At 39.3% G+C, this 72089-nt stretch overlaps 1 protein-coding gene across 1 annotated transcript; it reads right to left on the reverse strand.

The window, feature by feature from the left end:
- Positions 1 to 1500: 1500 nt before the first annotated feature.
- Positions 1501 to 59284, reverse strand: pudp (pseudouridine 5'-phosphatase). Its single transcript, XM_063466441.1, has 4 exons — positions 59179 to 59284; positions 58392 to 58610; positions 54084 to 54313; positions 1501 to 2804 (listed from the first exon to the last, which is right to left on the reverse strand). Exons 1-4 carry the CDS (start codon positions 59246 to 59248, stop codon positions 2628 to 2630), a joined length of 696 nt encoding a protein of 231 aa, XP_063322511.1. The 5' UTR covers positions 59249 to 59284; the 3' UTR covers positions 1501 to 2627.
- Between the last annotated feature and the right edge of the window lie 12805 nt (positions 59285 to 72089).

Genomic DNA, 72089 nt, shown 5'->3' on the forward strand with positions numbered 1-72089 from the left:
CAGCCACGCTAGCCTATCAGTGGTGAGCACAGACGAGAACACAGGCCTGGGAAACGTGTCAGCGAGCTATCTCTGCGCTTCTTCCAGTCTCTCTCCTGCCCTCTTCGCTCACAGGCAGAAATGAAGTCGAAAAGGTTTGTGGCAAGGATAAAAGGCGAGGGTGACTGGCAGAGATGGGAAATAGTAGAAACTCACTTTGCTGTTTGCCTGTTTTTGCTTGTTTGTTTGTGCACTGCCTCAAGCGCTCTTACAGATTTTATAACAGGTATGCTGAGACTCACTGTGAGGATGGGGCATGTGCATTGCTGACCTATTGAACAGTCGCACTCTGTAGCCAAAAGACCTAAAGATAGCTGTGTGACAAATGCTGGATCTGAAAAAGTATTCGTCTAGAGCAGAAAACCATGATCTTCAAACGTATTAGAATACCAAACAAAGGCATGCTCCTCAGAAAGGCGCTGTTGTAGGATTCATCTGCACTTTCAAATGGTGCCAGTCAGTTCACACTGGCCATGGCAGGAAAGAACACCATAGCCATTTAATTATACTGTGGTCTGGTGATTCTTACATTCTCATTAATGCACCTGTGAGTAGTTTCATTAGGATGAATGTGATCAGCTTTTCCATTGATTTGCATTCACCTTTTCTTCTTATGGGATAAAACCACGCAAAATCACCCCACAACGTCATAGAGCCACCAGATCCCCTCACTGATATCCATAAATTCAACTTCCATGGACTCTTTCTGCAATACCTAAAATCCAGAGTTCTCTAAAATGGATTTAAGTGCATCCTCTATGTTAGTCTTCTTGTAGAATGCTCTTCTTTAAAATTAAATGTGATGATTGAGACACTAAAACAAAGAGGGACATAGATCAAATGCAGTACTTGTGCTACATTATGTAGGTATGTGTGCGAGAGATGATATGTGGCGTGACGGGTAAACTGAACACTGCTGAACCTACAGACCCACAAACCACGCTGCCCAGTCAGTAGATGAAAGTACGACCACCACGGGCCTTTTTTATTATCACCTCTCAAAACTGGTAGAAGTTTAGCATTGGCAGGTGGCAGCATCTCTCATCTCTACTTTTAGAGAGCACAAATACTCTGTAGTTTCTCTTTCATCTTGGTCTCTTTGGTAAAATGTGGGTCATTCATATGAAGCCGTAAATAGTAAGGAGCCTTGTCTTGTACTTAATCTCCTCCCTTCAGCAGCACCGCTCTAAATCCTGCAGTGATTGTGCGCACTTGGTCCTCATGATTATAGTCAGCATTTCACTCGTTAACTGATGCTATATGAAATGTTTTAAATGCCTAAATAAATTAGCAATGACGCACAGCTGCTATATGTTCATGAACTCTGTGCTCTGAAAAGCTGTGCTGAGAAATGTATGCAAGTCTGAAAATAACCAATAGCCTAATTAAATCTGAAATCAAAGTCAAGAAGAAAATTATTAGGGATTAGGAATGAATGCAAACTTATTATCTTCTGGGTTTGTCATAGGATTTATTTATTTATTTAAGGAAAGTGGAAAAAATGAAGTCAGGTATTATTTTTCAGGCATAATTCTTTTGGAAACAAAATTTTAAAAAACACCTTTGCCTTGCTGGAAACAAGAAATGAAGACACAGAAAATGAAACAATCACATTTCAGGCCCAGAGACAGTGATGACTCTGTAAGCAACAAACACAGAAGAAAAAAACAGCTGAGACGACCTTGTTTTTGAGGATGTAAGGCTATGAAAGGGGAAAGTCGATGGGAGTAGACTGGGGAGCTGCGGCACCAGTCTCCTCCAGCCTGCTCCAGGGTTCCCCCATTAAAGCCTGCTCTGCAAGCAGATGGAGTGCATGAAAACTGGAGTCAGTTCAGGAGTGAGGACGACTCACAGCCTCTTTACTGGATCACACTGAGCAGAGGAGGATTGTCTCTGACATTTCAAAAAGGCATCTTAGACGAAGTGTATGACAAGAACAGTGCAACTTCCACTTCACTATGTCTCCACATCCAGATGACCACAAAAGGTGATACTGTGTTAGAATGACAGACCTGCATCTGAAGCTTTTCCAGTGACTCCACTGAGAAGCTACAGTTCATCATATGAGGATATATACTTAGGGATAACAGTACTGACGCTAATATTAACCATTCAATATTAAATTAAATTATCAGATTAAAAAGTCACTTTACGAATGTAAGACGATTACTTGTGTGTGTGTGTTTGTATATCAGTGAATAAGGGCCAATGTCCCTGCTACTCTGGGTATTTTACAGGTGACAGTGAAGAACCTGAACATGGTTCAACTCAAACTGCTGATGTTTTCTTTATTAGATTTCTGTATGGTTCAAATGAACCTTTCGAGTCACATGACGTAGTTTACATCACCACCACCCTACAAGCTGAACGGTTCCCTTTGGAACAAAGATTATAACCATCAGGTTCAACTTTTTAGTATTCATCCAAGTAAGATTTATAGGTGTGATACAGATTTACATTTGCAGATTTACAGTGCCCATCCATTTACTAATAGTTTACTAATTTAAACTATCAAGTTATTGTTTAACAACCAATCAATTAACAATGGTTACTAGTTTCCTGAATTACATGCTAGGGTATGAGCCATTTCAGTCATATGCTGGCAGGCCAAAGAGCTCCGGCTCAAACTCCTCCATACTCCTTAGTCGCAGCGTAGCCTCCTGGATAAGGCTGCGGTCCAGGTTGTCATCGGGAATCATGACCACCTGCATTCCTGCTGCCAGTGCTGCCTTTACACCATTGGGAGCATCTTCAAACACCAAGCACTGGGTAAAGACAGGAGAAAAGAAAAACAGTGATATTATCCTATATAGTCACCTGGATTTCACCTCTTCAGATGGCAGGAGCGGATACCACAAACATGAGAGAAAATTATATAATTATATAAAAGTATAATTAATTTTTTCTTTGTGGCTTGACTCTGCTTACCCCTGTCAGGTAGAATATCCATTTATTTTTAAGAATAATGACCCTGATGAGCCATAATGCAGGCTAAAATTACAAACCTCAAACATACTGCAGCTGCCAGTGCACCCCTCAGCCTCCCAGTAGATTCAGTTTTATTTAGATAGCACCAAATCACAACAGCCACAAGGTGAAGTTAAAGACTCTACAATAATTTATTGCTTTTATTTCATGTTACTAAGGATTACCCAGAAGTTCTTCACCTCTTCCTATTTTATGAAAATGTGATGGTTATACAACAATATCAGGGTCCATGACCAGACTCAATGGTGCTCAAGTGGTACTGCCTGCTGTACTACTGTCTGTCTGTCTGTCTGTCTGTCTGTCTGCCTGTCTGTCTGTCAGAATGACCACCTTCAAACTGTGAGGAAAACGACACAGTCAGGTGGGAGCCAAGTTTAGAGGTAGTGGTAAACAAAGGTCGTGGGTCAAAAACTGTTTTCACTGCACTGTGGGCGGCTGCATGATGACATGTGATGGTCTGCAGTGGTTCTGCTGAGTTAATGCACTGCGGCATCCACTATGACCAAACTGCTCTGACAGTGTCATCAGTTTCACAGTAAAGCTGATGTTTGTGCATGTCCATGGTGCAACTGCAGAGCATATATGCAAGTGGTCCTGACATGACTTCTAGGGTGGTATGTGAAAATAACAGCCGCACAGCAGTCAAGACAATCCTGTGTAAGTCGGTATATTTGTTTTAACGAATTGGACACTATCAACACACAGCCCACAGGAGCAAATGCATCTATGATCACATCTCATAGAGCTAGAGGCTGAAATTTCTAGCTCTACTGTGGACACATTTTATTTTTAAGCAATAGAAAAAAGACAAAATACAAACAAATAAATATAACTAGATCTTCTGAATTTACCACAGGAAATATATACTTTAAGAAACTGCCTTCTTTTTCCATTTTCTTTTCAAACAGGCTGGAACTGAACATAGTAATAACAATAGCTGAAGTATTAATAATAACACACAAAACAAGATGTTACGTAAAAATATTTTTAAAAAAAACACGCAGACTAACTGCCTTTAAAAACTGGTTTATGCACATGTTCAGCAAGGACACTGTGGCAGCTGCGGCCTTCACTGGGAGGTCGTTCTGTTTTCACTGTTCAATAATCACAGGAGAGAAGCAAACAGAGTGCAGCACTGTCAGGGTTAGGAGGAATATTTAATCCCAACTATTCAAAGAGATTTAGCTGGAAACAGAATGACATCTGTGCAGATGTAGACACAACAAACTACCTACTGCCTACTGCCATGCCAAAACACACGGTGATGTTGAAGGTGAACTATTTAAACGCAGCTGAAATTAAGCCCATGACACTTGACCAGTAAAGTGAACACTAAACACAAACCTGCAGCAGAAAATCAGCACAATCAGCACAGTTAATTGATCTTGTTCAAGATTTATCTAAAACTTTGTCAGAATTAGAAAAAGAAGTGTTTTGTGTGAGGGTCACCTTTAACTGTTAGTCCTTGACTCATCCAAATGAATATTTCTATAATCAAATTCCCTCAAGACATTCCGTGTAACTTTTCACAAAAAAGGGAATTCTGATAGCACGCACACTGACCAACAAAATCGGAGAAATTCATCCTTTAGTCAAAATAAATGTCAGCAACAACAGACAAAGTTTTCAGTTTGGCACAGAGATACACTGTTTGCTCTTCTGCCTCCACACACACGTGGACTGGAGTGACGTCTCACTCTTAATCCATAGGGTTTATTATGATGCTGGCCCACCCTTTGCAGCTATTACAGCTTAAAGTCTTCAAGTAAGGCTTTTCCACAATATTTAGGATGTATGAGTGTGTTTATGGGAATTGTTGAGTCATGTTGGAACAGGAAGGGGCCATCCCAAAACTGTTCCCACAAAGTTGGGAACAATAAATAGTTCAAAATGTCTTGGTATGCTGAAGACTTCCAGGAGAATAATATCACTCTTTTGGACCATCCTGCGTGTTCCCCTGATCTAAATCCAACTGAGAGCCTTTGGGGATGGATGGCTAGGGAAGTTTACAAAAATGGACAACAGTTCCAGACAGAAGATGTCCTTCATACGGCCGTCTTCACCACTTGGAGAAATGTTCCTACTCACCTCATGGAAAGGCTTGCATTGAGCATGCCACAACGAATTTTTGAAGTGATCAACAATAACGGTGGAGCGACTCATTACTGAGTTCATGTTTGGAACTTTGATTTCTGTTTTGGGGAAATTTATTGTTTTCTTTGGAGGTGTGGTCCTAAACTTTTGATCAGCTGTAAAACTAACTTTGAACTTTGTTCATCTCCAAATGCTCTGTTTAAACTGAGTTTTGTTGTTTTATGTGTTTTATCCTGAGTGAAATCAATTTGATTCTGTTTTGTGGATATTTTACAGCATCCAAACATTTTTGAAATTGGGGTTATAATTTATTCACACAGTGCTTCTACATTTTGGCTTAGTCTTTGATGAATAAACAAATATAGCGAAATACGACATGGGTTGTTTTTCAGGTTGTATTCCCTTCATTCTAACACCTGGTATGGGCTAGACAATTCTTTATTATATCTTTACAACTGACAGAGGGTGTACTTTCTTTTTTCTATCTCTTTATCACAAATTTCTCTTTCAATTCCATTTTTTCTTTTTTTGTGGCTTATGGCTCCAAACAGCACTTCAGTGTGAATAAAGGAAGTTGCAGTATAATGAATCTTAAGCTCTACAGGAGTCACCAAACGCTAAGCTTTACTGAAGCCTTAAAAACCCTTGTTCATTTCAACTCTAATACTCAGGCAGAACAAAGGGGCATCCTCAAGCCTCTTTAAAACATAATTGACTTCTGTGATGTCACTAATCCTGAAACTGAAGGATCTTGAACAATGATGGTGGAAACACTCAGAGTCCAGAGCACTCTTGCTAATTCCCTTGATTGAGAGCAATTAAAAAGGGTAATTATCCAATGAGCTCGTGAAATGACCTTTAAATCTGCTTCCTGATTGTGCTGAACTGGATGAAAACAGACACAGATGCACAGTAGACTAATAGCTTGGGTGGATTACAAAAGTCAAAAGTTAAAGAAATGAACTAAAGATTTCTAGAGCTTCACAAAACAAATCTGTGGATCAACAGAAATACCAAAAAGAAAAACGAACCACTGAAAGGATTATATGTATGTTATATACAGTACTGGTCAAAGGTTTTGGAACACCCCAGTGTTTCCAGTTATTTATTGAAGTTCAAGTCGATCAAGTCCAAATGGTGCAAAGGTGAGTGGTGAACTCCCAGAGGTTAAAAAAAGGTAAGGTTACCCAAAACTGAAAAACAATGCACATTATACATAATTATACACGAAGGCCATCTTCAGGGAATACAAAATTCAAAGCTTCCAACTGGCTCCGCCCAGACTCCTTCTGACTTTAGATCCCCATGAGCAGAGTTATGAGCAGACACAGCACCCACTGGTCCAGCTCTTCAAAAGCTACTATGTAAGATTTACAACCTGTCCCGGGCCTGCTCCCAAACACGCAAGAACCAGCAGAACCAACAGTATCTGGATTCACTGTGTACTCGAGTACACACTGCTGAATGAGTCAAGACAAAGGGGCTGTACAGTGAGGCCAGAGCTGTGTGTTTGCTGTGGGCAGATTCATACACAGACATTTGTTACAGGCTCACACACATTTGGCCCTCTAATGCAAACACATTGCCCCTTTAGAGGAGCATGGTGCAATAATGTGACAGCAGCAAATGCCTGCATGCTGTGATCTGGAGGCAACTTGACTGGCTACAGTCTATGCTGCTGGCTACGGACAACAGTTTAGTAAACAAGGCTCTCAACTACAAGATTAATGTGACTGAGGTGAACAGTGCGTACAACCTGAAATATGATTTCTTTCTACCCACAGATTAGCCATCATTTACCCTCAAGTATGCTGCACTCTGCACAATTATTTCCCCGATATCAGAGATAAGTCAAGATTCTAATACAACAACAACAATAGCATCTTTGCAGTTTTAATTAAAAAAAATATCAAGCAATTTAAATGAAACACTTTAAATAACATAGGACAGCACTGCTGCCATTTGGGTGACCCTAACCCTCATCAACACTGCTACTGTGTAATCAGCATCTAACTAGCACTCACTCCAGAAAAGGAAAGAGCATAAAGGACTAACATTTCTACATGACATAATGTTTCTACAACATTTAGGTAGGTTTGAGAATTGCTGACAAACTAAAACTGGTAGGACTTTCTATTAAAGCTTTGTAATAAAGAGGTCAGAGTAGGAAAACAAGGCAGACACAAGAATGTAATAATATGGTAATTTCTATGTTATTACTATGCAATTAGCAAAGTAAAAACCACTTAATACCCATTAATATCATGGTAGCAACAGTGGTTACAGTTGAGTAATAGTACCCTGAAATTTATGTAATAGAATAATGAGAACCCACAAACTGGGGGTAATAATATGGAAATACAGCTCCATAATAAATTGTTAATAATAGGGTAACAAGGGAGGAACAAGAACATAATACAATGTTAATTTCTAAGTTATTACCACTGAAATACCTGTGGTATTTTCTGTGTAATAAGCAGTAAAGAGAGCTGCAAAATGCAAAACTGCCTGTTTCTATTTAATAACACATTAATAACCAAATAATAACCTTTTAAAACAAACCTAAAGAATAGTAATGACACCTGTGCATAGTTTCTGTGTAATAAGGAGCAATGTAATACCACGGTCGTGATAGCTGATTAAAACAAGCATCAGGAAGTCTGTAATGAACTGTGGTTAGTTTTGGGTTACATCAAGTGTAGCAGAGTTAATTTACATTTATACTGACGACACTTAGATTAATTCACTGAATTTGTTATACCAACTGTATAACTGCTCTAGTATGAAGACAATATACAGTATACTGGAAATGAAACATCTGCTTTCATCGTTTTGAATTCAATTCAATTCAGAGCCACTACAACTGATCTTAGGATTTTCCCCACTTTCACCCCTGACTGTTCTCATTTTTCTGTTTAGGTGTAGAGGATAAGTCACCCTCTACCATGTTGGCAACATAACTCTCTTTTACTGCTTGTGTCCTAAATAATAGATTCAAACTGAGTGCAATTCATTAGAATTAGAGTATTAGTGTATTAGTATTAGAGTACTTTTTCACTTTTACTTGAGTAAAGAAGTTGAATCAGTACTTCAACTTGTACTGGAGCATTTCAAACACAAGTATAAAAATATAAAATATAAGACGTTCTTCAAGAACAAATGATTAAAGACCAAAGGTAAAATTATTATATACATTATATAAAATGTCAAATGAAAATATATTACACTGTAGCAGCAGTGTTAGCAGTTAACACAGAGGTTCATTTTTAACATGATCAGTTTAAGGTGTGTAAGCCTGCCATGGGGTGTCATGAGTGGAATAATGTGCGGTACAGCTCTTGGCTGTGATAAAATGGAGATGTAATGATGGAAGAAATATGGAACAATATATTTTGCGACACCTTAAAACAAAAGACCATAATGTGAAATCATAGATATTTTTAGTTTAGATCATCACCTATATTGCACAGCAGGTTACTGAACTGTGAGGAGCATCCTCAATTACCTGCTGTGCAACTGAGCACCCGTCTCATCTTAATGACCTTACAGTACCGTATCACCCCAACAGAGCACTTGAGTGTTTCCTCTTTTATACACCTCTGTGTTCAGTTATTACTTATTATTAATCCCTCGCGCTCTTCCACAGCATGTCGTTGTCCTCTCTTTGTATGCTCATCCCCAACCTGTTGCAGCAGATGGCCCCGCCCCTCCTGAGCCTGGCACTGCAGAAGGTTTCTTCCTGCTTTGAGTTTTTCTTTCCTACTGTCGCCACACGCTTGCTCATAGGGGTCATATGACTGTTGTGATTTTCTCTGTATTATTGTAGGTCTTTATCTTAAAATATAAAATGCCTTGAGGTGACTGTTGTTGTATTTTGGTGCTATATAAACACAACTGAATTGAACTGAAATTGCATGTTTAGATTCAAAGCAAAGAGATAAGTAGTGGGAAGGCAAATACACTGTACTGCAAACGTAATAAGCTTTATGAATATAGAATCAAGTTTTATATCACTTTCATGTGTTCATGTTTCAAACAATAATACCAGTATATAATATATTATGTAACTTGTATGTCTGAAATTTAAACATCAACAGGTGCTATGTGCAAAAAATGCCAAAACAATATAGAAACCATGAGCCATAAAGAAGGCTTTCAATAGGTGCTGACCTGTGTGAGAAACCTACGTTTCTCCTGCTTGTCTGGAAAATCTATTTTTGGAAAGTGTTATTTTAAGTTACATAGGACTAATTAAAAAGTGCCGCCTGTAAACCAGCACATATGATGACACACACAAACATTTGACAGGATATCAACCAAACCTCCAGATAAAACACATTTATTTCCATGCCATTAGTGAAATAAGTATTTGATCCCTGAGCGAAATATGACAGTACTTGGTAGAGAAACGCTTGTTGGCAGTTAGCGAGAAGATGTTTCTTGTAGTTGGTCACCAGGTTTGCACATATCTCAGGAGGGATTTTGGTCGTCTCCTCTTTACAGAAACTCTTAAATCCTTTTGTTTTCTTGGCTGCTGCTTGGCATCTCGAAGCTTCAGCTCCTTCCACAGGTTTCCTATAGGACTGAGGTCTGGAGACTGGCGCTCTCCATGACCTTAATGTGCTTCTTCTTAAGTCACTCCTTGGTTGCCATAGCAGTATCTGCTATCTCCAGTGTTCTGGCTGAGGGAAATCATACATTACTGGCCCCGTCCACCTGTCCCTCACGGTGGTGAAGTCATCCCGTACTCGGGTGGAGTTGATGCCAAAGAGCTCGATTTAGGTTTCATATGACCACAGCACTTTCTCCCATGTGCTCACTGGCAGACTTCAGACTTCAGTCCTGTACATGTAGACCTGGTAAGTACTGTAAGATTTCAATGCATTATACCGCAGTGTGTTACCAGTGGTTTTCTTGGTGACTGTGGTCCCGACTGCCTTTAGATCATTAAACAGCTCCTTCTGTGTAGTTTTGGGCTGATCCCCATCTTCCTCACTCCATGAGGCAAGGTCGTGCATGGAGCTCCAGACCAAGGACGACTGATGGTCATTTTATATTTCTTCCATTTCCATTACTAACCGTTCTCACGAAACTTGTGCTGATGATTTTATATCCAATCAACCTTGTGCAGCTTTTGGCACTGAAGTCCTTCCACAGCTCCTGTCTTTGTGATTTATGACTTCCACATAATCACATTATGTGATGTGGCTACTTCTGATGTTTTTTGTTAAAAAACAGTTGTAGAAGCAGTTCAGCTTCTCCACCAGCACATCATCGGTGGTGGTTGTCCTCTATGTTATTTTTATAATCCAACTTATGATGCCAGATATATCCTGGCTGCACTGCAGAGTACCACATCACTTCGATCTACAGTAAAAGCAGTGTTTTTGTTCCTAAGCAGGGTCCTGACCTCTTTTGTCATCCAGGGTTTCTGGTTGGCATACGCCCAGATGTTTTTGTCAGTGTTATGGTGTCTGTGCAGTGCTAAATGTAGGAAAGTACAGATGTAGTCTACTCCTCCAGCTCTGTAGCTTTGAAGAGAGACCATCAAACCAAATTTACAGCTACACACACCAACACCAAACCCTATTCCAATGAGGACACACGTGATCTTCCTCTTAGTCTATAGGTATGAACACAAAGTCGATAGCACAAAGCAAAGATGAAAACCATCACAAAAAGAAAGTGATTGTGATTCTACTGTAGAAACATGAACAGGCTGCAGCCTGACTGCTCATCAGTTTGTTACCTGTTGAAGTTCAGCAGCAGCTGGCTTCACTGCAAATCACAGCTCCCTCTATCACAGTGCTGGGGTCAGCACTTACTCAGCTTTAACATCACACTGGGTTCTTGGCTAGCTTAGTGTTAGCATGCTGTCTGTGCAGGTGCAAGTTGTGTTAACATTGTGATGCAGTTCTTTCTGTCCTGGAGCAGTCTCCACTTTACCATCGCGCTCTCATCCTTTTGTGCAATAATAATAAAACTAATGTCCACGCTGCAAACTGCGTCACTATTTTCCTCCTCTAACACATGAACTGAAATCAGCTGATTGTAGCGAGAGTGCAAGAACCGATAAGCGGGATTGATAGGCAGGCAAACTAATGATTCCAAGGAATTGGACTACTGGGAAGTGGTTCTCTACAAGAACCAGTTCTCGATCCTCATCCCTTCCTGTATCTCTATTTAATTTTGGAGTAGACTTTATCCAGTAGGTTTTTCCTGTGTGTAGCACAGTTCCTATGCTGGTGGAATTTCAGCAGCACTGCTTTGACTCAACATGATTAAAGTCCAGAGCTATTTCGTGTGCTGCCTCTGGATATTTATGAATTTAGTGCTAATGACACTAGAAAGCTAAGGGCTGAGCCAGGTTTAGCATCAAGGGCTATACAGAGAACCAAGCCTATTCATTTATGTCCTCTGTAATGGATATTTGTTTTTGGTTTATATCTTTTGACTTGTTTGAGCTACCCTACTAAGTCCTGATGTACTAAATAGAGGACATCCCGGGCTTTCCATTGATACCTCATGTGTTTGAGTGTCCTCTTTTAGCTCCAAAGAGGCAGGAAGAATAAGCGATATCCTCAGTTCTCTGGAGGATATGCACGGGCGTGATCAGAACAGCGGTGGATGGAAATAGAATAGAATAGAATAGCCTTTTATTGTCATTGTACATGTACAACAAAATTGTGGGTGCTCCATACCAGCTGTGCAGGAATAAAATATAATAAATAGTAGGAGAGCAGGAATAAATGACAAACAGGAGAAATATACATGAGTCCATGTGTGAGTGGCCTGAACGATGAGGGTCAGATTGGTGAGTGGCTGGGCAGGGGTGGGATGTGGGGGGATAGGGTTTGTTAACAGTCCAAATGGCCGAGGGGAGGAAAATGTTTTTGTCTGGATGTGTGGGACCCCACTGGTCTGAGGCGCCTCCGGAGGGCAGGTGATGGGCAGAATGCAAGGGGTCACCTGTGATGGCCCTGGTTTTCCCAAGACAGAAGTTCTGGCTAACTCTCAAGCTAACAGGCGAACGGGCATCGCTGGGCGAAGACACGACTCTGACACGACCAGAGACGGTCAGCAGTCCCCAATGAGTCGCCTGTCTTCCAGCTGTAGCTTGCAGCCAACCAGCTGGGAATCAATTTATTATGTTGATTTAAGCATATGTGATGTATTTCCATGATAACATGCTACATTAGTATTTTCAGGTAATTCACTTTTAAACTGTAAAGATAAAATGTTAGGATTACCTTCTAGTTTTCAAAGTTTCTGGCATCTAGACCACTCAGTATTACCAGTGTAATGACGTATGTGTTATCCTTTTCATATGACTGTTATACATTTTCAGAAACATAATGAGGAATACAACATGCCTCATAGAAAGACTTTTTTAACCCTAATCTAATTCTGTCGTAATTGTCCCTGTTTATAAGGATGATGAGAGGTGTTGTGTTTTTCTCAAGAGGCGTGTGATAGTACGACATATACAACATGACAGAGGTGTTAAAAACATGTGAAACAAGCTGACACACTTGCATGTGTGTCAAATACATATATGAATGTGTTCCAGCAACATACAGGACCTATACGAGTGTGTGTGTTTGTATCCCGCCTGCAGTGGCGAGTGAATAAGTGACAGTGACAGATTGCCCATTGAATCTTTCAAATGATGATGAAGCCTAGAGCAATATGAGCCAAGGATGTTTACCATTTCATCATTTCTGTTAAGGAGAGCAGAAATAAAGCCAGTGCTGATGATGGACAGACACGTACAATGGCACACAAGACCAAGTGCAAATGCATGTTTTAGCGTTGTGTCTCAAATGTCACACTGATTGGTCCAAAGCTTGTTCAGAGGATCTTGCCTCCCTGAGGCCAAGTTCGAATGATTGTTTGGGTAAAAAACAACGTCGACGGCAGAAACAGCCTCCATGGAAAATAACCATAATGTACATTTATGCAGTCTGACCACATTATTAAAATACAGGAAGCTGCTTGATAATCCTAATACAGTGCAGTGGGTATGGACATAACCCAAAAGACACACAGCAAGAGATCACAAGTAAACAAAGCGGCTTGAGGTGACTGTTGTTGCGATTTGATGCTGTACAAATAAAATTAAACAACTTGAAATAGCAGAATGTTTTCCCCTCACAAACAAAAACCTAAGGGTTCATTCATAGATCACTTCCAAACAACAGGAATATCCATACCTCATGATGGACAAATTCCTCTTAACCTGACATGTGCAGGTCCACTAGTTCCCATCACAGAAAGTTTAAAAAAATTAAATGAATAATTACTAAATAATAATGGTATTTCTTTGTTAATTTTATTTAATTTAATAACTGTACAGTACTCTGTTTATAGTAACCATTGTCCTTAATGTAAATATGTAAGAAAAATTGTGTATGTGTTAGATTTGTATTGTGATTGTCATTTATGCTTAGAAATATCTACTTATATATTCTTAGAGTTTTATAATTAGGTGTAGATTGGTAGAGGTTTGATCCTTAATAGTCTGCAAGCTTTGTGTGCATTCCAGAGCTCTCTGACTTTCACACCCACATTTTAGGAGCATGTGAGAGGTCGTACCTTGTCTTATTGTTTTATGGTAGGATAAACGTATCTATGTCTGTTTTAGGCTAAGTGCATTTTGTTTAGATGAACTGCTGGACTTCCAGGCCAGCAGGGTTAGGAAGTCATTTTATGGACACACACACACACACACACACACACACACACACACACACACACACACACACACACACACACACGTGCAGGGTATTCTTTGTTCACATGCATACCTATGTAAGCTGTTATATGTTAATGACCCTATGCATATTCATGTAACCACAATAAAAGAGCAGTGTTACGGGGGAGCGGACGAGAGCAACTGGGGTCAAGCGAAGGAACGGCGCCTGTCCAGTTCTCTCCCGTGCACGTGAAACATAAAGACCTTTGCCTACTCGTGTCTTGCTTGCTGTGTAATTACATTGCCTTCAACGTTCCAGCGAATCGGGTTAAGCTGCAAACCTATCAGTATGTTTCTATTCTGTGTCCTGTGTACTGTTTGTTGTATATGTGTCTTTCTGGCTGCTGTTACAACCAAAGTTCCCCTTGTGGGACAATTAAAAGGATTATTAGTGTGAATGCTTGTAAAAGCATTCACAGTATTGTTCTTCTAATCTTTATTAGTGTGAATGCTTGTAAAAGCATTCACAGTATTGTTCTTCTAATCTTTATTATTAGTGTGAATGCTTGTAAAAGCATTCACAGTATTGTTCTTCTAATCTTTATTAGTGTGAATGCTTGTAAAAGCATTCACAGTATTGTTCTTCTAATCTTTATTGTGTGGATGCCCTCAGAGGGCATCCACACTATTGAGTTCCTGTTTCTCTTTATTCTTTAATTGTGTGGATGCCCTAAAAGGGCTTCCACACTATTGAGTTCCTGTTTCTCTTTATTCTTTATTCCACTATTTACTAGTTGCTTCCGTACGTTTTTCGGCACTTAACTACTTCCTCAGTTTTCAGCCGATTTTCTCAGTTCAAACTCTATACTGTTCTGCTCTTTCTGCTCTTTCCGGCTATGACTTTTGGTGTTTATTACTATTATACTTTTTAAAATATTACACTTTTTTCCTTTAATTTGTCCCATTGAAATGAATGGAAATCTTCAGAAATTCTGCTAAAACTTGCTTGTTTTTGAAACTTAACTACTTCCTCATACTTTCACCTAGAAACTCCATTCAAACTTTAAAATGTTCTCAGATTATTAAGCTATTCCTGTATGATTCAGCTTTTTCAGATCTTCTACCATTTTAATCTTATACCTCTTTAAGTTTTCAGTTGCAAAATTGTGATTTTTCAGAAAATACATGCGTTGTTATGGTTGCTATGCAATTAACTCAGAGTGTGCACTTGTCCTTTCTGAATTTTCTCTTCATGTCTGAACAACTTCTTGCTACTCGCTCAATTTCCACTGAACCCCCACAAAATATACATCAAAACGTAGATATTTTTGCTGGCTTTCAGAATATGTCACTATCATTGTTGTGGGATTTATAGAATTTTGGCAAATCTCCTCAGACCAACACAAAGTTTGAAAACTCTCCATAGAAACTCAATGGAGAGTTTGTTCAAAATCAGCGCTGGATTTCTCTAATGACAGGCATTTTCAAATCGTCATATCTCCTTAACGAAACAAAGTTGAGGCATGAGGCTTGTGCCAATATATCTTCAGACATCCCTGATGCTCACAATTCAAGAATTTTTTGCTCACCTATTACCGTTTGGCCATGAATTACACTTGTTTGAGGATAGGAAATTTGTCCCTCGCTCAGATTTCTTCAGATTTCAAACTCTGGAAATGAGGCACTTTTTTCTCTCGTCATATCTTTTTGATGGATTTCCACAGATACCTGAAAATTCCTATGACTATTCACCAAAGCCTGCTGTTTCTTACGGTGAAAGAATGATTTTGATGCTCCATATAGATTTACAGTTACAAAACGTTGTTTGAGGGCAAGTCAAAGCAGTTTTGCTTTGCCTCTACTCAGTTACAGTGTATTACAAGTCATATATCTTCAATAATTTATATTCTATCGCTGAATTATGAAGACCTGCTGATTCCCCCATCTCTTCTGAACAGAACGGTGTTAGAATGAGCATTCTATCCCCTACGGTTAGGAAATTATGGCCATTTATTCGAGGGGAATCCTGAATGTGAGAAATACACTGAAGAAAACCCATAGCTCTCTCTGTGTCTGTGTGTGTAAGGGCTGATTACAGCAGGTGCAGCCAATCTAGCTGACCTAGATATGCCAAGCCCAGACTCTTAACAGCCACTGTACCCTTTAGGCTCTGTGTATGTGTATGTGAGTATCAATATTTCTCCCATGTTAAAGTATTACTCCTCCATAATAGTATTTGTGCTAAATCAAAGTACTTCTACTACATCTTAGTACTTCTGCTCAATCACAGTATTTCTGCTAAATCATAGTATTTTTGAAAAATCATGGTATTTGTACCAAATCATGGTTTTGGGGCCAAACCAATAATATTTATTTCATGTTATGAGATTACTACTAAGTGGAGGAATGTCTGTTATGTTATAGTATATGTGGTGAATATAGTATATCTGCCAAATCATAGTATTTATCCCAAATCATAGTATTTATGCAAAATTACTGTATTTCTGCTAAAAATCAGAAATAGTACCTTTTAGCAGAAATTTCTGTCAAAAGATATTATTTATATTAAAACATAGTATTTCTGCTAAATCATACTATTTGTGCCAAATCATAGTATTTGTACTAAGTCATAGTACTTGTGCCAAATCATAGTATTTGTACCCAATCATAGTATTTCTGCCATATCATCGTATTTGTGCCAAATTATGGTATTTTTTTGCCAAATCATGGTATTTGTGCCAAATCATGTTATTTGTGCCCAATTAAAATTTCTGTTATGTTATAGTATTACTAAGGCATAGTATTTCTACCTAATCATAGTATTCCTTCAAAATCATAGTATTACTGCAATTTCATAGTATTTGAGCAAAATCGTAGTATTTGTGAAAAAAACATACTATGTCTGCAAAATCACAGTATATCTGTTATGTTATAGTATTACTACAAAGGCATAGTATTTCTGCCAATAAGACTATTTGTACTAAATCATAGTACTTGTGCCAAATCATAGTATTCCTTCAAAATCATAGTATTACTGCAATTTCATAGTATTTGAGCGAAATCATATTATTCGTGCAAAAACATACTATGTCTGCAAAATCACAGTATATCTATTATGTTATAGTATTACTACTAAGTCGTAGACTCTGTATTTTGTTAAAGTATATCTGCTGAATACAGTATATGTGCCAAATCATAGTATTTATAGCAAACCATAGTATTTGTGCTAAAACATAGTATTTCTGCCCAATTGTAGTATTTGTGCAAAAACATAGAATGTGTGCAAAATCATAGTATATCTGTTATGTTATAGTATTACTACTAAGGCATAGTATTTCTACCAAATCAAAGTTTTCCTTCAAAATCATAGTATTATTGCAATTTCATTGTATTTGAGTGAAATCGTGGTATTTGTGCAAAAACATACTATGTCTGCAAAATCACAGTATATCTGTTATGTTATAGTATTACTACTAAGGCATAGTGTTTCTACCAAACCATAGTATTCTTTCAAAATCTTAGTATTACTGCAGTTTCATAGTATTTGACCGACATTGTAGTATTGTACTAAAACATATGCTGTCATTTTGCAGACATAGTATCTGTTATGTTATAGTATTACTACTAAGTCACAGTATTTCTGCCAATTCGTAGTATTTGTACTAAATCATGGTACTTGTGCCAAATCATAGTATTTTTTGCAAATCATAATATTCGAACCAAAACATAGTATTTCTACGAAGTCATAGTATTTCTTCTAAATCATAGTATTTCAATCGAATCTCAGTAGTTGTGCTGAAACGCAGTATTATTGCCAAATCATAGTATTTATACCGAAACATAGTATTTGTGCCCAAAGAGTATTTCTACTAAATCATAGTACTTGTGCCAAATCATAGTATTCCTGCCACATTGTGCTAGTTGTGCAAAAACATAGACTCTCTGCAAAATCATAGTATATCTATTACGTTATAGTATTATTAGTAAGTCGTAGACTCTCTATTTTGTTATAGTATATCTGCTGAATACAGTATATGTGCCAAATCATAGTATTTATAGCAAATCATAGTATTTGTGCTAAAACATGTCTGCAAAATCATCATGTATCTGTTATGTTATAGAAATAATACCCCGGCATAGTATTTCTGCAAAATCATAGTATTTTTGCAGAAACATTGTACCTCTGGTAAATCATAGTATTTCTACTAAATAATAGTATTTCTGCCAAATCATAGTATTTGTTTCAAATCATCGCATTTGTCAGTTCAACTTATTTAACTCTTCTCAACAGCTCAACACCTCTTCTTCACCCCGTTTCAGCAGAATTGTGAATTTTTTCACCCCTTTTCAGCACAAATCCCAGATTTTTCAGGTGTTTTCAACAGAAATCTCTTTTTTACAGACATTCTGCTTTTTCACCTGTTTTCATCGCAACTACTTCTTTACCTCTTTTCAGTAGAAATTCTGCTGATTCACCTATTTTAAGCAGAATTTTCAGCCTTTCACCTCTTATCAATACAAATCTCAGTATCTTCTGCTCATTTCAGAGGAAACGCTTTCACCTCTTTTCAGTACAAATTTGAACTTCTGTACCCCTTTGAAGCAGAATCTTTGCCTTTTCACCTCTTTTCAGCAAAAGTTTCTGTTTTTTCACTTGTTTTCAGCATAATTTTTCAGTTTCTTTAATGCCATACAATTTTTGCAGCTTTTCATCTTTTTCAGTCATTTTCAGCAGACAGCTTCAGCATTCCGGCATCCACACAGCATTTTCGCAGGAAATGCAAACTTTTTCTAGTTGTGTGGATGCCCTCAGAGGGCATCCACACTATTGAGTTCCTGTTTCTCTTTATTCTTTAATATTCTTAAAGTTGCTTCCGTACGTTTTTCGGCACTTAACTACTCCCTCAGTTTTCAGCCGATTTTCTCAGTTCAAACTCTAAACTGTTCTGCTATTTCTGCTAACGACTGCTATGACTTTTGGTGTTTATTACTATTATACTTTTTAAAATATTACACTTTTTTCCTTTAATTTGTCCCATTGAAATGAATGGAAAACTTCCACAATTCTGCTAAAACTTGCTTGGTTTTGAAACTTAACTGCTTCCTCATACTTTCACCTAGAAACTCCATTCAAACTTTAAAATGTTCTCAGATTATTGGGCTATTCCTGTGTGATTCAGCTTTTTCAGATCTTCTACGGTTTTCATTTTATACCTCTTTAAGTTTTCAGTTGCAAAATTGTGATTTTTCAGAAAATACATGCGTTGCTATGGTTGCTATGCAATTAACTCAGAGTGTGTGCTGGTCTGTTCTGAATTTTCTCTTCATGTCTGAACAACTTCTTGCTACTCGCTCAATTTCCACTCAACCTCCACACATTATACATCAAAACATAGGTATTTTTGCTGGCTTTCAGACAATGTTACTATCTTTATTGTGCGATTTACCGTTTTTTCGCAATTTGCCTCGAAGTGACACATAGTCTGGTTACTTCCCATTCAAAGTCTATGGGGAGGTTTTGAAATTCAGAGCTGAAATTCTGTAACGGGAGGCATTTTGAAATCGCCATATCTCCTTAACAAAGCAAAGATAGGACATGAGGCTTGTGCCAATTTATCTTCAGACACTGCTGACACTCACAGTGGAAGCAGTTTTTACATTCATCTTACCGTTGAGCCATAAATTACGTTTGTTTGAGGGGTGGAAATCTGTCCTCCTCTCAGTTCTCACACTCTGAAAATGAAGCCGTTCCTTCTCTCGTCATATCTCCGCGACGGAGGTACAAAGAGCTATGAAAATCGCAGTCAAAATACACCAAAGTCCGCTGATTCACCCAGTACAAGAATTATTCTGCTAGCCCTCCTAGTTTTTGAGTTACACGACGTTTTGTAACTCCAAAAAACGGCGCTTTTCGCCTCTCACCGCGATCTATTTCTGATTGCTGATCTATTTGTTTTTCAGCCGCCCGCCCCCTTGCCAGGTGGCGCAATCAGTAATGACACGGCTCTGCACCTCAAAGGTCGTGGGTTCAATCCCACCTTGCTTCAACATTTTTTTTCATTACAAATTTAAACACTATCACAGACCTGTCATTTATATTGATCATTTATTACAATTCTGCAAAGTTTTATCATTTTAGCAGCTTTTCTAATATGGACCGAAATACATACAAGTACCCAGCCTAATGAAGCAGACAGAGGCAGTAGCTCTGATTGGTGAATTTGAGCAGAATCAGGTTGTTCTTTCATTTCATTTCTTTATTTCACACATGGTTTATCGTGTTTCTTTTTCTACATACAGAACCTTCTGCCTCTTTTTAGCAGAAATTCTGCCTCTTTTCAGCAGAAATTCTGCTCATTCACCTCTTTTCAGCGCAACGTTCTGCTTCTTTGCCTCTTTTCTGCAGAAATTCTGCTGATTCATCTCTTTTCTGCTCATTTCAGCCTTTTCACCTTTTTCAATGCTTTCATCTTTTTCAAATCATAGAGTTCAAATCAAAATATAGTATTTTTACCAAAGCATTGTATTTGTACGGAGTACAGTATTTCTGCCAAATCATAGAATTACTGCAATTTCATAGTATTTTGAGGAATCCCTTTTGTTATAGTATTACTTCTAAGTCATAGTATTTCTGCTTTGTCATAGTATTTGTACTGAAACATAGTATTTCTGCCAAATCATAGTATTACTGCTATTTCATAGTATTTGAGTGAAATTACAGTGTTTCTGCAAAAACATTGTATTTCTGCTACTGTATTTCCGCTGTATTACGTAGTGGCAAAGTAGGAGGCTGACTGTTACTAAGTGCATCAGTGTACATAGGTCATCTCTTGTGTTGGAGTGCCCTCTTGTGGCGCCTTTTGGGTAGTGCCTTACTAAATGTGAAAATGTGAACACTGCAAAGAAGTGGTATCAGACTGGTTTGTAGTGGAGCAATTTGTTGCCAGTTTCTTTCATCTTTAATCCGTATTCATGTTGTAATGTAGTAGTACCACAATATGGTAGAAACACTATGTTTTGGCACAAATACTTTGATTTGGTATACTTTAGCTTCTTCACCCCTTTTCAGCACAAATTCCAGCTTTTTCTCACAATTCTCAGCCGCTTCTGCTCATTCCACCATAATTGTCAGTCTTTCCATCTCTTTACTCGTGAGAGTGAGTTTGGCACAGTGAGATGAGTCTCTGCCTTGAGCCCAGGAGGGCCAGGTTCGAATCCTCCTCAGGGAGGCATTTTTTTTCACACCACCATAAACTTTTTGCAACTTTTCATCTTTTTCAGCTTTTCAGCAGACAGCTTCAGCGTTAAGGCATCCACACAGCATTTTCGCAGGAAATGCAAATTTTCTAGTATTCTTAAAGTTGCTTCCGTACGTTTTTCGGCACTTAACTACTCCCTCAGTTTTCAGCCGATTTTCTCCGTTCAAACTCTAAACTGTTCTGCTCTTTCTGCTAACGACTGCTATGACTTTTGGTGTTTTTTACTATTATACTTTTTAAAATATTACACTTTTTTCCTTTAATTTGTCCCATTGAAATGAATGGAAAACTTCCACAATTCTGCTAAAACTTGCTTGGTTTTGAAACTTAACTGCTTCCTCATACTTTCACCTAGAAACTCCATTCAAACTTTAAAATGTTCTCAGGTTATTGGGCTATTCCTGTGTGATTCAGCTTTTTCAGATCTTCTACGGTTTTCATTTTATACCTCTTTAAGTTTTCAGTTGCAAAATTGTGATTTTTCACAAAATACATGCGTTGCTATGGTTGCTATGCAATTAACTCAGAGTGTGTGCTGGTCTGTTCTGAATTTTCTCTTCATGTCTGAACAACTTCTTGCTACTCGCTCAATTCCCACTCAACCTCCAGAAATTATACATCAAAACGTAGGTATTTTTGCTGGCTTTCAGACAATGTTACTATCTTTATTGTGAGATTTACCGTTTTTTCGCAATTTGCCTCGAAATGACACAAGGTGTGTTAACTCCCCATTCAGAGTCTATGGGGAGGTTTTGAAATTCAGAGCTGAAATTCTGTAACGGGAGGCATTTTCAATTTGCCATATCTCCTTAATAAAGCAAAGTTAGGACATGAGGCTTGTGCCAATATATCTTCAGACACTGCTGACACTCACAGTGGAAGCAGTTTTTACAATTATCTTACCGTTGAGCAATGAATTACGTTTGTTTAAGGGGTGGAAATCTGTCCTCCTCTCAGTTTTCAAACTCCGAAAATGAAGCCGTTTCTTCTCTCGTCATATCTCCGTGACGGAGGTACAAAGAGCTATGAAAATCGCAGTCAAAATACACCAAAGTCCGCTGATTCACCCAGTACAAGAATTATGCTGCTAGCCCTCATAGTTTTTGAGTTACACGCCGTTTTGTAACTCCAAAAAACGGCGTTTTTCGCCTCTCACCGCGATCTAATTCTGACTGCTCAAGTCTCTGTCTTTCAGCCGCCCGCCCCCTTTCCAGGTGGCGCAATCAGTAATGACACGGGTCTGCAGCTCACAGGTCGTGGGTTCAATCCCTGCCTTTTCTGCTGTTTTTATTAGAGTTGTCAGCTTTTTCACCTTTTCTCAGTTATGTGAGAACCAGTTTGGCTCAATGAGTAGCTGAAAAGTTCCAGCCTCTTCTGCTCTTTCGCACATTTTTCCTCTCATCATATCTTTATTTGTCACCAGACCTCATTTGGCTCAGAGAGTTGAGCAGCTGCCGTGAGACCCGGTGGCAGAGGTTCGAGTCCTGCCTGTGACAGTTGCTACATATCTTCCCTGCTTGCTTGCATGCACTCTGCTTTCTTGACACTCTTCAGTGTACCCTTACACATAAAGCCATCTTCATCAAGTACGTCTACACCTCTATTTTGCAGATAATTCGCGCTTTACGTCGACGTCACGTCTACGTCAAATGAAACCTAGCTATTCTTCTGCTCATTTCAGCAGAATTGTCCGTCTCTCCACCTCTTCTTTGTGAGAATGACTTTGACTCATTGAGAGTGACTTTGGCTTAGTGTGATGAGTAGCCGCCTTGAGACTAGAAGAGCCAGGTTCGAATCCTGCTGGTGAAAACATTTTTTTTCACCTCTTTTCAGCAGAAATTCTGCTGATTCACCTCTTTTCAGTGCAATGTTCTGCTTCTTTGCCTCTTTTCTGCAGAAATTCTGCTGATTTACCTCTTTTCTGCAGAATTTTCAACCACTTCACCTCTTATTAGCACAATTCTCAGCAGCTTCTGATCATTTCAGCAGAATTGTCAATCTGTCCACCTCTTCTTTGTGAGAATGAGTTTGGCTCAGTTGGATGAGTAGCTGCCTTGAGCCCAGCAGGGCCAGGTTCGAATCCTGCTCAGGGTAACATTTTTTTTTCCCCACCACCATACAACTTTTTGCAACTTTTCATCTTTTTCAGCTTTTCAGCAGACAGCTTCAGCGTTAAGGCATCCACACAGCATTTTCGCAGGAAATGCAAATTTTTCTAGTTATTATATCATATTCCGTACGTTTTTTGGCATCTATCTCCTTCAAAACCGTTCAACTTAGAAAAATCATTCAAACACCGTTAGATTCCTCTTCTTTTGGACATGACTGCTTCTACTTTTCTCATTTATAACATTTATATTTTTAAAATTATTCAACTTTTTTCAACAAAAATTTCCCATGTATTTCAATGGGGAGACCCTTCAAATCCTCATTCAACTTACTCATTTTCAAACTGTATCTACTTCCACATACGTTGACATAGAGCCACCATTCAAACTTTAAAACGAAGACAAGACATTCAACTATTCAACTTGTATTTATCTTTTCAATATGTATTATACTTTTTCTTCAGTTCCAGTTTAAGTTTCATGATGTTTTTTCACCCGTTTCAGAGTTTATAATGGGTGTGTATGGGACGGAATGTTGCCGCTAGAGTGAGACAGCTCAACTGGTAGAGTGAGAGCAGGGGGGGAATTAATCTTAAAATATTTTCTTAAAACTGCTGCTGTGTCCGCAGCGTTTCGTCTACAGGTATGATTTTACCCTCAAAACGTAGCCATCGCTGTCCTCTTTCATCCAATGTGTTTACTATTGTACTAGGTGTTATGGTTCTTTCATAAATGTCACCAAAGCACAGCCTACTCCCTCCAACTCTTCCATAGACTGTAATGTTAAAATGGCTCAGAAGGTTCGTTTGAAAATCAGAAGAGCATGGTGTCTTTATACTGTCACCACGTCCATATAATAAACTCCACAGGCATGAAAACCGAGAATTAGGTAGACTAGACATTGCTGCCGCTCACGGTGAAAGAATTTTGTCAATACGACCTGTACTTTTCATTTGGGAGCGATTTGTTTCGGCTTGACTTTTCTGTTCATTTTTAGCAGCAAAAGTGAGGTGCATGTCTGTGTCCGTGTGTATGGAGCCATTGGGTGCAGTCACTATAGCAACCAGGCTCACACCTGCCTGCCTAACGAGCTGTCTCTCACTGTGCCAAGATTCATCTTAAACACTTCTCTTTCAACTGCTGCTGTGTCCACAGTGTTTCCTCTGCAGATATCATTTTACCCTCAAAACATCGCCATCGTTCTTCTGTTCCCAGCACCGTGTCTTTCACAGCTCATAGATACAAACTTTTTAAACTGTGTGGATCCATGTGGAGGAATCACATTTTAGTCATTCAGTTATTCAAAGAATATGAACTTTTAATATTCATTCAGATGTTTTCTGACTCTAATTTTTCTTTTCTCATTTCTTATGTTTTTCTAATTTAAAATTAAAACATTTTCAGCTCTTTTCCAACTTCTGTGTGGTTGCCAGCTTTTAGCACTTCAGCACTTTTGTTTTCAGGTGCAAATTTCTGTATTTTTCATCTCATTCAACATTTTTAACTTAAAATTCAGCAATTAATTCATTTCAGTGCATACATTCAGATTCAAGCATTCACACTGCAGTTTCTTCAGAAAATGCACTTTCTAGTTAATATTATTATTATATTTTATTATATATTCCGTACGTTTTTTGTAGTCTATCTCCTTCAAAACCGTTCAACTTAGAAAAACCATTCAAACACCATTAGATTCCTCTTCTTTTGGACATGACTGCTTCTATTTTTCTTATTTTTAACATTTATATTTTTAATTTTATTCACCTTTTTTCAACAAAAATTTCCCATGTATTTCAATGGAGAGACCCTTCAAATCCTCATTCAACTTACTCATTTTCAAACTGTATCTACTTCCACATACGTTGACATAGAGCCACCATTCAAACTTTAAAACGAAGACAAGACATTCAACTATTCAACTTGTATTTATCTTTTCAATATGTATTATACTTTTTCTTCAGTTCCAGTTTAAGTTTCATGATGTTTTTTCACCCGTTTCAGAGTTTATAATGGGTGTGTATGGGACGGAATGTTGCCGCTAGAGTGAGACAGCTCAACTGGTAGAGTGAGAGCAGGGGGGGAATTAATCTTAAAATATTTTCTTAAAACTGCTGCTGTGTCCGCAGCGTTTCGTCTACAGGTATGATTTTACCCTCAAAACGTAGCCATCGCTGTCCTCTTTCATCCAATGTGTTTACTATTGTACTAGGTGTTATGGTTCTTTCATAAATGTCACCAAAGCACAGCCTACTCCCTCCAACTCTTCCATAGACTGTAATGTTAAAATGGCTCAGAAGGTTCGTTTGAAAATCAGAAGAGCATGGTGTCTTTACACTGTCACCACGTCCATATAATAAACTCCACAGGCATGAAAACCGAGAATTAGGTAGACTAGACATTGCTGCCGCTCACGGTGAAAGAATTTTGTCAATACGACCTGTACTTTTCATTTGGGAGCGATTTGTTTCGGCTTGACTTTTCTGTTCATTTTTAGCAGCAAAAGTGAGGTGCATGTCTGTGTCCGTGTGTATGGAGCCATTGGGTGCAGTCACTATAGCAACCAGGCTCACACCTGCCTGCCTAACGAGCTGTCTCTCACTGTGCCAAGATTCATCTTAAACACTTCTCTTTCAACTGCTGCTGTGTCCACAGTGTTTCCTCTGCAGATATCATTTTACCCTCAAAACATCGCCATCGTTCTTCTGTTCCCAGCACCGTGTCTTTCACAGCTCATAGATACAAACTTTTTAAACTGTGTGGATCCATGTGGAGGAATCACATTTTAGTCATTCAGTTATTCAAAGAATATGAACTTTTAATATTCATTCAGATGTTTTCTGACTCTAATTTTTCTTTTCTCATTTCTTATGTTTTTCTAATTTAAAATTAAAACATTTTCAGCTCTTTTCCAACTTCTGTGTGGTTGCCAGCTTTTAGCACTTCAGCACTTTTGTTTTCAGGTGCAAATTTCTGTATTTTTCATCTCATTCAACATTTTTAAGTTAAAATTCAGCAATTAATTCATTTCAGTGCACACATTCAGATTCAAGCATTCACACTGCAGTTTCTTCAGAAAATGCACTTTCTAGTTCTATTTTATTATTATCTATTCCGTACGTTTTTTGTACTCCTACTCCTTCAAAACCGTTCAACTTAGAAAAACCATTCAAACACCGTTAGATTCCTCTTCTTTTGGACATGACTGCTTCTATTTTTCTCACTTTTAACATTTATATTTTTAATTTTATTCAACTTTTTTCAACAAAAATTTCCCATGTATTTCAATGGGGAGACCCTTCAAATCCTCATTCAACTTACTCATTTTTAAACTCTTACTACTTCCACATACATTGACATAGAGCCACCATTCAAACTTTAAAACGAAGACAAGGCATTCAACTATTCAACTTGTATTTATCTTTTCAATATCTATTATACTTTTTCTTCAATTCCAGTTTAAGTTTCATGATGTTTTTTCATCCGTTTCAGAGTTTATAATGGGTGTGTATGGGACGGAATGTTGGTCCTAGAGTGAGACAGCTCAACTGGCAGAGTGAGAGAAGCAAAATAATTAATCTTAAAATCTTTTTTAAAACTGCTGCTGTGTCCGCGGCGTTTGCTCTACAGGTATGATTTTACCCTCAAAACGTAGCCATCGCTGTCCTCTTTCATCCAATGTGTTTACTATTGTACTAGGTGTTATGGTTCTTTCATAAATGTCACCAATGCGCAGCCTCCTCCTTCCAACTCCTCCATAGACTCCAATGTTAAAATGGCTCAGAAAGTTCGTTTGAAAATCAGAAGAGCATGGTCTCTTTATACTGTCACCACGTCCATATAATAAACTCCACAGGCATGAAAACTGAGAATTAAGTAGACTAGACATTGCTGGTGCTCACGGTGAAAGAATTTTGTCAATACGACCTGTACTTTTCATTTGGGAACGATTTGTTTGGGCCTGACTTTTCTGTTCATTTTAAGCAGCAAAAGTGAGGTGCATGTCTGTGAGCGTGTGTATGGAGCCATTGGGTGCAGTCACTATAGCAACCAGGCTCACATCTGCCTGCCTAACAAGCTCTCTCTCACTGTGCCAAGATTCATCTTAAACACTTCTCTTTAGATTGCTGCTGTGTCCACAGTGTTTCCTCTACAGATATCATTTTACCCTCAAAACGTCGCCATCGTTCTTCTGTTCCCAGCACCGTGTCTTTCAAATCTCATAGATACAAACCTTTTAAACTGTGTGGATCCATGTGGAGGAATCACATTTTAGTCATTCAGTGATTCAAAGAATATGAACTTTTAATATTCATTCAGATGTTTTCTGACTCTAAATTTTCTTTTCTCATTTCTTATGTTTTTCTAATTTAAAATTAAAACATGTTCAGCTTTTTTTCCAACTTCTTCTTTGTGCACTTCAGCTTTTAGCAGTTCAGCACTTTTGTTTTCAGATTAAAAATTCTGTTTTTTTTTTTATCTCATTCAAAATTTTTAACTTAAAATTCAGCAATTAATTAATTTCAGTGCATACATTCAGATTCAAGCATTCACACTGCAGTTTCTTCAGAAAATGCACTTTCTAGTTATTATTAGTGTGAATGCTTGTAAAAGCATTCACAGTATTGTTCTTCTAATCTTTATTAGTGTGAATGCTTGTAAAAGCATTCACAGTATTGTTGTTGTAATCTTTATTGTGTGGATGCTTTATGCATCCACACTATTGAGTTCCTGTTTCTCTTTATTCTTTATTATTCTTCAAGTTGCTTCCGTACGTTTTTCGCCGTAGAACTACTTCCACAATTTTTGTGCTATTTTCACCGTTCAAATTTTAAACTATTCTGCTATTTTTGCTCTTTCCGGCAATGACTTTTGGTATTTTCTGCTATTATACTTTTTAAAATATTAAGCTTTTTTCCTTTAATTTGTCCCATTAAAATGAATAGGAAACTTCCGCAATTCTGCTAAAACTTACTCTTTTTTGAAACCTAACTACTTTCTCATACTTTCGCCTAGAACAACCATTCGAATTTTAAAATGTTCACAAATTATTGGGCTATTCATGAATGATTCAGCTTTTTCATATCTGTTACCGTTTTCATCTTATCCCTCTTTAAGTTTTGAGTTTCATCGTTGTGATTTTTCACAAAATACATGCGTTGTTATGGTTGCTATGCAGTTGGTTCTAAGTGAGCCACTGTACCTTTGGCAATTTTCTCTTCACGTCCGAACAACTTCTTGCTACTCGCTCAATTTTCACTCAACCCACACAAATTATACATCAAAACGTAGGTATTTTTGCTGGCTTTCAGAAAATGTCACCATCATTGTTGTGAGATTTATAGAATTTTGGCAAATCTCCTCAGACCAACACAAAGTCAGAAAACTCTCCATAGAAAGTCAATGGAGAGTTTGTTCAAAATCATCGCTTGATTTCTCTAATGAGAGGCATATTCGAATCGTCATATCTCCTTAACGAAGCGAAGTTAAAACATGAGGCTTGTCCCCGTATATCTTCAGACACTCCTGACGCTCACAATTCAAGAATTTTTTTCTCACCTATTACCGTTCTGAAATGAGTTAGACTTGTTTGAGGGTAGGAAATTCGTCCTTCGCTCAGATTTCTTCAGATTTCAAACTCTGGAAATGAACAACTTTTTTCTCTTGTCATATCTTTTTTTTGGATTTCCACAGAGACCTGAAAATTTCCATGACTGTTCACCAAAGCCTGCTGTCTCTTACGGTGAAAGAATGATATCGATACTCCAAATAGATTTAGAGTTACAAAGCTTTGTTCGAGGGCAAGTCAGGGCAGTTTTCTCTTCGCCTCTACTCAGTTATGGTGCATTAGAAGTCAAATATCTTTAATAATTCATATTTTAATGATGAATTGTCAACACTTGAAGATTCCCCCATCTCTTCTGAACAAAACGGTGTAAGAATGACTGTTCTAGCCCCTACGGTTAGAAAATTATAGCCATTTGTTTGAGGGGAGTCCTGACTATGAGAAATAGACTGCAGAAATCCTGTCTCTGTGCTGCGTGTGTGTAAAAAGAGGTGCACCTGTTTTGGCGGGAAAAAGTGCACAGCCTCTCTGATTGGTGGATTCAAATTTAGCAGCTCCCAGGCTGCTTGACTGACCTAGAAACTTGATTTTCTCTCCCTGTGTGTGTGTGTGTGTGTGTGTGTGTGTGTGTGTGTGTGTGTGTGTGTGTGTGTGTGTGACACAGAGAGAGAGAGAGAGAGAGAGCCTTTTTATGGGAGCATCTTATTGTATGATTTTAATTCAATATATTTAGACTGGTTGACTGAATTTGATCCTGTGTGTGTCTCTCTGTGCTTGTGTGTTTCCATATCTGTACATACTTGTGATTGTGTGACTGTTATACTTTTTTTTGCTGATTCTTTTTTCATTTAACAATTACATTTGAGGGACCCTTAGTATGTTCAGGATTTTTTTAGCTGTCCATTTTGCTTTTCCAATTTTTCTATTTAACTTATTACTATTGTGCTAAGTCATAGCATTTCTGCTGATTTATAGTATTTGTGCTAAATACAGCATTTCTGCTAAATCATACTATTTCTGCTATTTTATAGGATTTGTACTTAATATAATATTTCTGCTTAATTATAGTATTTCTGCCATTTTATAGTATTTGTGCTAAAACATAGTATTTCTACTAAATGCAGTATTTCTGGGTAATCATTGTATTTCTACATATTTCTGCCAGGTCCCCAGGGAGTCAGTCCTCTGTAAGGACTGTAATATTCAAACTTACCTATCAGGACCTGGACGGCTTCCCAGCCAGCCAATCATATCTGAGCCCTGGCACATTCAAATTTGCATATTGGGGCCTTCATGGCTACTAAGACAACCAATCATATCTGAGCCCTGGCACATTCAAATTTGCATATTGGGTCATTCATGGCTTCTAAGCCAACCAATCATCTATGTCATATATCTTTAATATTTCATATTTGTATTTTAAATGGTCAACATTTCAAGATTCCCCCATGTCTTCTGAACAAAACGGTGTAAGAATGACTGTTCTAGCCCCTACGGTTAGGAAATTATAGCCATTTGTTTGAGGGGAATCCTGACTATGAAAAGTAGACAGCACAAATCCTGTCTCTGTGCTGCGTGTGTGTAAAAAGAGGTGCACCTGTTTTGGCGGGAAAAAGTGCACAGCCTCTCTGATTGGTGGATTCAAATTTAGCAGCTCCCAGGCTGCTTGACTGACCTACAAACGTGCTGTTCTCTCCCTGTGTGTGTGTGTGTGTGTGTGACAAAGAGAGAGAGAGAGAGAGAGAGAGAGAGAGACTTTTTATGGGAGCATCTTATTGTATGATTCAAATTCAATATATTTAGACTGGTTGACTGAATTTCATCCTGTGTGTCTCTCTGTGCTTGTGTGTTTCCATATGTGTTCATATTTGTGATTGTGTGACTGTTATACTTTTTGTTGCTGATTCTTTTTTCATTTAACAATTACATTTGAGGGACCCTTAGTATGTTCAGGATTTTTTTAGCTGTCCATTTTGCTTTTCCAATTTTTCTATTTAACTTATTACTATAGTGCTAAGTCATAGCATTTCTGCTGATTTACAGTATTTGTGCTAAATACAGCATTTCTGCTAAATCATACTATTTCTGCTATTTTATAGGATTTGTACTTAATATAATATTTCTGCTTAATTATAGTATTTCTGCCATTTTATAGTATTTGTGCTAACACATAGTATTTCTACTAAATGCAGTATTTCTGGGTAATCATTGTATTTCTATATATTTCTGCAAGGTCCCCAGGGAGTCAGTCCTCTGTAAGGACTGTAATATTCAAACTTACCTATCAGGACCTGGACGGCTTCCCAGCCAGCCAATCATATCTGAGCCCTGGCACATTCAAATTTGCATATTGGGGCCTTCATGGCTTCTAAGACAACCAATCATATCTGAGCCCTGGCACATTCAAATTTGCATATTGGGGCATTCATGGCTTCTAAGCCAACCAATCATCTATGTCATATATCTTTAATATTTCATATTTGTATTTTAAATGGTCAACATTTCAAGATTCCCCCATGTCTTCTGAACAAAACGGTCTAAGAATGACTGTTTTAGCCCCTACGGTTAGGAATTTATGGCTGTTTGTTTGAGGGGAATCCTGACTATGAAAAATAGACAGCACAAATCCTGTCTCTGTGCTGCGTGTGTGTAAAAATAGGTGCACCTGTTTTGGCGGGAAAAAGTACACAGCCTCTCTGATTGGTGGATTCAAATTTAGCAGCTCCCAGGCTGCTTGACTGACCTAGAAACTTGATTTTCTCTCCCTGTGTGTGTGTGTGTGTCTGTGTGTGTGTGTGTGTGTGTGTGTGTGTGTGTGTGTGTGTGTGTGTGTGACACAGAGAGAGAGAGAGAGAGACTTTTTATGGCAGCATCTTATTGTATGATTCAAATTCAATATATTTAGACTGGTTGACTGAATTTGATCCTGTGTGTGTCTCTCTGTGCATGTGTGTTTCCATATGTGTACATATTTGTGATTGTGTGACTGTTATACTTTTTTTGCTGATTATTTTTCGTTTCACAATTACATTTAAGGGACCCTTAGCATGTTCAGGATTTTTTCAGCTGTCCATTTTGCTTTTCCAATTTTTCGATTTAAGTTATTACTATTGTGCTAAGTCATAGCATTGCTGCTGCTTTTCAGCATTTGTGCTAAATACAGCATTTCTGCTAAATCATACTATTTCTGATTTTTTAAGAGATTTGTGCTAAATACAGCATTTCTGCTAAATCCTACTTTTTCTGCTTTTTTATGAGATTTGTGCGAAATTATGCATTTCTGCTAAATCGTACTATTTCTGCTTTTTTATGAGATTTGTGCTAAATACAGCATTTCTGCTAAATCATACTTTTTCTGCTATTTTATGAGATTTGTGCTAAATACAGCTTTTCTAATAAATCATACTATTTCTGCTATTTTATGAGATTTGTGCTAAATACGGCATTTCTGCTAAATCATACTATTTTTGCTATTTTATAAGATTTGTGCTAAATACTGCATTTCTGCTAAACAATATTATTTCTGCTTTTTTATGAGATTTTTGCTAAATACAGCATTTCTGCTCAATCATACTTTTTCTCCTGTTCTATGAGATTTGTGCTAAATACAGCATTTCTGCTAAATCATACTATTTCTGCTATTTTATAAGATTTGTGCTAAATAGAGCATTTCTTCTAAATCATAGTATTTCTACTATATTATATTTTTCTTTCTAAATATAACATTTCTGCTATAGAATAGTGTTTCTGCTATATTATAATATTTGTGCTAAACTGGAATATTTTTGTTAAAACATAGTATTTATATAAAATTACAATATTCATAGTATATTACAGTATCTCTGGTAAATCACAGCATTTCTGCTATGTTGTACTGTTTTTCTAAATCATAGTATTTCTGTAATGTTTAAGAATGTTTGGCTAAATATATTCTTTCTGTTATCTTATACTATTTCTCCTAAATTCTTGTATTTTTGAGAAGTTATCGTGTTTCTGGTAAGTTACAATGTTTCTGCTAAGTTCTGCTATGCTATTGTACTTCTGCCAAGTATTATTTTTCCTCTAAGATATTGCAGTTCTGCTAAGTTACTGCATTTTAGCAAAGTTCCTTTGCTTCTGCAAAGTTTTTACAATTTCTGCAACTTTTCAACTTTTTCACCTATTTTTAGCAGAAAGCTTCAGCATTACAGCATCCACACTGCATTTTCGCAGGAAATGCAAATTTTTCTAGTTCTATTTTATTATCTATTCCGTACGTTTTTTGTAGTCCTACTACTTCAAAACCGTTCAACTTAGAAAAACCATTCAAACACTGTTAGATTCCTCTTCTTTAGGACATGACTGCTTCTATTTTTCTCATTTTTAACATTTATATTTTTAATTTTATTCAACTTTTTTCAACAAAAATTTCCCATGTATTTCAATGGGGAGACCCTTCAAATCCTCATTCAACTTACTCATTTTTAAACTCCTACTACTTCCACATACGTTGACATAGAGCCACCATTCAAACTTTAAAACGAAGACAAGACATTCAACTATTCAACTTGTATTTATCTTTTCAATATCTTTTATACTTTTTCTTCAGTTCCAGTTTAAGTTTCATGATGTTTTTTCAGCCGTTTCAGAGTTTATAATGGGTGTGTATGGGACGGAATGTTGGGGCCAGAGTGAGACAGCTCAACTGCTACAGTGAGAGAAGCAAAAAAATTAATCTTAAAATCTTTTTTAAAACTGCTGCTGTGTCCGCAGCGTTAGCTCTACCGGTCTGATTTTACCCTCAAAACGTAGCCATCGCTGTCCTCTTTCATCCAATGTGTTTACTATTGTACTAGGTGTTATGGTTCTTTCATAAATGTCACCAATGCGCAGCCTACTCCCTCCAACTGCTCCATAGACTCCAATGTTAAAATGGCTCAGAAGGTTCGTTTGAAAATCAGAAGAGCATGGTGTCTTTCCACTGTCACCACGTCCATATAATAAACTCCACCGCCATGAAAACCGAGAATTAGGTAGACTAGACGTTGCCGTCGCTCACGGTGAAAGAATTTTGTCAATACGACCTGTACTTTTCATTTGGGAGCGATTTGTTTCGGCCTGACTTTTCTGTTCATTTTAAGCAGCAAAAGTGAGGTGCATGTCTGTGTCCGTGTGTATGGAGCCATTGGGTGCAGTCACTATAGCAACCAGGCTCACATCTGCCTGCTTAACGAGCTCTGTCTCTCACTGTGCCAAGATTCATCTTAAACACTTCTCTTTCAACTGCTGCTTTGTCCACAGTGTTTGCTCTACAGCCATCATTTTACCCTCAAAACGTCGCCGTCGTTGTTCTCTTTCCAACACCGTGTTTTTCAAAGCTCAGACATTTAAGCTTTTTAAACTGTGTGGATCCAAGTGGAGGGATCACATTTTAGTCATTCAGTGATTTAAAGAATATGATTTTTTAATATTCATTCAGATGTTTTCTGACTCTTAATAGTCCTTTCTCATTTCTTATGTTTTTCTAATTTACAATTAAAACGTTTTCAGCTATTTTCCAACTTCTTCTGTGTGGTTTTCAACTTTTAGCAGTTCAGCACTTTTGTTTTCAGGTGAAAAGTTCTGTATTTTTCATCTCATTCAACATTTTTAACTTAAAATTCAGCAATTAATTCATTTCAGTGCATACATTCAGATTCAAGCATTCACACTGCAGTTTCTTCAGAAAATGCACTTTCTAGTTAATATTATTATTATATTTTATTATATATTCCGTACGTTTTTTGTAGTCTATCTCCTTCAAAACCGTTCAACTTAGAAAAACCATTCAAACACCATTAGATTCCTCTTCTTTTGGACATGACTGCTTCTATTTTTCTTATTTTTAACATTTATATTTTTAATTTTATTCACCTTTTTTCAACAAAAATTTCCCATGTATTTCAATGGAGAGACCCTTCAAATTCTCATTCAACTCACTCCTCTTCAAACTGTATCTACTTCCACATACATTGACGTAGAGCCACCATTCAAACTTTAAAACGAAGACAAGATATTCAACTATTCAACTTGTATTTATCTTTTCAATATCTTTTATACTTTTTCTTCAGTTCCAGTTTAAGTTTCATGATGTTTTTTCACCCGTTTCAGAGTTTATAATGGGTGTGTATGGGACGGAATGTTGCCGCTAGAGTGAGACAGCTCAACTGGTAGAGTGAGAGCAGGGGGGGAATTAATCTTAAAATATTTTCTTAAAACTGCTGCTGTGTCCGCAGCGTTTCGTCTACAGGTATGATTTTACCCTCAAAACGTAGCCATCGCTGTCCTCTTTCATCCAATGTGTTTACTATTGTACTAGGTGTTATGGTTCTTTCATAAATGTCACCAAAGCACAGCCTACTCCCTCCAACTCTTCCATAGACTCTAATGTTAAAATGGCTCAGAAGGTTCGTTTGAAAATCAGAAGTACAGGCTGTCTTTACACTGTCACCACATCAATATAATAAACTCCACAGCCATGAAATCTGAGAATTAAGTAGACTAGACATTGCTGGCGCTCACGGTGAAAGAATTTTGTCAATACGACCTGTACTTTTCATTTGGGAGCGATTTGTTTCGGCCAGACTTTTCTGTTAATTTTAAGCAGCAAAAGTGAGGTGCATGTCTGTGTGCGTGTGTACTGAGCCATTGGGTGCAGTCACTATAGCAACCAGGCTCACACCTGCCTGCTTAACGAGCTCTGTCTCTCACTGTGCCAAGATTCATCTTAAACACTTCTCTTTCAACTGCTGCTGTGTCCACAGTGTTTGCTCTACAGCCATCATTTTACCCTCAAAACGAAGACATCCATGTTCTCTTTCCAACACCGTGTCTTTCAAAGGTCAGAGTTTTAAACCTTTAAAACTGTGTGGATCCAAGTGGAGGGATCACATTTTAGTCATTCAGTGATTCAAAGAATATGAACTTTTATTACTCATTCAGATGTTTTCCGATTCTAAATTTTCTTTTCTCATTACTTAGGTTTTTCTAATTTACATTTTAAACATTTTCAGCTCTTTTCCAACTTCTTCTGTGTGGATTTCAGCTTTTAGCAGTTCAGCACTTGTGTTTTCAGGTTAAAATTTCTGTATTTTTCATCTCATTCAACATTTTTAACTGAAAATTCAGCAATTAATTTATTCCAGTGCATTTATTTAGATTCAAGCATTCACACTGCAGTTTCTTCAGAAAATGCACTTTCTAGTTATTATTATATATTCCGTACGTTTTTTGTACTCCTACTCCTTCAAAACCGTTCAACTTAGAAAAACCATTCAAACACCGTTAGATTCCTCTTCTTTTGGACATGACTGCTTGTATTTTTCTCATTTATAACATTTATATTTTTAAAATTATTCAACTTTTTTCAACAAAAATTTCCCATGTATTTCAATGGGGAGACCCTTCAAATTCTCCTTCAAGTTACTCCTCTTTAAACTGTATCTACTTCCACATACATTGACGTAGAGCCACCATTCAAACTTTAAAACGAAGACAAGACATTCAACTATTCAACTTGTATTTATCTTTTCAATATCTATTATACTTTTTCTTCAGTTCCAGTTTAAGTTTCATGATGTTTTTTCAGCCGTTTCAGAGTTTATAATGGGTGTGTATGGGACGGAATGTTGGGGCTTGAGTGAGACAGCTCAACTGGTAGAGTGAAAGGAGCAAAAAAATTAATCTTAAAATCTTTTTAAAAACTGCTGCTGTGTCCGCAGCGTTTGCTCTACAGGTATGATTTTACCCTCAAAACGTAGCCATCGCTGTCCTCTTTCATCCAATGTGTTTACTATTGTCCTAGGTGTTATGGTTCTTTCATAAATGTCACCAAAGCATAGCCTACTCCCTCCAACTCTTCCATAGACTCCAATGTTAAAATGGCTCAGAAGGTTCGTTTGAAAATCAGAAGAGCATGGTGTCTTTACACTGTCACCACGTCCATATAATAAACTCCACAGGCATGAAAACTGAGAATTCGGTAGACTAGACATTGCTGCCGCTCACGGTGAAAGAATTTTGTCAATACGACCTGTACTTTTCATTTGGGAGCGATTTGTTTCGGCCTGACTTTTCTGTTCATTTTAAGCAGCAAAAGTGAGGTGCATGTCTGTGTCCGTGTGTATGGAGCCATTGGGTGCAGTCACTATAGCAACCAGGCTCACACCTGCCTGCCTAACGAGCTCTGTCTCTCACTGTGCCAAGATTAATCTTAAACACTTCTCTTTCAACTGCTGCTGTGTCCACAGTGTTTGCTCTACAGCCATCATTTTACCCTCGAAACGTCGCCGTCGTTGTTCTCTTTCCAACACCGTGTCTTTCAAACCTCAGACATTTAAACTTTTTAAACTTTATGGATCCAAGTGGAGGGATCACATTTTAGTCATTCAGTGATTCAAAGAATATGAACTTTTAATATTCATTCAGATGTTTTCTGACTTTGAATCTTAGGTTTTTCTAATTTACATTTAAAACATTTTCAGCTATTTTTCAACTTCTTCTGTGTAAAAATCAGCTTTCAAAGGTTCTGCACTTTTGTTTTCAGGTTAAAAATTCTGTTTTTTCCAACTCATTCAACATTTTTAGGTTAATATTAATTCATTTCAGTGCATACATTCAGATTCAAGCATTCACACTGCAGTTTCTTCAGAAAATGCACTTTCTAGTTCTATTCTATTCTATTCTATTCTATTCTATTATTTAGCTATTAGAGTTATAAAATCCCTTTAAGTTGTATTTAGAAGATGCTCAATTACACAAAAATCTAATCAGCACATGAGAGAAACTCAGTGCATTTCAGCATGTAGACACGATGGAGACAACCTGCTGAAGCTCAAACTGTTAGTCATAACGGGGAATGAATCGTGAGGAGGTTGAAAGGTTGGAGCCAGGTGGGCTGGTCTGAGATTTTCTGGGGTTTTCCTGTTCAAAAGCTCCTGTGGTCGGCAGAAAATGGTCTGAAAAAGAGAAAGTATTCAAAATGCCCTGTTGATGTCAGAGATCAGAGGAGACTGACCAGACGTCTTCGAGCTAAAGTCAACAGTAACTCATGAGTCTCGATTTCTGCTGCTACGTTCAGGTGGCAGGTCAGACATTACCAACATGAACCAAAAAAATTCAACAAAAGATTCCTTACTCAACAAAGTCTGTTGCCACTGACTTTCAGTCCAGTTCATGAGTAATTTGGAAGCCTTTTCTCCATGTCTTCCTTAAGAACAGCTTCTTCACAGCCATCCTCCCAACTAAAGCCCCAAATGCATCCCTGAGATCCCGTGTCCGGGCTTTGCTGGATTCGTAACCCTGTCTTAAAGACATGATCTCAGATCCTATTTTTCTGCTCTAGATATTTTGTAGGCCTGCACCTTTTCTTTTCCTCTCTAATTTCCTCAAATTTGTAAGGACACACCATGCTGAGATACGCCACGTTTTCAGCCAATAGCTCTTCAGGGATCTCCATGTCAGTGTAAATATATTATTTTATACGTCAAACTGTATTAGCTTTCACTTTTTCACAGATACAGCTAGAGTTTTGTGTGGAGTTTTTTAACGCTGCCATTTCTTCATTTCTCCTGTTTGTTTTAAGGGTAGACTGCACACCATGTTGACATATTCAGAACTGTTGGCATGTCTCTTTGGGAATCACTTTTTGGTGCAAAAAAATTATATTTTATATTTGTTATAATGTGGCATAGGGCAGGGCAATATGGCCAAAAATATTTATCACGATATATATTTGAAAATTTGCGATACCGATATAACTGACGATATAATTGACACGAGACAAAATACAACTCCACAACTTTATTAGTGCAAAAAACCCCATCAATGTATTTTCACTTAACAAGCAGCTGTTTTTTATGTGCATTAAAGTTATATAAAAATTTAACAGTGCAAATGCAAATTCCTTGCAGACAGTTTAACCAAAAGGCATTTCCAGTGGAAACTGGCCGACATATCCTCAGCATAACCATGTATAATATCCACAAAACTTAAAAAGAGGTTATACACACACAATTAGGGATGGGTATTGATAAGATTTTCACGATTCCGATTCCATTTTTGATTCTGTTTAACAATTCGATTCTTTATCGATTCTCTTATCGATTCTTATTTTTAAAAAAGGAGAACACTAAGGTCGATTAGCTTAGAACTTTTGTTTTATATCTTCTCTTTGAACAAGATAGAAATTTAGGAGTAACATGGCCTTACAAACCCAACAGTGAGATCTTAAGAGATCCACAGCCTACGGCTCTTCAATGGGGTGTCACGGGGTCCCCAGGAAAAAAAATTGTAAATGTAAAATAATAAAATAAATATTCTTCTGTAGCAATAACAAAGTATAACAAATTATTCTGTAGCAATTACACAAGAATATCCAGTAATGTCCCTGCCTACAATTAAACACATTCACTTACCGGAAATCGGGGGCATCTGCTGTGGCAAATGGGTGCAAGCCATCCATCCATCTTCTTCCGCTTTATCCGGGGTCAGGTCGCGGGGGCAGCAGCCTAAGCAGAGAAGCCCAGACCTCCCTCTCCCCAGCCACCTCCTCCAGCTTATCCGGGGGAACACCAAGGTGCTCCCAGGCCAGCCGAGAGATATAATCTCTCCAGCGTGTCCTGGGTCTGCCCCGGGGCCTCCTCCCGGTGGGACATGCCCGGAACACCTCACCCAGGAGGCGCCCAGGAGGCATCCTTGTCAGATGCCCGAACCACCTCAGCTGGCTCCTTTCGATGTGGAGGAGCAGCGGCTCTACTCTGAGCCCCTCCCGGATGGCTGAACTTCTCACCCTATCTCTAAGGGAGAGGCCAGCCACCCTTCGGAGGAAGCTCATTTCCGCCGCTTGTATCGGCGACCTCGTTCTTTCGGTCACTACCCACAGCTCGTGACCATAGGTGAGGGTAGTGACGTAGATCGACCGGTAAACTGAGAGCTTCGCTTTTACACTCAGCTCTCTCTTCACCACGACAGACCGGTGCAGCACCCGCATCACTGCAGCCGCAGCACCAATCCATCTGTCGATCTCCGGCTCCCTTCTCCCATCACTCGTGAACAAGACCCCGAGATACTTGAACTCCTCCACTTGGGGCAGGTACTCATCCCCGACCCGAAGTGGGCACTCCACCCTTTTCCGGCTGAGAACCATGGGCTCAGATTTGGAGGTGCTGATCCTCATTCCCGCTGCTTCACACTCGGCTGCGAACCGGTCCAGTGCAAGCTGGAGGCCATCACTCGATGAAGCCAACAGAACCACATTATCCGTAAAAAGCAGAGATGAGATTCTGAGACCACCGAAGTGAAAGCCCTCCGCCACTTGGCTGTGCCTAGAAATCCTGTCCATAAAAATTATGAACAGAACCGGTGACAAAGGGCAGCCCTGGCGGAGCCCATCACCCACCGGGAACGAGTCCGACTTATTGCCGGCAATGCGAACCAAGCTCTTGCAACGGTTGTACAGGGATCGAATGGCCCGTAGCAATGGAGAAGGCATTCGACCGTGTCAAATGCCTTCTCCAAGTCCACAAAACACATGTAGACTGGTTGGGCAAACTCCCATGCACCCTCAAGTATCCTTGAGAGGATAAAGAGCTGGTCCAGTGTTCCGCGACCAGGACGAAAACCGCATTGTTCCTCCTGTATCTGAGGTTCGACTAGCGGACGAACTCTCCTTTCCAGCACCCTGGCATAGACTTTCCCAGGGAGGCTGCGGAGTGTGATCCCCTGTAGTTGGAACACACCCTCCGGTCCCCCTTCTTAAAGATGGGGACCACCACCCCGGTCTGCAGTCCAGGGGTACTGCCCCTGATCTCCACGCAACATTGTAGAGGCGTGTCAACCAGGACAGCCCTACAACGTCCAGAGCCTTCAGGAACTCAGGGCGGACCTCATCCACACCAGGGGCTCTGCCACCAAGGAGTTGTTTAACTGCCTCAGTGACCTCGCCCCCGGAAATTGGCGGGTCATCCCCATCATCCCCAGACTCTGCTTCCTCCTCGGAAGACGTGTCAGTGGGATTAAGGAGGTCCTCGAAGTATTCCTTCCACCGCCCGACAATTTTCTCAGTCGAAGTCAGCAGCACTCCACCTGCACTATACACAGTGCAGGTAGAGCACCGCTTTCCCCTCCTGAGACACCTGACGGTTTGCCAGAATCTCTTCGAGGCAGTCCGAAAGTCTTTTTCCATGGCCTCTCCGAACTCCTCCCACACCCGAGTTTTTGCTTCAGCCACTGCCCGAGCCGCATTCCGCTTGGCCTGTCGGTACCTGTCAGCTGGCTCCGAAGTCCCACAGGCTAACCAAGCCCGGTAGGACTCCTTCTTCAGCCTGGTGGCTCCCTTCACCTCTGGTGTCCACCATTTGGTTCGGGGATTACCACCACGGCAGGCACCAACCACCTTGCGGCCGCAGCTCAATGCAGCAGCTTCGGCAATGGAGATGCTGAACATGGTCCATTCGGACTCAATCTCCCCAGTCTCCCTGGGAATGCTGCTGAAGCTCTGTCGGACGTGTGCGTTGAAGATCTCTCGGACTGGGTCCTCTGCTAGGCGTTCCCAGCACACCCTCACTACACGTTTAGGTACACCGGGTCTGTCCAGCGTCCTCCCCCGCCACCTGATCCAACTCACCACCAGGTGGTGATCAGTTGACAGCTCTTTTTACCCGAGTGTCGAAAACATATGGTCGCAGGTCTGGTGATACGATTACAAAATCGATCATCGACCTGCGGCCTAGAGCGTCCTGGTGCCACGTGCACTTATGGACACTCTTATGTTTGAACAAGGTGTTCGTTATGGCCAAACTGTGGTTTGCACAGAAGTCCAATAACAAAACACCACTCGGGTTCAGATCCGGGAGGCCGTTCCTCCCAATCACGCCCCTCCAGGTCTCGCTGTCGTTACCCACGTGAGCATTGAAGTCTCCCAGTAGGATAACAGAGTCTCCAGGTGGAGCACCTTCCAGCACCCCACCCAGGGAGTCTAAGAAGGCTGGGTACTCTGAACTGCCACTCGGTGCATAAGCGCAGATGACAGTCAGGACCCGTTCCCCAACCCTAAGGCGCAGGGAACAAACCCTCTCATCCACCGGGAAGAACCCCAACATACCGGCAGCAAGCCGAGGGGATATTAGAATACCCACCCCAGCCTGCCGCCTCTCACCAGGGGCAACTCCAGACTGAGACAGAGTCCAGCTCCTCTCCAGGAGACTGGCTCCAAAGCCCAAGCCATGTGTAGAGGTGAGCCCGACTATATCTAGCCGGTACCTCTCAACCTCACGCACTAACTCAGGCTCCTTCCCCATGGAATGTCACCAGAGAGGTGACATTCCATGTCCCAATTGCCAGTCTTGGTAGCTGGGGATCAGTCCACCAGGGCCTCCGCTCCTGGCCGCCGCCCGGCACACAATGCACCTGACCCCTACGGTGCCTCCTGCAGGTGGTGGGCCTGCGGGAGGTGCAAGCCTTTTACCACAAACTTAGTCACTGCTCGGTGACATTCGTCTATCCTGACCTGAAAGGAGACGCTACCGGTAGACTGCAGCGAGAACTGCCAGCATCTGAGCCAGCCAGACTCTGTCTCTCTCATCATGGTCACCTAAATGCACAGTAATGGCAGGTTTTGTAATAAGGCAGATCGCGCTAACATAATATGCACTGTTAGTTGATTATTTACCTGCCGCATTAACGGGAGAGGACGTGCAAACGTTACCGCTGCTGCTGGGTTGAGATTCACGAGTCCGGAGCGGAATTAAAAACACGACATTCATTTAAGGTCATCGCGTGTTTTGTGAGCAAATGCTTTTGCATATTCGTAGTGTTTCCTCCCTTAAATGAAATATCTACTTTGCAAGTACTGCAAGTTGCCCTGTTGTCATCCGTTCTCGTAAAGTATAACCAAACTTTTGAGCGTTTGAAGCACCGTGTTTCCTGCCAGGTAAATGACGCTCCGCAACGTGGTGACGTCATTCGGGGTGACTGGAATCGATAAGGGAATCGTTTGTAAAAATGGCAAACAATTCCAAGGAATTGAAACAGTGGGAACCGGTTCTCAACAAGAACTGGGTTTCGATACCCATCCCTAGTGGTGACCATGGTGGCCATTTAGAAGTCGGCCATCTTGGATACAACTTTTGTTTTTTCAATAGGAAGAGGGCCATGTGACACATCAAACTTATTGGTAATGTCACAAGAAAAACAATGGTGTGCTTGGTTTCAACGTAACTTCATTTGCCACAGCAGATGCCCCCGATTTTCGGTAAGTGAATGTGTTTAATTGTAGGCAGGGACATTACTGGATATTCTTGTGTAATTGCTATAGAATAATTTATGTTATACTTTGTTATTGCTACAGAAGAATATTTATTTTATTATTTTACATTTACAGTTTTTTTCCTGGGGACCCTGTGACACCCCACTGAAGAGCCGTAGGGTTTCGATACCCATCCCTACACACAACACAGTAATATTATGTTGAAGCACAGTACGTATCACTCCGCGAGGCTCTTGCCTACGATAGCCGTAACGCTCCGACAATCCATCAAGCGTTGCGGGTTCGTAGCTTAGCAAAGTCGTACTAAAACATTTTTTGACAGATACCATGCCATACTTCATACTTCATTTACATTTTGCATTTTTCAACTAAGGTAATGCATGCACCGACGTAAACCAGCTACCTAAACTGTTGAGCCATGTGTTCTATTAACTTTAACTAGTAATTACTTTATGAATTTCTTCACAAATAAAATGTTACCAATTTGAAAAAACATATTCATAGCTTTCCGATTAGAATATGATTAAGAACAGCAGTTTTAATTGCTCTCCTTTCTTTATAGCCCAGAAACAGCATTAGTGAAGGTCACCGATGACGTTCTCATGGCCTTTAACAGTGAAGTCATCTCTATGCTTGTCCTCAGTGCAACAGCAGTCAATACTGTTGGCCACAATATTTTACTACAGAGATTCAAACATGCCATGGGAATAACAGGAATTGTGCTGCAGTGCTTTGAAGTGTATATATTTAATAGACTCCAGTTTGTATATCTAAATAGGAATGCCTCTCACGCAAAAGTTAGTTATGGAGTTCCACTGGGTTCTGTGTTACGAGCAGTACTCATGCTTGCTTTAGGCAATATGATTAGAAAACATAGCATGCAAATTTCATTGCTATGTAGCTTCATTTATCCACGAGGCCAGATGTTACAAATCAATTTAAACTATAAATTAAGAAAATAAAGCATCAGAGAAAAAATCCACTTGACCCATGGCAACAAGGGGAGAACAAAAACTAGGAAGAATTTCTATTAAAATGCAGATAGTTACGATCATGGATTTGCATTCTTCTGTGAAGAGATCATGGCTGATAAGGTAAAATACAACTTAAAAACAAGGTCAGACAATATTTCAAATAAAAATATAAAAATATTATTTCACTGTTTTTCTGTTTGCCATCCAAAACTATTTGTTTTGATGTTTCACATAGTAGTCATCATATATTTGTGCTGTAACAGTTTGCAGCTGTGTGTAATGTAGCGCCACTGTGTCTGAATGCTCTTCACTAACAAGTGGTATAAAAACCTTTGAATCCAAGTGTACGTTCCTGCATGTGTCACCTGTTAATGCCTTTGCTTTCCCTGACCACTGTAAGTGCAGTGAGCTCAGTGACTACAGACGCTGGCTTCATAAGGTACAGATATCTCAGATGTCAAACTTTCATAGGTTGAGTTTTATATTCAAAATCAATGTTTTAGAGAAACTATTTCTTTAAATTCTTTAAATGAACTGCTGATGTTTTCTGAACAGATGCCTGTTTTAAAGCATTTGACTCGTCTTTGTTTTTGTAGGCTGCTAGTTTATAGTTTATTGTAGAGAGAGAATATGTCATGGCCTTTTTGACTTAACAGAAAAGTATGGATGTGTAGAACCAGTACTACAGTTTTATTGCAATCCTTCTGAAAGAGTACGATTATGGGCATGACTGGGCATTAAAGTACCAGTTTAACAGGTTCTTTGTGAAACTGGTGTGCAAAAAAAGACACATTAATTAAGACAATTTTAAAAGCAGAGGACTTACTAGTGTGCTGAATTTAAAGAGATTGCAAATGGGAAAGAAAAGTCTTTGGACAGTCCACAGATTAAATCAAGAAACCATCACTAAGCAAAAATGGGTGCCTGAAAATGTCAAAGCCACCCTTCCTCCTTCATCTTTTCCTTCTGCTTTTTCGAGATCTAAGAAGGCTCCTAAATAATTGAAGTCTGCGGTAACAAGTAGGAAAACACAAAGGTGGAGCAGGGGCAGGCTGGTGTATCCAGGTGTAGTTAAGCAAGTCATGTATTATAATAGATAAGAGAAATGCAAAGGGCTGCAGCGTGGGCTCGGCCATCACAGCACTTTACGCCATGAACTGACACATAATATTTGTATTTTATTCCAAAAACTTACAATTTGATTATTTTAGCAAGTAGAAAAAAACCATCTAAGCATGAGCACTGAAGCTTACTATGGTCAGTGAAGGCATCACTATAACATCACACCTTCTCTATCAAAACACACTCATCTATTTTATAAGTGAACCTGATCATGGGGCCAAGTCAAATTCAAACAAGAGAAAAATAAATTACGTGATGAATAAACAGCTGGAAATCCATAGTTTGGAAACAGTATATCTTTCACACCTCACTGTGGATCACAGCGCTGATCCTTTATGTGAATCCCTGTAAAGACCTGATGGTTTCTGAGGAATGAAAGCCAATAAAAGTATGGAGGTGAGACTCCAATCATAGTTGCTGTGTTGTTGCAGCATCATTATCTACACATCCAAAGCTCCTCTGGCCAAAAGGGAATTCACCAAAGAGCCGTACCTTACTCTCTCTTTTTCTCAGACCAAGCCTTCCTAAAATCACTCCTCCACTGTACTGTTTGGTATCACAGTGGTATCACATTAGCCAGTAAAATGTATGTTGTTTGAAAATTATCACAATGTACTTTAATGCAATTGTACTAGTTATGTTTTATTACTTTTTATTTTCAGTTTGGGAATTATAAATGGATATCGAACACAACACACGACGTTGATGAAAAGAAAAAGCCTCTATTCAGTGGGCCGTCCAGATCAGCAGTGGTTAGTAGAAGTAACAACTCACCCCAGTTCCAAACAATTTGGTATCCAATGGGAAGTGTAAATGAAACCATAATGCAATGATTTGCAAATCTCATAGTCACATATTTTATTTGCAATAGAAAAAAAACTAATATTTAATATTTAGACATTTTAATGTTTTATGATAAATATTAGCTCATTTTGAATTTGATGGCAACAATATGTCTCAAAAACTTTGGGAAGGGGGGAAGGAAACATTATAAAAGGGAGTGGTACAAGAAAGAAACAGTTGGGTTAAAAGTTAGGGTTATAATATCACAAATGTCAACTAACATAGTCATCCTGCTGCAACCAGGTTTCTGTAAGGCAGAGTCAATCGATTTGTTGATCAATTATTAAGTCATGTACTAACAGAGACTTGGAGGAGAGAGACCTAATATTTAATAATCCACATTTCACTGTTTTACTCTTTGGTTCAGATGTGGATACTGTATTGTTCTTTCTTTGTGATTTTTTATGTTTAAGTTGTTTGTTGCTGGTTTTTAGTTTGTTTTTTGTCTGTTTGGGAGCTGACACAGTCTCTATGGAGATGGGTTTTGGGGGGGTAGCAGGAGGAGAGAAGCTGCAGAGAGGCGTGTAAGGCGTGTTTTCCAATTATCTATGAAGCCCACATCGTTTCTGGGACACCACTCAGACAGCCAGCAATTTAAGGAGAACATGCGGCTAAACATGTCACTCCTGGTCTGATTGGGGAGGGGACCAGAGAAAACTACAGAGTCCCACATTGTTTTGGCAAAGTTACACACCGATTCAATATTGATTTTAGTGACCTCCGATTGGCGTAACCGAGTGTCATTACTGCCGACGTGAATTATGATTTTACTGAATGTACGTTTACCCTTAGCCAGCAGTTTTAAATTTCCTTCAATGTCGCCTGCTCTGGCCCCTGGAAGACAATTGACTATGGTTGCCGGTGTCTCTAGCTTCACATGTCTGAGAACAGAATCACCAGTTACCAGAGTTTGACCCCCGGCGGGTGTGTCGCAGAGTGTAGTCTTCATTCAGCCCAGAATGGCTAAATGAAGCAATCCCATCCAACTACCAGCCAATAGCCTGCCTCAGCACAACACGAAAGCTCGTGTCAGCCTGACTTCAAGAACCTCAAGGGCGAACCCATCCGAGGTTTTTAGTAGATACACCCAGGGTATCAATTTGAGCTTCCTATGTCACCTCGTTCTTCAGTTATCACATTCACAAACTTAGGTGTCCACGCCACCCGCCCGTTAGCCCGACGTTGTCACCACAGTACTCCATCAGCTTGACCAACTAGGGAAATACCGTGTTGGGAAAAAGTATCTGACTGATTTTGTTTTTGCTTTCAGCACATTTTTCACACATTTTCCAACAGCATCAATCAAAATTTTAGTATTCTGTTTTGTTTTGTTGCTAAACAGACAGGTACTCATATAAGCACCATTCTACTCAATTTAAGAACTCTACACACGTTCTACTCATTCACCCAATCACACATACATTCATACAGTGCTTTTATCTAACATTCTTACATATACTGACACTCTGATAGATCATATCATGAATAAATAAATCAGAATATTGTTTTTACATGTCAAATTTCACACTGGGAGATGAATTAAAGTAAAGGATGAAAGACAGCTGCAGTGAGAAACACACAGACTGCATTACAAGTGAATTCTCGGAGCATCAGTTGTATTACCTGTCACCCACTGACAGGTAATACAACTGTGGAACACATGGGATGTCGTACTGAGCAAGAATGTGCCATTTGGCTAATATAGTATGTGCTGCCTTCATTCCTCTGAATCACACTTCATCCTGTCTGCCTAATATTTTAAATCAGGTGTGTCCGACTCCAGTCCTGGAGCGCTACCGTCCTGCAGCTTTTAGATGCATCCCTACTCCAACACAGCTGAATCAGATGGTTGGATTACCTCTTCAGCATGCCATCAAGTTTGGCAAAGGCCTGATAACAAGCCATTCATTTGATTCAGGTGTGTCGGAACAAGGATGCATCTAAACTGTACACGGTTTTTGCTTTTATATGTTTTCAGAAATAATCTTTGTAGCAAAAATGAAAAGTGAACACACAAGCTGATAAAGTGGCCTCAGAATGGAGGAAGTGAAGTTTGAAATTTAACAAGTCAGTAGTTTATTTAGTCGCTTATTCTTCACTGATTGTTCTTTTAAAGATTTTTACACCAGGGATGAGACAATACTACTAAGAACTGACACTAAAAGACAAAACATGCATGTATGATGTACAGATGGCTGACAAAGGAACAACCAACATGTTTGAGCCCTACAGTGAGCGGATCTGATGGCTCTGTTGTGCTGTGTGGTTCTTTTCTGGTGTAGTTAGCAACAACCTGTCTCCTTAAAGAAAGGATATCGTCAAATCAACAAAAGTTTTATTTCTGAGCGATAACCTGTAAAGAAACATTTCTACCTGGGAACCTGAACACTGATCAAAAGATCTAATGTTACCTCGGGGAAATCTGTCCATCTTCAGTTTAACTGAAGGGTGAAGACAAGCATCATAATCAAGCTTGGATAAGTAGTGGGTAAAGTCCATGACACTTCAGTTCAATGTAATTACATTTTTTTATATACCACCAAATCTTTTGCTTCAAGGCATGTGCAGAGCAGACAGCCCTTATTTATTCCTTAAACAGGTTTTCTTGGAGCTGTGTTTAGGCTTCACTATTGCACTACAGCAGGATGAAAACACGATCGGAGCATTTCTCCAAGAAAAGTGTTCAACTACAGGGTAACAAAGACCTTCTTTATCCTTGTGAGATGGTGCAGATCAGTTATTGTTCTCTTCACCCTGATGACGTTTCGCTTCAATCTCACCGATACAAAAATCTACCTGACCAGTGCAACCAGAATCTACAACCCCAAAAAAGGAGGTTGGATGACACACACTCTTTTGCGTTGAGTTGAATCAACAGTAAAATCTACAATGCTTTGGGACTGCAAGTGCTAACTGCAGAAACAATGAGCACTTAGCAATTTAAAAATGACCTCATCTACTGAAGCACATTTTCACGCCACCCTTCTACAGAGAACGATGTGCTGGTAATGAACCAACTGTCCAGATAAAAAAGTTTATGTCTTAATTGAACCTGATCCAAATATCTGCATTACAAAGCCTCCCCTGAACGATTAATAATGGGGGCGAGTGCTCCTTTTTTCTATCTGTGTGAGCATAAACCAGCTCACGTTCATGTTTCATTAATCAGCTTCAGGCTGCCGAGCACACCTTTGGTAAAATCTCCTGTTTCATCAGCCGTGTTACTTCACAGCTGTGAAAAATGTTTCTGTTTCCATCGCAAACAGAGCGCAGCTTTTTCTTTTACTTTGGTGACCTCAGACACGGCGCCACATTACTGAGCTGTGAGGCGCCTGAACTGCAGTGTTCACCGTGAGGGGACACGAGGCTTTCTCTGCCTCCAGTGTTGGGAATATCCCATTAAATTCCATTGTAGGATATATTTACTTCCCTGCAGTGGACATTTTTTAAAAATCATTCTGAACAGGATTACAGTTTTTTTACTCCCATATTGAAACAGTGAGAACAGTTACCCACCATGTTACTGACTAAACATTATATGCCTGACCCACAAAACTCAAAGTCTATATGAGGAACTAGACCGTTGTCCTTTATCTAGCATGTGTCTCAGGGGATTAGAAACACATACAACAGCTGATAAACCAAATGTTTATATTACCAAGTCCGTATCTGTCCATGTGTTTGATAGAGATCTTGCTTTTTGTCCGATTTTCCCATGTTATAGCGCCCTAAAAGGAACGTGCTTTTTCCATCAGAGCTGAGAGGAGGGCAGAAAGAGCTGATAATTGGATGTGTGCTATTACCATACCGCTGCTTCTTGTGTTTACCTCCTACTCGCTCCCTCTGTCTCATGTCTCTGCCGCTAACCCCTCCTCCTCTCCTCTGTCATGGAGTGGGAGCCAGGGAGTGACGCATCATCATTCGTTATTCCACTGAACACTCTGTCGATTCCCCCTCTGAGCCGCAGTTTCATATCTCATCAAGAAAAATGCCAGCTCTAACAGTGGCTGGCTCCAGATTAAAAAAATCAGGTGCACCATGCCACAGGCAGGCCTATTTGCAGCAAAACGCTTTAAAGGGAGAAGAGTTAGCAATGCATCTATTGGAAGCCACAAATTTCCCTTTAAAATTAGACCATAAATTCCAAAATGCTGTAGGAGTAAAATCCCATTATTCCTACCTTTCTGAAAGGTTTCTGTTTTGTCTACACTGTAGTTTTCATATTATCCACAACCTCATTATAAATGTAAGGTGTATTGTTAAAATGGCTGTGACTTTTTATTAAAGCTAAGAGTTATACCTTTATGGATGACGCATCTGCAGAACGTGAACATCTGATGCTAATGTGTGATGTGGAAAACTAGTTTACAACCTCCGTTTACACACAAATCAGTGCCAATAAATGAGTGTCTTACTTCAGCACGTGAATAGCCAATTAGACTGGCAAACTACACATTTCCTAAATAAATTGTATAATTTATGGAATAAGTGCATTTCATTAATTTACTGCATCATTTCTTTTAAGCATCTTCTGCAGCAACTTCTGGAAACGGTTTACTCCTTACAGTGGGAATGGGTAAGGCTCCTATTGGAATAAAGCAAAGACAAAAGCAATGCAACTAGATATCACTGTTCAGTAACAACTGGGTCATGAAGAGAAATGCTGATTAAATAAAACCAGGAAACGATATGATTTGCAGAGTGAAACAACACAAACACTGTTAACACTTGTGCCAGGCACAGCTGTGGGTTTGAAATTCTGTCTGACAACATAAGATAAAAACTTTTGATGAAGGCAATAAAGCTGCCACATTAATCCAAAGTAATTCTGTTTTATTTTTAATATAAATCATATCAGAAATGGTGATGTCAAGTAATAAACTGTAACACAAAAGTGATTGCATCAAAATACATTTCAAAACCAAATCAGGCAACAGCAGCCAATGAGCATCCTCCAGCAGTCACGTCTGGATCTCACATGTAATCGGTCACAGAGGCTACATGTGTCCAAATGAGCGTCGTGTGCCTTTGAGATGATTCAGGGGTTTAATCCCCTCCATCCTGGAGGCGTCTACACGGTGACCATAGTGCTCTGGTACAATTACTCAAAGGAGCGTGGCACGCTCATTTTACATGTTGCCTATTCCATCTCAAAGTTTCAGCTGGCTATTTTTAGAACTGGTTGAATAACAATGTCACTGACTCACTGTTAGAAGTTTGTTATTTACTCTCCATTTTACTCCTACCTGCTGCCAACGTTGCTGCAAACGTAACACAAACTAAATGTTCACAGCAAAGCTCTTGTTGACAGTAGAATGACGTTCATTATCGATTTGCATACACTATTCATCTCTTCTAGACAAATCAACAATGCGAGCATGATAAAAACACTGCATGTAATTTTCAACTTGACCCCATTTACTCTCAAACTGATACAGACTGACACTCACTGCTGGGTTATTACAACTGACTGCAAACAGTTGCAGACCTGGTTCATTCTTCAAAGCAGGGAGCAACAACATCACAAGTTGATTGCACACAGTTGCAAAATCTTTAAATATAAACTACAGGACATTTATGCACACAGTTCAGGTCTTCACAGTTTATCACAGCAAACTGCATTAGTAGAATATGTAGCGGAAGTGAGTGTTTACAAGTGGCTACAGGTTACAGTAGCCAACCAACAAATGCATAAAGTGCACCCATATTTCACTTCACTAGAATGAAAACGTTTGTTTTGTTGTTGGCTTTCGTTTCATTTGCACTTTTCATGTTTCCAAGCCAACAGTGTCATTTATTGGTCATTTATATAAAACCAGGAAAATCAGTGCCTTTAGTTCAGCTCATTCAGGGGGAGAATTATTTGCATTAGTGTTGAATGTGATGAGTAACGCGTGTGGGCATCTGTTAATAAGAAATATTTCACATAAAAGATTCTTTCCACATTAAAATGCAGTAACCTCTTCTTTTTCACAGGCTTTATGTTCCAAGGATGTGTTGCCAGTTCAACGTTTGTTCCTGGCTGTCCTGAACAAAAGTGAATACAGTAAATGTGCTAGTTGAAGGCAGTGCTTAGAAAAGGGCAACATCCTTGGTCTGATCCCCGACTGTCGAAACAAAAATCTGAATAAAATCCATTCACAAGCAAAGGACAACTCCGTTTAGACTCAGCTTTAAACTGTAGCAGCAGAATTACCACTGAGTATCCTCGGGTACAGCATGAGAGCGAGTTTAAAAGAAACAAGTGAAGAACAGCATCGTGCACATGCTGACAAAGGGTAATAATTTCAACATAATAATGAAAACTTGTGACAGAAATCTAGATGCTATTACACAGCCTCCCCAACCACGAAGCGGCTGTGCTAACTTTGGAAATTCAACCCAGCAAAAAAGACAAGACTCCTGTTACCACAGACGGAAACAGCGAAAAAACTGAAGTAAACTAAAAGTTGGAAAAGCATTTCCTCAGTGCTGAAAGCTCCAGGGTTCAAAGATGACATTCAGCTCGCATTACTTCCACCAGTGTTCCATCCAGTCAGCAGTTACAGAGTCCAGTATTCTTGGGTAAGTCTTTGTAATATGGTTTTTATTCCATATGGACTCCGTGTCTAAAGGCCTGGCATGTTCCTGCATCTCTGAAAGTGTTGGAGTGATTGTTTTGGTTGTGGTCACCTCTCTGATCAAGGTTCTGGCTCAGTTATGCAGCGCAGACGACCAACTCTGGTGGTTCCTGGTACTCCAACCCCTCTTCTATTTTACAGAGGTGACTGTGTCTCTGGGACCAGTCAAAGCAGCAGGAACAGTCTCTATCTATTTGTCCAAAACCAATGCTAATCAGAGAGGAGACACAGAACCATCTGATTGGTCGAGTTAGCTAATATAAACAGCAAAAGCCTTCATGTAACCTCAAGGTTATCTGCTACTCCAGCAGTGTCTGTAAATCAATGCACGCTTTAGCTGAGCACATATTCTCAGTGATCATTATCATGTGCCTTTCTGAGAAGGTTTACTCTCCACGATAAATACAGTTTCACTGTAACAATGATTCGTTTAAACAGCATCTCCTTTCACTCCTTCATCTCAGCATTTCTGCTACCACACATTTTCTAACATGCAGAGTACTTTTATTTTATTTTTATGAATATGTACGTAATATTGTACCTACATAAAATGAAGGGTTCATAGCTAAAGCATGAACATCCCCTGAACACATTGAATCCGTGTAATAATCAGCAGTAGATTCGTTTTTTAACGTGTGGTCTAGAGTGAGAGTGTTATCATAAAGTAGGTCAGCCCTCACTGTTATTTGGTTCTTTTAGGGAGATATTTGGCAGCTATTTTTGACTGACTCAACGCTGCAAATGGCTTCCAGAGTGTCTGAAAATATATCTTAAACAGCCCATGAACCCTGAAAGCTTCCCACTTTTGATCAAAGTGCTGCAGAAGATGTGTGTGCCTGTCAGTGCAGAGAGCGGCTGACATTAGGTCCTGTCTGCATTACTGCAAATGGAACACATTAGCTGCAAATAAAAAGCTCCTGACTGACATACTGGCAGTTAAATACAACTAGATAAAGGACTCACATTGTGTGACTTACTGTTGACTGCAGTTCTACTGCAGTACTGAAGATGCATCTTTCATCTCTGGGATCATATTTTCTACATATGACTTTCATCCAGTGTGTGGAATCAGAGTTAGTGGGACTGTGCTAAAGTCCCATCAGTAGCACCATTCATTTTTAGCATTTTTCAACTCAATTGAATTTAACTGTATTTACACAGCACCAAATCACAACAACAGTGTCCTCACACGGTGTTGCAGGAAGGAGGCTTCAAAATATCAGTTTGCCCTGTTTCAGCATTTGATGTGTTCCTTTGTAAATTCTTTTTACAAAGCAGCCCAACAGTGGTTTCTATTGATAACCACTGTTTATTCATTTATTTATTTAGTTTGTCTATCAGTTTGAATTTGAGAACTTACAGTACAGGAAATACTCTGATGTGATAACATTTCAGTGGATTGTTTTGTGAAAAAACAAAAACAAATATTACAAAATAGATTTTTGTTACTTTGATCTCGAATGTTGCGAATGAACAGCAGCAAACAGTCCTCACCTTCTCCGGAGGAGCTGGGGGATCGAACCGGCCGGCACACACCAGGAAGGAGTCCGGCTGAGGTTTGCCATTCTTCACATCTGGATCGTCACCCAGGACAATGTGATCAAAGAGAGCAAAGAACTCTTTGTGTTGACTCGTCTTCAATTTGAACGTCACGCCGGCTGAGCTGGTTGCCACTGCAGTGGGGATTTTGTGCTTCTGCAGATGACGCACAAGTTTCTCCACACCTGGTGGTACATGCGTTGCAGAATTAGTCTTAATGTAGGACTAATACACTGGTTCAACAATTTACAGGATAACATTAAAACATTTCCAGCACTGGTGAGCAGAGCGCTGAGCGGAGCAGCTCAGAGAAACTCCCTTCAGGAACACTCTGCTTTACCTTGGCTGTTCTGTTCACTGACTTTGGTTATGTGAGAAGAAGACAGAGCAGTAAATAGTGCCGAGTAGCACGTCATCACTTTTTTGTATGTTATCTGAACTAAGCATGTCACAAAGGGCTGATGAGTTGTTCTTCCAACCACACCTCGCTCTTCTCTCTCCTCTTCTCTCTCCTAGTATAATTTTAATACATTCTGATTAAATTGTGTTCAGTGTTGGAGTCCAACTCTGTAGCGAGAGAACTGAGCTCCGCCCCCGCTTTGGTTGGTGGCAAGGACACAAGCAGGCCACATTTCACCGCTATGGTGCAGTTCTAAGTGGTAAGTGCAATTAAGTCAGATTTACTGGAATAGTCATAAATTAGTGCCACAAACTGCAACATGTACAATGAAACATATGTGGAGAATACATGTGCTACAAAGTTGTGACTGTTACCAGCACCAGTGTGTCAGAATGACTAGCTAGCACTTGGTGAACATACATAGAAAGTCCTCTGTGTGTGGTCTGCTTAGCTAATTTTGTCACACATTTTAAAAGCAGTCAGGGCATCTCAGATGTTTTCCCTTTAAATCTTAATTCACTTTATGTCTTAGTAAATATGCTGATGCAGGTGAAGTACAACCAGCAGCAGAAGTAGCTGGATGCCTTTGAAGGACAGACTGATTTTCTCCAATTCCACAAAAAAGAGTTGAGTTTTATTTTAGCTTTGCAAAGGGAAAAGGTTTAGAAACAGATGTGAATTGTTTTAAAGCCCCATTCTTTGGACACTGACGAATTTAACTTGCCCTTATCAAAGTGTTTTGTTAATTAAGAAATATTCCCAACATGTATTCCCCTGTAGAGCATAACAGTCATTTTTTTTTAAAGTTTGAAATTTGGACTTCAGGTTGTGCAGGGGAAGAAATGTGTCTGTTTACTGGTTACTGAGTGGTGATTTAATGCATTTCACATGGACAATCTTTACCTGTGACCTATAAAAAGTGCTGCCTTCAAAAGCACATGATTTTTTTTATACTGTTTTCCAGTTCATGAGAGATGTTTCCTGCCCCCTGATGTCATATACAGGGATGCAACAGGGACAGACGCTGGTGTGGAAATATTCAGAGACCTTGTTGGACGAGGCAGTGTTGTGCTGACTGTCACAGTGAGCTTCAAAGGCAGGTGTAACCAGGCTCTCTGCATCCTAACAATAACAGTTATTCTGATTGTTTTTCTATTCCTTCAGAATTTTCCGATTGCTCCTCGTCTCCTGCTCTGGGATGTCGGACTCCAGCTTCGGCTCAAGTGCATCAACTATAATCACAGACGAGGTTCCTAACAAGAGACAACGAACTGAGGCTGTACGTGATGCAATATCAGCTAAACAGGTTGTAAGAAAGCTGGTTTTTCATGAATTTCCTAAAGTTTCACTCAGAAACACTAGAAAAACTTTTAACACCATGTTTTTGTAGCTAGTTGAATCTGTGCTAAGAGGTGGTGGTGAAGAAGTACTACAGGAGTACTACAGGAGTACAACAGGAGTACTACAGGAGTACAACTGGAGTACTACAGGAGTACAACTGGAGTACTACAGGAGTGCTACTGGAGTACAACTGGAGTACAACTGGAGTACTACAGGAGTACAACTGGAGTACTACAGGAGTACTACAGGAGTACTACAGGAGTACAACTGGAGTACTACAGGAGTACAACTGGAGTACTACAGGAGTGCTACTGGAGTACTACAGGAGTACAACTGGAGTACAACTGGAGTACTACAGGAGTACAACTGGAGTACTACAGGAGTACAACTGGAGTACTACAGGAGTACAACTGGAGTACTACAGGAGTACTACATTCATCTGGTATCACTTTTTCACACGCGAGATCTGCACAGAGCCAAGGGCTAAGGTATATGGCACACTCTCACAGCTCACTGGAGATCATCTAGGAATGGACCTAATTCCTGGTTTTAATGAGTCGTGCAGTAAACATCATCTGTCGCCTTTGTTTGATTGAGAGCAGTGATTCTCAAACAGTAGGATGAGCCTACATGCATTTCTCCAAGAAACAATTCAAGTCTTTATATTGTTTAAAAAGAAATTCCACACCAAATTCACTAAGCATGTCCATGTTTGTAATAACGACTCATTTGATATAATGCATGATCAAACTGCTTTTTGAATATCTCACACAACACTTCATGTCAGAACAGGACTTGGGATTAGTTTGGAGAGTGCTGGTAATGGTTTGAATTCTATCCACACACTGTGTCATGTGGGGAACATCCCACTGTGTCTGGTGACATTATTCCTGCAGGAGACGAAAACTGGAATTTGTTGGTGTTGTTACTTCAAATAATGAACATCGTTTTCTCACCGTCTCTGACTGCAGGTATGACAGTATATTTATAGCATTTGATTGCTGAGCACCAAAACTATTTAAACACTTGTAACCACATAGAAACTTGATGCCTAAGCATCCTTGAATGATCCATTACCCATGTCCTGTTGGCCCTGATTCCACATGTGTGTGAGGTCTGAAGCCAAACATGAAGATTCTTTTAAACATTTGAAAAACAGAAACAAATCACGTGCTGAAAAGCATCAGACGGCCAAAGCTTACCACTGGGAAACCTTCACCATCAAACAAAATGAATGCGAGATCAAACAATCTTTTCTCAACTAGTCGAGTTAAAGTTGATCGTTTTGATTATAACGCTGGACTTGTTGTTTGCAGTCTTGTCTCTTTTCTACCAAATACTTTTGGTAGAAAAGCTTTTTTCTTTTGACAAACTACTCAGACAAAAGGTTGATGACCATGGTCATGCATTCAGGGTAGTGCAAAGTGAGGAAAGTGAAACCCAGTGAAACCCTGAAAAAGTGTTGAAATCAACTCTGTGAGAGTTAATTCAACACTGGGCTTTTTGCTGTGAAACAAAAATGCATTAAAGCTCTTGTGTAACATGGGCAGTATGATAGGCATGCTCTGGTCTAAGAAAACACAAGAGAAGTCATCCACTGGTCCGGCTCACTGAGCAAAATCTGAATCTGTTTGTCTGTGATTCAAGCCTCACCTGCCCAGTAATGGATATCATGTTTAATCCACACAAAGCAGAAAACATGTGATCAAAGTTCTTCTTGTGTCACTGTGGGGGTCACATATACAGTGGGCAGAAGATCAAACCTCTAGTCCTAAACTAGAGTCCACTAAAACTAAACTACTTACTGACATGTATAAATAACTCCAAGATTAGCAGAGTCCCTGCTGTTCATCCACTCATCAACATCTGTCATGAACCTGCAGCTGGACTAAGCTCTGCCCACTAAAACGATGTATCCCTGTTTACCAATAAACATCAGCAGCACCAGCCTGTAAGAAGGAGCAGACAAAGGTTTCACTAAGCCTGTGTTTAGTAGCATTAGCAGCACAAATGAAATCCTGTCTGCAGTAATTTAATTATGACACGGCTTTCTGGATGAAATCCAGGTAATTGTTGGTGTATGCGATTATGAACTGCCAGTGTAATGTAACACAAATGGACATGTGATGGATGCGTGTCTGTTTCTGACTTCTAATATTCATACAGACAGCAGGTGTTTACAGGTGTCCCAGCAGCTATCAGAGGAGCCTTCAGTCACATACAACACTTCCACACACTGCTATGATTCACACATGTACACACAGAACAAGCAGCACTCCTACGTGAAGATCCACAGCCTACACAATACCTAATGAAAGGCAGTTTAAACATTGTCTCTGTTACGTGTGTTTTTATTGTTTGCTATTGTCCCGTTTGGATGCTCAGTTTCCTCCTACAGGAGGCAATAAAGTAACCTTAGCTTCGCACAAACAGCTGCATTTTACTGTTGTTTGTCTGCATTCTTCAGAGAAAGCTCTTAAACACAGTAACTGATATCAAATGTCAGGCTAAGTCAGATTTACCTGGCATGAGTTTAGCAGAGGGAAAGATCTTTTCTTGTATTTGTCTGCTTTCAGCAAGCAGTTCCTCAGCTGTCATGGGGAGCTCCAGCCTATCACGGATAATCTGGGCAGCATCCAGAGCCTTCTTCCCCATCACTGATGTCTTCACATCCCACGTGTACTGCTTTCCAAACCGGTCACATATTTCCTGGAAGGACACGGTGTAAAGTCGCTCGGTGTCTATAACGCGGAAATAAACAGCTTTTACTTAAATGTCACTGAACATTGTGTAGAACTGAACCACGTGGTTCACCACAAACCTACAGAAACACCAACAAACGAGCACATCTGACCTGATGACATCAATGTTTACCATTAATTAAAACCGCGCGCGTCCTTCTGACCACCCATTTAAAACAGGCCAAACGCCAGGTATCAGTACAGGCAGGTGAATAATCGCCAGGTATAAGTAACTTAGTTACAGAGGTGAATTCAGCACACGTGGAATCACAGCGTGAGTCTGCGTTTAGTGATAACACAAGTTTGCTTACAGTCGCGTAAAGACTGGTTTGTTTTTATGGTAAACGAGTTGATAGCACAGACTGATGGTTTCGATATGTGCCGAATTCAACATCATATATGTATAAAAACTCGACACGACACATCATATCAGTCATGTTTTCCACGGGCTGCGGTGGACCAGGTCTTCACTGTACTCCAACACGACTCGAGTGAATGAATGGATTTCAGGGAAGCACTCGCTGAAAACACAACATCACCAGAAGAAGATAAAAATGCGTTTCAGGACCTAATAACAATCCATCCATGTCAAAAATGACACGGTCCACAGGTTTGTAGCTGCCGTGGGACACAGACATGTTTCACTTGTGACTGTAGTTCCGCGTGGCCGGAGCAGGACAACCAAAACTCACCCAGATGTTCGTGTCACGAAACAAATAGCGGCCAAACGCGCGTTTCCACCAGCGTTACTCAAAGACAGCTGTCACACGGTTTCTTATTGTAAACATCTGGTTATAAATAACAAGCCTTTCTGCTTTTCTCGCTAAATAAAATATTCGGTCTTCTCATGAATACTTTTTAGATAACCCAGAGCAATGGCTTGTGGGAAATGAAGTCCACACGACCCTTTTACAGCAAGGATGTGAAACATAAGGTGCCAAAATCGGCCGGGGACACTATGTTAAAAGTGAGGGACTTTTAACTAATATTGACTATAAATGAGATTTACAGCTTTTCCCACTGATATAGACCTGCCACGACTCATACTGCACCAAAAGTAATAGAAAATAACCAGTGACAGAAATCTTTCTGTTTTTCACTTTTCATCAGTTTGTTCTTTTCTGTTTAAGCTGAAAGCAGCACAGTGACAGACTCCTCTCATTTAGCAGACGAGCATTTCTTAGTTATGCAGAAAAACTGATAATTGCTGTTGGGACTTCCTTTTATTCTTCTCCCAGACTGAAAGGGGAGTTTCACTTATCCAGCCCGCTTAGAATGAAAGTACGTGGTCAACCCATTATCACGACACAGTGTGTAATAGACACGCTGGTCCACAGTGTCCGTTTCACGCTTTGCCTCTTGAAAACATGAAATGTAGAAGTTGCAGTTTGTTGCAGTAATCTGACCCTGGAGTGTACTAATATCTTTTTTGCCCAATACCGACTTCGTGGCTTTAAATATATTATTTCCTCCTGCTGGTAGCTCAACTTCTGCACGCGTGTCCATTTCACACTTCACGGTGGACCGGTGTCACATTTTGCTGTGATACTGGGTTGATGTGGCCCACCAGGTAAAAAGAGTTTGACATCACTGCTCTATAGTGTTCCTGTTCCCTCAGAAGTCACGTGTCTGAACTCAGAACTGACATTACTTCTGAGTGAAGTGCGTTCCAATAGTAAGGAATGAAAGGAAAACGGGATTTATTTTGCTTCCTTGCGAGGTAGAGTCATTCATGCATCACTAGCAATACCGAGCAATACAGCACAGTACTTGTTTTTTGTGCTTACAACCTGGGCTGCAGCCCATTCATAGAAAGAGCCTGATGCATGCATAGATTATTTAGTGTGTCAGGAAGACACCACAGAGGCAGAACAGATTAAATGTTGTACAGTTTTACTACTGTTTACTTCCTGCCTTCTTGGATTGCTAACTTCGAGTTTTTGAGGCTGCCCCAACTTTTCGAGTTGGAAATCAGACTTGAATGGACAATCCCGCTTAAAATGCCGACTTTCAACTTAATCTGGAACGCTTTCCTCACTGATCTGACTGAATGCAGCAGATTTCCTCACTGATTGTGAGGCTCATGCTCAGTTTTTTTGTGTAAGGCATAAAAAATAACAACTATGACTAAGAAAACAACAGAAATAATAAGATTTTATTACTGCCTGTGTTGGAGGCTCCTTCTGAATCAGAGGTTTGACAGACAGACTCACTGAGCCACCTCATCCCCAGACTCGGCTACATCTACAAAGGGCGTGTCAGTGGGATTCAGGAAATGCTCAGTACTGCTCAGTATTCCTTCCAGCCTCCAACTATATCCCCAGTCGAGATCATATGGAGTCATATGCACAATGTAAGTACAAGCCGTCATTGTGCATATGAGTATGTAAACAATGTGGGAAGAAAACTGCTTCCCCTTTCCAAGTTCCTTGCCTGGTTTTCCAGAACCTTTAAGGTCCTTGCTTTATGGTAACAAAGAACTCCTCTTAAGCTCCAGGTTTTTGCTTCAGCTCCTGTCACATCTGCGCTCCGCTTTGCGCGACAGTATATCTCGGCTAGTTCTTCAATCATTTACCTGTGGCCCAAAGTTGCCATTGGGCCAAGTGTACTTTGGAGCAGCACAGTGTTTGTTATGAACTCTGTCTAGTACAGAAATCCAGCTGAACAGCACTCAGGTGCAGACTGAGAAGGCCATTACCTGCTTCCCCAGGTTTCACTGTCACTGCTAACATAACTGTTTAAGTTGCCCCACATGGAGTGGTAACTCCCACCAAGTCCTTAAGCCACTTTAGGCAGCAAGGCTTCTTTAGACATGACACCTCAGGGCCTCAGAAGATATTCAGTTCAATTCAACGTTAGAGGTTCACAACAGTAGTTGAACATCAATAGCTGAAAATACTCCCCCAATGATCACGTGACCAACAGCTTCTTTCAGAGTAGTGCTCTCTGTCATAGGTAAAGGTGTAAAAATCACTAAAGGTCCATTGCAGGGATTAACTGCATCGCTTAAATACCCTCACTTACACCAGATATGAGGCTCTTTAACATGATGAATAACAACTGTTTCTATTAAGTAAGAATTCAGCCTTACATGTCAGCGTTTCACAAAGAAGGACTGCTGCAAATTACTGACAAAAGGCTGTTCGCTGCATTGTTACCAGCACTGCCACATCGTTCGGAATAATTGGAAGCTCTGCATTAACAGAGTTTGTCTTGTTAGTGTGAAAGAGATAGCAGGGAAATGAGATAACTCTGTAACCTGGGTGATCTAATGAGCCTATGGATTTCAGGTCTAATGGGGGGATGGTGAGAGTGAAATGAGAATCGGGGTCTTGTTGCGTGTGCTTTGTGCCAAATTGCACAGTTAGGGAAATCGGTCAAAATGACCCAGAGCTTGGAATGTTGTGTAGGAGCGCGACCCATGTGTTCATTTGGAGGAGCACTAAAGAAAAGTACAATTTCATGATAAAACTTTTTTTTTCAGATGTAAATATAACGACACCAGCAAAACAAAGAAGTTGAATATTTTTTATTTTCTTCCAGCAAGAGCATGAGCAGAGGAAACAGCACAGAAAAACAGGATAAGCCTGATGATGCTTGCAATCCCACAAATCAATCCAACAACACAAAGATGACAGTCTGAGAGAAGTAGCGGAAGATTGCTATGAAGCTAGCCTGGAGCGACACTTTGCTGTCTGACTGAAACACTGTGTCTGTAGATATAAATAGTGGAGTGGTAAAATCACAGCCAGAAACACAGTTACTTAGTTTTCTCGTCTCTCTCTGGAGTCAGACTGCTGCAGAGACTCTGCTACAATTAGACTGAGAGATGCTTGTATCCACTGTTTTATGATTAAAGAGAAAACCGTTGTTCTGGCTTTTAATTATAATTTAGACATAAACACTCAGGACTGCCCAGCTGTTATATGATGGGTGATACACTGTTTACTTGATTCAATTAAAACGGGTCACGATTGTCTGACCTCTACGACCGTAAAGCACCATTTCTGTTGTTCTCACACTATCATATACACTAAATATCCTGTGCATGTGCATGATGCAATAGCAGAGCAGCCCCGTCCTCTTAAAATTGTTTCATATTCAACTACATATACAAATACAAGTACATTATCATGCTGTAATTCTCTCATTATAGTTTGGAAGTATCTTCCATCCAAGGAAATACCTCTTAGATTTTTTTTAAAATCTTTTTAAACAGAATCCAGTGATAGAGGCAGAATTCAATACTCTACTTTTTAACTTTTATGTTTTTCTCTCTTTATGTTTTTTTTTTTTTTTAATTTGAGTTTAAATTTCAAAAGTTGTACCTTTTGAAACATGTTGGTTGCACTTCCACTTGGTGGTTAGTTAGTGTTTCCATGCAAACTATGGGTGACAGCAGCAATCACAAGGAGGTTCTCTGGCATCTCTGGGCAGTTGTTGGCTGCCACTGGATGAAAAAACCAGTCTTTTATTTTGTGTGACTGAGGCCTAAGAGCATTTAGGTTCTATGACAAAAGAAACTGTAATCAATTCCAGTTACTGAGGAAAGATACTTACTGTCATGAAATTACAAAGTCCAGAAAAGAACAAAAAAAAATCTAACGTAAGCAAGCATACAATAAACCCATTCCACAGTTCAAATAGTGCCCACCGTCTTTTCTAGATGCCCCAAAACACCACAGTAGACCCCAGAACTGTCAGTGTGACCCTGGATTCACTGTGTGCAACCATGTAAAAATGGGACATTTAACCAGTGATGGGAATAACGGCGTTTCAAGTAACGGCGTAATAGGCGTTACTTTTTTCAGTAACGAGTAATCTAACTAATTGCTATTCCTATCGTTACAACGGCGTTACAGTTACTAACAAGAAAATGCGGTCGCGTTACTATTTTTCAACAGACGGTTGAAGCTGTGTTCAGCTTACCGCAGTTTATATCAGCTGCAGGAAGTAGCTGTAAGTAATCTGGGTGCTACAGCTTTAAGCAGCTGCGCGGGTGGCAATCACTTTCTTGCAGATGATCACTTTTTGGCACAACACCTGGAGCTCAGGGGGCAAAACAATCGCATGAGTGCTGCTGTTTGACTGAGGAAGAATGAAGGAGTCGTGGTAAGCCAATCACATGACCACTTCAAGATGACAAAGCAACAAGGTGATATATACCAGTTTATAAATTGTGTTGATAGGCCACGTAAAACCAGAGTCATGATAAACAAGATATACGCGTGTTTTTCCTCAATAGTTTCGTCATGTTTACTGTCTAAGGACAGCGCAGCAAGCACTCTCTGCTTATGAGCAAAACAAACAAAAACCAGCCCTTTAATGTTGGCTGTGATTGCAGCCATTCCCCAACTCACTGTGAATGGGACTCATGGACATTCATCTGTGGTTGTTGATCAATGGTCATGACAATTTGCATAATTATGATGAAGGTGACCTCCCAGCCCATTGTTCCTTCAGTGGGCTGGTTTCAGTCATTATACAAATGTGCTGTTTATAAGATTGGAAACCTGCAGTCAGCTGAGACTGAAGACGTCACCTGGATGATGATGAAACGTTGAACAGAATCAACTTTTGGAGATTTACTTACCTGGATGATTGAGAATGCATCAAGATGTTTGGAGTGTGTAGTTAATGTATTGTCTTGTGTAGTTAGTGTGTAGTGTTGTGGATAGTTTTGTGTTGTGTGTCAGAACAATGAGGCGACTGCTGTCTCCAGGTAGAAACAGGAGTGATACACCTGCTGCTGTCAGACCTGCAGGTATCAGGCTGTGATGTTCTCCTTTATAGTGGACAGAAATATTTGGAGTGGCACAAATAATTTGTGCGGCATCTTATTGAAGAACAGCTGATTGTTCTGTAAATAGTTTGAAATGGTTATTAAAAAAGGGTAAAAGGTAAATGGCTGCAAATAACTTTGTTTGCAAAACCTGTGCATATGATTTTAAAACTGACAATTTATATTTGCATTTAAAGTTATGAAATATGATTCATTAAACATGTTTGTGGTTGTTACAGTAAAAATATAACTTTTTCTACTCGGATTTTATGTTTTTTGTCTGATTTTAGATCAATTGTGTTAATACAGTCAAAATGAAAACATAACTGTAAATTCAGACACGTGAGGTTGTGCTGAAAAGGATGATACCAAACACGGCAAAGTAAATAGTTTTTAAAGGTAAAATGTGGAGGAAACATCAAAAGTAGTTAAAAATGGCCAATTATACCCTGGACCCCAGAGGGTTAAACATTTTTTTAAAGTAATGTAATAGTTGCTTTTCAAGTAATTAATTACTTTTAGAATCTTGTAACTCAGTTACTAACTCAGTTACTTTTTTGAGGAAGTAACTAGTAACTATAATTAATAGCCAGCCACTTGTCCCACACATTTGTGAGCATGTGTGTGGTCACAGATGTTTTTATGCGATTTTGCAGTTCATCCACAGTAGTTGGAAGGAGAGTCACATAAACTGAGTCCTTTATGAACCCATGAAAAGGAAAAATTACAAACAGTGTATCTGGTGACCTTGGTAGCCAGTGTTGAAATGCCCTCAGGTCTCCTGCTGCCAATCCAACGTTGTGGCAGCTCATTGTTAAAGAGTTAAGGAAAATGTTGTCACTTAAAGCTAAGTGACAACATTCATTTACAGTACAGGTAGAACTGTGCAAAACAGAGTTTATTTCATGATTATTTTTAGTTTGATCTTAACAGCCTTCTTTGTGTTATGGGTTCGAAATTGAGGACGAGAGTAAAACAATGATGGTCCAGAAGAGGTCGGTCAAACAATTGATTTTAATGAATGCACGCAGCGTGGAGAGGTGCAAACTGCAAAACATCAGTTGTACATCTCTGCCCAAAATACACTCTAGATTGCTTTTATCCCATCAGGGTATTGTAACGCCCCCTCTTGCGTTTACAGTCACATAATTTGCATGTACAGAACATTCATGTATTTTAAGAATTAGCTGCAGACACAGAAGTTCCCCTTTCTGGCATCCATCAAAATATGGTGAAGATCTCAGGCCTTTGAGGTCCCCATGGACTTGTCCTCCTTGTGTCACCTGTAACTATAAGCTTTTAAGATGATAGATTTACCTCAACGATTTAAAGTGGTTATAACTGCACCTGTCATAAACATGTTAATATTTGATTATGATAACCCCTGTAATACAAATTATAACATCATGCCGACAACTTCAATAAATGCTTTGATGAAATGACAATTAATGTAATGATAAGGATGGTGGTTATATACAGTTCAGCAGTAAACTAATTCCTTTAATTCTACAATTCCCTCTCTTGATGTCTCTCCAGAGACATCACCACACCATTTCCTTGTGTCACTCCTCGACCCACTCTGACCCTCTCTAGCCGTCCTCTGACTCAGCAAATCAGACAACCACCTCATGTCCTCTAGGTGGTCCAGTAATAAAACACCAGCTCCCACTTAAAAACACTTCATGCTTAAGTGGTCTCTGCTCCTTTTCTGGGTCCCTCTCTAGTGGAAATCTTCTCCTGTAAGGGATAAAAAACAAACAGCCTCTCTCTGCTACACCTTACTAAGCTACTGTATTCATCTAAGGTTCCTGTCATTATTCAAAGTTGGTTCACAACATCATGTTCTGGGCTCTATCCATTATATTAACTTTACTTAATCTCAATACTCTTTATGTGTGTGAGCAACGCTTTTAGTTCTATTAAAAAACACCCCGGGTAAAATATACACCATCCCTATGTCAGCCTAAATCTCCACTAGAAAACACACTTCAAAATTTTCTATCATCATTTACTCCTCTTTTTGCTTCAAGCATATACATAACATGCAAAAGTTACTGTTAATGCCAGTTAGACAAGTTTCCATTATCTACAACATTTTGTTTCACCCGGCTCACCCTCACACATTTCCTGTTCACTTATTGCATATGTATCTTTAACACCTTTTACCTCAGTACTGGCTAAGCAGAAACAAAGCACCATGTGTTCCACCTTTACCCTACAAAATAAATCCATGTCATGTTTGTGTCTGTAATCATGTTTTGCATTCATTCATTACAGTCCATGCCATTCCTGCAAGTTAGGAGCTGTAAATTTAAAAGCTACATAAAGTCCAGGCCTTCGGCCTGGCCTATATTTAAATCATGTGTGTTTGTAAGCGTGCATGCAATTAACCTGCTATGTTCTCATCTTCCCTCAACATGTATCACCTGGACACTCTCACCCGTGAAGCTTAAGACCCTTTTGGACGGAACATGAACTCTAAACAAGCACAGTTATGCATTGTGTATGAAATAAACTCAACCTGTAAATAGAGACATCACTGTTATCACAGACATATTCAATACTATTAAAATAATACTATACAACATGTTATTAATGCAGTCATCATAAGGCAGATTATATGATAGCAATAAAAATCTCTAAATCCCCAATCCCAACAGGTCCTGTTTTAAATCTTCCCTGACTTTCCCTTCAAGTTCTGCTTTCATAGTACAATAATTAGGTCCTCCTAATCCCATTACATCTGCCATATTCATTTCTTCATGAGTAAGTGTCAGATTTAGAGCATCTAAAATTTTACTCAGTCTCTGTTGTGCTAATGATGTCATAGTTAAAACCTGCAAGTTCACATAAGCCACCACACTATGTGTAGTCAGAACTTTTAGTGAGTGTTCTCTCCCTACATGTGCTGTTTCCTATATTATTTTGGCCACCCTTGCTGCATGCTGTACACATTTAGGGTGCCTTGCTTCTGTTGGACTCAACCTTATGCTAACCTACATAAGTACCTGTCTTAAGAGCGACCTCTGCACAGCTCAGACGCCAGTTGCAAGAGCTCTCTAACATTAAAATCATCAGCTGTGACTTATGTAGTGTTATTTCGGTACTTTATACTTCACTCATTTGAATGTTGTTTATATGGGGAGTTCCTCTTTTTGTGTCTATATTTATTAATATGCCTTGTGCACTAAAGCTTCCTGTTTTTTCAGCCTGGCTGAGCACTTGTTTGTGAGTAAAAGGTGGCCTTGGTCTACAAGCCAGCCTTCATTATTAAAGTACATAAAACAAGATAATGAGGAGATTCATATCAAAAATATAGCTTTTATTCCTAACACCAGTCCCCGTTTTTTCATTTCTCCCCTGAGAAATGAACTAATTCCTAGTTTATGACATTTAAGTTTACTTCAATACATTCCCATTTAATTTTTTTTTTATATAGCGCCAAATCACAACAAAAATTACTTCAACGTGCTTCATATATACAGAGAAAAACCCACCAATCTTGTGACCCCCTATTGAGCAAGCACTTTGGCAACAGTGTGAAGGAAAAACTCCCTTTTAACAGGAAGAAACCTCCGGCAGAACCATGCTCAGGTACGGGCAGCCATCTGCTGCGACCGCTTGGCGTCAGCTAACAGAGACTTTTGAAGAGAAATACTTAATATTTAATAATCCACATTTCACTATTTTATTCTTTGGTTCAAATTTTTATTCTGTATTGTTCTTTATTTGTTATTATTTATGTTTAGATTGTTTATTGCTAGTCTTGGTTTGTTGTTTTCTGTTTGGGAGCTGACATGGTCTCTATGGATAAGCGTCTTTTGGTGGGGTAGCATCAGGAGAGAAGCTCCAGAGAGGCATCTTCCATGTTAAACACTAAAATATAACAAAAGAGATCTCCTCAACGTGTTGTATATTTTAATATTTCCTTATTATTTTGTCATAAAATAAATCAACCAAATAACTTAAACTGTGCGACAGCACCGTGCGTTTACGCCAGGCTGTGAGCTGCCCTGAAGCTACACCCCCTTTTACCCCATTTAATTTCTCAATCTTACTTTAAACTATTCCTGACCTTCTCCTTCTCTCATCTAATCATCTCAAGTACGTCCTGTACCAAATTTGCTTCCTCTTTTCAAGTCCCACATTTAGTTACAAGCTCTAATACACTCAGAGCTGAGGTTCCCCTTTCCTAAGTCTGTATGTTCTACAAGAGAGCAAGTCGGTAAACAAGTTTATCATCACAAAGGTTATTAGGTAAAGGTCACGTAGACATTTGCTTAGTAACCCTAAAAGAGCACATTTCATGTAGCTAATCACCTATATACAACCCCCCTTTTTGTGACACATCTCATGTGTTACAAACTCAAAATCCTTCACTCAGGTTAGGGAATTAAAAGAAAAGTTAATTTCCACTTTCAGCAAACTCAGTGTATTTATATAATCATTTATTTTCTTTTTTACTCGTTTCTAGGAAAATAGTTCTTTATACTTTTAGACTGGATTGGCTCGCTGCAATCCTCTTCGACAGGGACCCACAATCTGACCCATTGTAATTCGGAAAAGGTCACCTTACTTTTTGTTTTCCTGAGACTATTGTCGGCGCCGTTATTCATTGTTGTTTTTTGCAGGCCTGCTTAGAACAAAAATGAGAAAAAAAAGAGAGCTGAGTATTAGCTCATCAAAGTACAAAACAAAATCACCTGACAGGTTTTTTCTTTATAAGTGCACTGTTACAAAACCCCTTAAACATGTCCATGTTTATTAAAACTCCCTCTTTAAAAATAAAATAACAACCTCAAAAATCTTCAACAATCTTAAATTTCAGCCATAGAACACACCCAAAACGTAAAAAACTACACCGTTTCGTACACAATATCCCCCTTTAAGCACTTTACCAAACTCACATTCAACCAAACATATAAGCATGTTCTCACAATATGTCAACACTAATTTATATACCTCTTAATCAAATTTTCACCTCGTAACAGTCTACTTCTCCTCTAAGGTCTCAATCACACACACACAGGAAGCTCCTCTGTCGTCACTCACTCCCTTGTCATACAGCTTCGTTTCAGTTATTCCACAACTCTATTTTATCCAAGTGTGTTTTAAGTTTATTTTCTTCAACATTCACACTAGTTTAACACTCATGAAATTAGCAAGCTCATTTCATTACATATGTTTGTGTTCTTAGCCAGGTTTTAATCGCTATCTATGCATTACTCTTCACGAGCTTGTCTCTGTAAGGTTAGTGCATTTTCTGTTTGTATGTGTGATTTTTATAAATGTTTATTCGTGATCTTTGTGATCTCGTAAATGTTTCTTTTGCAGTGTTTCAGACTCCTTTTCACAGGGTGTGTTTTCTCTCTCTGGCTCATCACTGGTCATTGTTAGTGGCATTTCCCCTTCGCCTGTACCCAGCGGCTTTACCCGTTGAAGTCCCGTCTCCTCCAGTGACTCCAAGGTCACTCCGGGACTTAGGTACAAGCAATCGTGACTGCGCCTTGCCTTAGGTCGTCCCAGGGTTTCGAGGTGGGATCTTACCCGTCATGGGCTGTCCAGCCTTCCATGCTCGCCTGATACGGGGGCCAACTGGGCAAGGGTGTTATCAGGTCTGGGGGACACACTGGTTCTGGAAATTAAGGAGTGTAAACTGCTTTCTTTATTTCATGTGTGTATTAAACTTTCCAACAATAATTTCACATGTAACAGTTTGTGTACGTGCGTTTTCACTTCATTAATGTAATTGTTAGTTCATGTATTTATTTCTCTCGGTCTGTCTCTTTTCTAAAACCTGTAATTAATATAATTTTATTAGTTTATTACTTTTCTTAAAACATGCATTCGCTTAATCTTCTTAGAATTTAAGGTCTGTCTATTTCTCTGGGTGCTCCCCTGACATCATCAGTCACACACACACCTTCTTCTCACACACACAGCAGCACAGTATTTCCTGTTTCTCTTTCCTGTTTCTACAAATTAATCAAACCCTTGTTTTTTCATATTTACAGTCTACAAAGCCTCTTTAGTTTTACTAAGTCTTGGTCTAAAAACAATACACCCTTATTTCATGCACACCCTTTTAAATATTCCAAGTTTTTTGCATTTGTCAATTTTTGTGACATCATTCACCCAATACTCTCATAATCGTCTCATACACACTGCCTTTTCTCTCAACCTCCCACTTTTCACTCATTCTACTATAAACCTCCCTAGTGTTATTATTACTTATTTACTATTTGGTACAAATCACACAGAGTCACTCAAATCAACTACTGACAGCATTCACACAGTTAAAATCACTCAAAATACGCTTTCCTAAGGGTATTTTACAGGCATTGTTTTCAAACTCAGAAAGAGCAAATCAAATAATAACAATTTAAACCTCTAATCCTTCTCACAGCACACGCATAACTGGAAAAATAAAACACCACAGCCTTTATTTCTGAAGAGAGGTTACTACTGAAAGTAATATGTTAGTCTTAAGTATATACAATGCACTCCATATATATATATATATATAACTCAAAACTCAGTCAATTACTATACATCCACTACAGCACTCAAAACTTTATTTATAACCCTCTAATAAACATAAATGGCGTCTTAAACACACGCATTCAACAATGTTTGCAGCAGTGCTTGTGAAACCAACTGTGGTTTAAGCAGTTCACAGCTTCTTAATTTGCATTTTATTGCTTTCTAGGACATTCTAGTCTCTAATTCCTCTGTTTTCATGTTACAGCGTCTGTCACCAGCTCACTAGCTGTATTCAGACCTCCCGTTTGACACACACAACCACACACTCCCCCTAAAAACCCACAAAAAACTATCCCTAAAAACACACACAAGAACCCTTAAAAAACTTCATTCATTTATTTATTATTATTTTAAACCCTTAAGATGTTGTGCTGTGTTTCCTCTGTGCCAGCTGCAACCTATATTAACATAAAGCCAAACTGTAAACAAGTCTGTCAAATCTAACTATTTATATATTATCTGACTAACCGAAAAACCACTTACAATCTTCTAAAGTCCTCCTTAACCCAACAAACATCAAACGACTTACACCTATATGTATCACTCAAAGTCAACCACAGTACCTGATAAACACCAAATGTAACTGTGTATATTATCTCAAACTGAAACAAAACCCATCTAAAAATCCTAAAACATCTTAGTTTGATTAAATTATCTCAAATTCAATTTCAGTTCTCAGAACCCAAATAACGGTCCTAAGTATCAACAGTTTATGTATCCTATCTCAAAACCCCGCAAAAGTCATACAGTCATGGCAAGAAATAAAACTTTACTTACAATATTGTCATAAACAAAACCAGCGTCTTAAATACAGCCATCAGCAATGTCTAGCAGTCTCTATAAACTTCCTCATCCTCTATGCACCTCTCAGCTTCCTTATTTGCATTTTCACAGACACACACAGTCTAAAAATAGTACCAGCCTGACTCACAGACTCCTCTGACACACAATTTTACCCAGACGTCTTTATAATTACAACTGCAGTATTAGGCCCGACATTTTAAACCTACACAATTTCGACAAATTTTAATTAACCCTCCAAGGGACAAACTCCAAGTTTTTTATTGTCAATATCCCAGTATCAGGTCCAACCTGTATCTGGTCTAATTGCTAAAGTTCCTAAGTCAATTTAAAAGCGTCCAACGCCCAAGGTC

This window comes from Pelmatolapia mariae, linkage group LG23 (assembly GCF_036321145.2).
Source record: "Pelmatolapia mariae isolate MD_Pm_ZW linkage group LG23, Pm_UMD_F_2, whole genome shotgun sequence".
NCBI lineage: Eukaryota > Metazoa > Chordata > Actinopteri > Cichliformes > Cichlidae > Pelmatolapia > Pelmatolapia mariae.

Bases quoted from the DNA above. Each gene is read 5' to 3' on its own strand.
- pudp (XM_063466441.1), bottom strand. From the start codon at position 59,248: ATGTCTGTGTCCCACGGCAGCTACAAACCTGTGGACCGTGTCATTTTT. The intron at 54,314-58,391 runs GTAAATCTGACT...ATGTACCACCAG, and splicing joins CTCTGCTAAACTCATGCCAG to GTGTGGAGAAACTTGTGCGT. The intron at 2,805-54,083 runs GTGAGGACTGTT...GTCTTTACCCAG, and splicing joins CCCCAGCTCCTCCGGAGAAG to TGCTTGGTGTTTGAAGATGC.